A 72,089-nucleotide genomic window follows, 5' to 3' on the forward strand; every position below is an offset into this window, starting at 1 on the left:
AGCAAAAGAAAAAATAGGATAAAATTGGAAGGCAAATATGTAGTAGAACAGATTTGGAATCAAAAAAGGGATATTACTCTTAGCTGCACATGAACAAAATAGCACAAATCATTCCATAATGAGGAAAAAAGTGAGAAAAAGAAAGGACTGGAAACAGAATGAGTTTCAGTCCACGTACAAATAGTAATGTGTCTTTCCTAAGAAATCTGGGAGTAAGAAATAGTGTGTAAAAGTTGGGGACTCTCAAATGAAGAAGTGGTAATTTACACTGAAAGAGAAAAAGAAAGGATATCCTTGGGTTTTTGTTGTTGTTGTTGTTGCTCTTTGTTTAGTTTAGGGTATCCTTGTTTCTTTTAAGCACTGCAAAGCTAGAAAGAAAGGGAAGTTCTGTTGCAGTTTGTTCTGAGGCAAAGTAGAAATGTTATATACCAGGAAAGGAAGTTAGATTTCAGAGATACTACATTTAAAAACAGGGCTTATCTTATACATAATACTTTTCCCACAGAGAAGTTAAACCCCCAGAGAGATTTGTGGCTTACATGAGAGCCTGCTCATTTCCTCCAGCTTCCCAGGAACCATGCTTAACTTACTCCTGCAGTTTCAATCACTGCGCTGCTCCTTGCTCCTCATCACCCAAGTGCATAGAAATCCCTCTCATCTTAAAACCAGACAGTTCTTTATTTCTAATGTGCCTATTTCATTTGTCCTATTCTTTACCTTTGCATTGCCAAACTTCCCTAAAGAGCGATTTATACCTATTTTGTTCTATATCCTAAGGTCTGAATTACATCTCAACCCACTTTAGCTGCCTTTTCATACATATTCTTACATAAAATTATTCCTTCAAAGGCTATTAACGATCTTTTAATTTTCATATCCAATGGTCATGCCTCAAAATTTATCTTACTGGGCTTTTCACCGTCATTTGACAAATTCTAACCTCATCATTATTGAAAACATCTTTTCCTGCTGACATCTACATATTTCTTAAATTACTTTCTCTTACTTCTTTAACTTTTCAAGTATTTATTATATCTGTAACTTTCTGTAGAAGGAAAACACTTTGGTCTTTCTCCTTTTCTCTCATAGCATAACACACTTCACTTCACTTCTTGACACCAGATATGTGGGTTTTCCATAAATCTAGCAATTCTCTGACATCAGCTGAGTGTCCTACAATTTACCTCAATCAGTTTTGATACTATTTACCTGCCCCTCCCTTCAGGTGCCAATTGCAAGTCCAAGACTGTCCCCTGTACTTCTAATAGTCTAACTCTAAATCGTGGATCCCATGATTCCCTCCTTGGGTTTGATAATTTGCTAGAATGATCACAAAACTCAGAGGAACACTTATGCTTACTGGTCAGTTATATTTAAAAAGGATATAACAAAGACTATAGATAAACAGCTAACTGGAGAGATACACAGAGAAAGTTCTGGAAAGCTCCCAAGCACAGGAGCTTCTGTTCCCATGGAGTTTGGGTGCATGACTTCCCCAGCATACAGGTGTATTATCCAGTCTGTAAGCTATCCAACCCCATGTTTTAGAGACATTTCTGGAGGTTTCATCACAGACACGATACATCTTAACTCACCTACTAGCCCTTCTTCTCCTGGAGCTTCTAATTATGGCTTGGTCTTTCTGGTGGCTAGTCCTTATTCTTAAGTTATTCAGGAGTCCACTAGATTTGCCTCATTGGAACACAAATGAAACTTCTATCACCCAGGAAGTTTCAACAGATTTAGGAGCTCTATGTTAGACACCAGAGCCAAAGATCAAGTATTTGAACAAAAGATGTCTCTAGTTCTCTAGACACTCAGGAAATTTCAAGGATTTGGGGAGCACTATGCCAGAAACCAGGAGCAGATCTAGATAAGTAGGTAGATAGGTGGATGACATACAGATAGCAAGGTAGATAGATTATAGATAGATGATATATAGATAGATTTTTCTATTATTTTATGCATTCACTATCATTTTATATGCAATTAATATCTGAATCACTGTCTCAATGCAAAATTTCTTTCCACAATTCCAGGTCAAGCCTCAAGTGCCTATTGAGCATTTCTGTCTGAATAAACATAGACCCACAAATAGAATGCTTAGAAGTCATTAAGTTCCTTCTCCAAACGCTCATTTGTACTATTTCCCTGAATACTACCAATATCCCAACATACGGTGGAGATAAAATCTTGGTAGTTTCACGAACCCTGTAGCTTTACCCTATCTACTTCATCTGCAGCTGATAAGATATTAAATTATGTCAATTTGGCTTCCGACAATTGCTACATTTATTCCTATCTATCCATCCCCTTTGACACTGCTCTCTATTTTTTTTCACCTGGACTATTACAATAGTATCCCAACAGATTCTGTGAAGCCCATAAGAGGTTGATATTTCTTTTCGTCATTATCCTATTTTTCTTACCTTTTATTTATTTATTTATTATTCATTTATTTATTTGAGTATAGTTGACACACAATGTCACATTAGTTTCAGGTGTACAATTTAGTGATTTGACAAGATTATACATTATGCTATGTTCACCACAAATACAGCTACTAACTGTCCCATTACATTGCTATTACAATATCATTCACTGTATTCCTTATGCTATCCCTTTTATTCCTGTGAGTTTCTTACTGAAGAAAAGAAAGAACTGACTGACATGCCCTGATTCAACTCCATGGATTGGATTCGGCCCTACTCTTAATAGAGGGTGTTTCCATCATCTTATCATCTTCATCATCATCCTTATCATCTCATTGATTAAAGGAATACTATGTGTCAGATGCTATTATAAATAGTTTACATGATTTATCCAACTGTGTGAGTCATCCTACATATATTTTAGGAAACTGAGTCTTAGATTAAATAACTTGCTAATACATAATGAAGTTTTGGATGGGAGTGAGTCTCTATGTCATTGTCCTTATTTTCATGTTCTTTGTCATAATTTGCAATTATCTTCTTCGTTTAGTTTTCTTGTTCATTTTTTTTTTTACTCTTCCAGAAGTACATAAACAAGGAAACAGTGACCTTACCTGCATTGACTATGACTGTATCCTCAGTGCTTAGACTAAGACAATGCCCACAATAGACACTCAATAAACCATAAGGAAACCCAGCAAGTCTAGCTCTGAAGCTTGTGATTTTATGTTACCCAGGACACTGTGCTGGTAAAGTGCATGTAGGTGATATTCTTTTTGGATTCTCTATTCTCTCAAATGGATATCTATTTGTTCGCCCTAGATGCAGGCATCTAGGACTATGAGTATTTATTTAGTCCATTCTTGTCACAATATTACTACATAGAAAACCACTCTAAAACTCAGAAATTAAATCACTAACCAAGTATTCCCATATTCATATATCTGGAAGTCAACTGAAATTCATTGGGTTAGATTGGACTTGAAGTATTTGAGCTTTGTCTCCACTTTGGATACAGATCTTTCCACATGTTTTTCATTATGTGGAATATACAGCTGGAAAATGAATGGACCATATATAAAAAGAGATCTCTGACATATAGTCTACAGCAGTCAGACCAGGAAAGAAATCCATTAACCTCAACAATAAGTCCAAGAGGCTAGCCTGCTATCTAGAAGTGAGACTTACGGGAAGTCTGATTACTATCTCTAGCAATGACTTCAAGAAGCCAAGCATAACTCCTATAGCAATCAGCCCTAAACAGAGAGACTTAATTAGTAACAGTTCCCCTAAACTTTTTTCCCCCTATCCAGTTAAGACCAACCAGAGAAATGCAAGCATTTCTCCTGACCTATCACATAGGATGCCCCACTACCGGTTAGCCCACCTATGGCTTCCTCATGCCAACAGCCTACAACCATGGCATATCTGAGCACTTCCTTTTAAAATTTCCACTCTTGGGGCACTTGGGTGGCACAGTTGGTTAAGCATCTGACTCGGTTTTGGTTCAAGTCACAATCTCAGAGTCTTGAGATCAAGCTCCACATTGGGCTCTGAGCTCAGCACGGTTTAAGACTATATGTCCTTCCCACTTATGCTCTCTCTCTCTCTAATAAAATAAATAAATCTTTAAAATAAAGAAATAAATTGTTCACTATAAAGCTTTTGACTACCATGTATAAGAATTTCTTTGTATTTATTTACTAACACTAAACAACTAACTAAATGCCAGTTTGTTCTATGTGTATTTAATTTAAAAAATTTTTTAAAGTTATATTCATCTTACTGTTCATTGTGAATGCAGAAATTTATACAATATAAAAATGTGTGAGCGGTTTTTATTTTTTGCAGACTCTTGACACAGCTTGCTATTAAACTTTGTGATCTTTAAAAATTTTGATCCACATTTCTATTATTTGCATAAAGATATTTATATTTTATTAATGGACATGATATATTAAAGGACAATTTCTTCTGAAGATTCAACGAACAGTGTTACTATTGCTCATTGAAAAAGGACACTATTCCTCTGACTTGGAAGAGTTTAAAGCTTTGAACATATAGCCATGGGGTTGTTTGTTTTTGAAAAGGAAATTTAGATATATTTTAGATTAGCAATTCAATATTTTTCATTCATACATTTGAATATATCCTATTTAGAGAGTAAAGTTAAATAATCATGGTTGCTTTTATAAAAACTTATTTTCCTGATTTCTAATATTTTTTTAGGATAGTTCTTTTTGAACCATACTTTGTTCCTTTCCATTACTTATACACTAGTTATCATCATGAAATATAGGATTTCTAGGTATACTGTAAATAATGCTTATGAGCCATAGTCTAAACATTTTTCTAAAAGAAGACATTTATTGTAAAATACTTGTGTCTCACGTCACATCAGATTCAGCTCAAAATGACTCAAATATATCATTTCACTCCTAGTAACAGAGAATTTCTGAAATGTTGGGAACATCATGCCCACTAAGGATGCTAGAATTACCGTTTATTTATGTATTGTTGGGTTTTATTTTTTGGGTTTTTTTTTTTTGTTTTATTTTGCTTTGTTTGTTTTTCATATTGCAATAGTGCTATGGGATGCTATTTTCTCTGATACTGGTCTTCTCTGATGAAATTTTTGGAGTTGTGAGAGAAGGGAGATCAAAGAGGGAAGACAGAAATAGTTCTTTATAGTTTTCAGATTTTTTTCTTTTTACTTAAATTTTTCAACCTGATGCATTAATTATAATAAAGACATCAATCTCTGAAAGAATTTGTGAAAGACAGTTGCCTATGTTGTTAATAAGCTTTGCAAAAACTGGAAATTCTTAGAGGAAAGTTACCTAAGAAATAGAAAACACTATTGAACAACAGTGACCATAGATAGCATCAGTAGAAACTAATCAGTGTTTCTGCAATATATATCAAATGAAAAAAGATTTTTACTACATAAAAATGAAAGCATTTATAATCAGATGTAATGAGATATAAATGTAAATAGAAGGAAAAAAGGACAAGTTAAGGAGTATTTTATACTGTATTCACCAACACTTTTGAAAGTTTTTTTTTAATATATTCTTAAGGCATATATTTCAAATGTGACATTAAATGAGATTTTAATTTTTTTCAACAATATTTTACTTTGAGAAGGTACTATACAACAATATTGTAAGTTGAGAACGTACCATTCGTCAGGAAGTATACTAGATGTTGGGAACACCATTAATGATAAATAAAACAAGCATAAGTCCCTGCTTTTGTGGAGTTTTCTAGAGGGAGACAAAGGAAATAAATAACATAAACTAAATAGTTGTTATTTAATGTAAGCTGTTAAGGAGGAACATAAAGAAAGAGGGTAAGAAATACCAGTGGGGTTGTTGACACTTCAGGTAAGGTTTTCTGAGTAAGTGATTTTCAATTAAGAGCCAGGAGGAAGTAAGGGATCTAGCTTTGTGGACATCTAGGGGAAGAATACTCAAAGAGAGGTCAGAGTAAGAACAACGACCAAAGCAGATAATGTAATGTGCCCAATGTGTTCATGGAACAGGAAGAAGAAGAGTGCAGATGAAAGACAGTAAAAACAAGCAAGGAGTTACAGATGAGAACAGATTAGAAATGAAGAGCCAGATCAAGAAGGGCTCTTAAGTCCTGGCAAGTGCATCGACCTTCACTCTGAGAAGGGAGTGCCTTAGAGAAACTTTATGGAGGCATAACATAAACAATTTTACATTTATGTTCTACTATTTAGACATACCACCAGTGATAAACAATTATATTTACAGTGTGACTTAAGTGGAAATGCCTGGATAATATCAAAATTACAAAATTCTTTTCAGAGCTCTGTGTGATGCAGACGTGTTGAAAACACACTGGGTTCCTCAATAAGGGATTGGACTACATGATATCCAGGGATTTGACTAGAGTTCTGTAGTGAGCTGTTAAAGAGTTAACATAATTAATACACAATTTAAGTCCTAAACATGGGAAGTACTTAAGCCATGTTGATGGGGAAATATTCTTATCAAAACCATGGCGTACAACTAGACCAGACATTATCTAGTTTATTTTGGATGACTTCTTTTTAGCTGAAACTGAATGTCACTCAATTTTTAAAAGTCCTATTTTTTCAGATGAAGAAACAACTTTCATTTTCAGAAGAAGTAACAACTCCCTTCATACAAGTGTGAAAGAAATAGCAGCTAGCCAATTAAATGTTAGGGTAAGTTTTGCCTATTACAATTATATTGGGGTAAATGTTGACTACTTATAAAAATAACTTTTAGGGAAAAAAGCAAAACAGGATTAACAATAAAAATCTTAGGCATGGGGTTGCCTGGGTGGTGCAGTCAGTCAGGTGTCCAACTATTGGTTTAGGCTCAGGTCACGATCTCAGGGTCGTGGGATTGAGCCCCATGTTGGGCTCCACACTTGTATGGAGTCATCTTGGGGTTCTCTCTTCCTTTCCATCTGCCATTCCCACTCATGTTTTCTCTTTCTCTTTCTAAAATAAATCAATAAATCTTTAAAAAAAAAATCTTAGGTGCAAAATTTAAGAATAATGCCTTATATACATTAATGTTAAAAAATATTGTAAAGTACTGATACTGGTAAAAAGTAATTGAGTAAATACAGCAAAATATATGTAAAAATAGCACATTTTGTTAATTTATTTTGATCAGTATAACTGAGTTTTAACTATTTAGGAGTTTTATGAAGTTGCATGAAGAAATTGCATTATCTTTGCAATTAGGAAAAAAAAAATCTTCCATATGAGGTAAATGGACTTTAATGCCATTTTTAAGGACCATGAAATATTTATTCTTATTAATTTATGCAGCATCATATTACTGAGATTATTCTTTGGAAAAAAAACATGAATACCGGATGCATTTGTTAAATATATTGTGTTTGGAACTTAATTAACTATGCAAGGATTCAATATATAATTATCATATGGCTTAACAAGAAACATAACAATATTTATTAAGACATTTCCCTCTATGGGCCGCCAAGGTGGTTCAGGTGGTTAAGCCGCTACCTTCAGCTTGGGTCATGATCCCACCATCCTGGAATGGAGCCCCACATGGGCTCCTTGCTCAGCTGGGAGCCTGCTTCACCTCTCCTCTCCACTGTACTCTCTCTCTCTCACTCGCTATCTCTTTCTCTCTCTTTCTCAAATAAATAAATAAGATATTTTAAAAAAAAGACATTTCTCTCTAGTTACCTCAGATGAGAAGAAAGAGATAAATAATTGTATGCTAACATTACACACAATCGTTTCATAAAAATCACTTTGCTAAGTTTATTTAAGAATTATATTTCAGGGTGCCTGGGTGGCTCAATCTGCCTTCAGCTCAGGTCATGATCTCAAGGCTCTGGGATCAAGCCCAGTGTCATACTGTCTTCTCAGTGGGGAGTCTGCTTCCCCCCTCTCATTCTCCCCTTCTCTTTCCCTATTACTTTCTCAAATAAAGTCTTAAAAAGCAGAAACATATTTCAATATGATCTTACTCTTAAACTATAACTAAAAGCAAAATAATTGATCATGAACTCTATCATGATAAGGGACAAAAGATTTGACCAGATTGATAGGTATAATTCAGACAGTACTTCAGTATAATATGCAAAATAAGAAAAATGGAAAAGAATATAGAGGTTAAGGAAAATAAAAGGCAATACTATATAGTAAATATAGTCCAATAATTCCTTATTATCAAAAGCTAAAAAGGCACGTGGTAAAAATTTATTCAAAAGAAATTTAAGTGCACTAATCAATGACAGAGCTACAATTAAAAGTTAAGCCAGTAATATAATTTTAAGTTTGACAGGAGGTAGAATATACTTTATTCACCACTTGTCTTTAGAGACAATAGAACACTTAATTAAATTAAGCTGATAATGTCCTTCTTTGTGTCCCAGTGAGCCATGTTCTCCATACCTAGTAAAAAACCTAAAACATAAAATGGGATTTAGTGAATTGGATACCCACTAAATTAGGAATTTCTTGAGAGTTGAAATTATGTTTTATTTATTTGTTCTAGTACTTTTTTTGTGCAACAATGACTCATTAAGGAAAGCCTAAAGGACTGGTCTGAATCATTGTCTTCCTTCTTAGTCACCCATTTTCTCCTGTTCATTTTAGTTGGTTTTTTTCCCCAATGTTTCTGATAAAAATGTTACCAAAAGGCATCATTTTATCATAATTCAATTATTATTTCTATGTCCACATCTTAATTTAGCTTTCAGTAGCATTTTCAGTAAAAATATTCCCTTTTAGGATAACTGTTTCTAAGGATTCTTTGGCTTGTACCTCAGCTTTAATTTTTTTTGTTGTTTTTTTGTTTTTTCCCAATCTCCATATTTCTTTATACCATTTACTTTGAGGCTTCTGTTTCTTGTTTCATCTCCATGTTTTGGAGCATTCCAGAACTTTGTTATCTTCATCTGAGTTTTCTCCTTAAGGGATCTCATTATCTTTGCAATTAGGAAAAAAAAAAAATCTAAATGGGATTCCTATTTGATTTTGGTCTGAACGCTTCCTCTTTCCTTTATGTCCTTTATTACACTCATTCTTACCACCCTGACGGAGCCATACCAGCCAAATTATGGGCCATTAAATATGTCACGAGAGAGACTGCTAGTTCTCACCAGTATCTATGACTCGTTTTTTCTTTTTCTTGGTATGACTTCAGCACGCATGTAAGCCCTCTTAGATTTAGTTAATGCCATGAAATTAGCTCTGACCAATAAGATATCGGTGGAAGTGATGCATATCATCTTCAAACATGATACTCACAAGCTTCAATGTTCCCCATTTTCTTACCATGTTTCCTGGCTTGATGCAGAGGATAGGGAGAGTAGTTAATTCACCATGGAGTGTTGAATTATATATCCCTTCTACCTTGCCATTTTGTGTGTGTCAGTGGGGGTGGGGGTGTTATCATTTGCTGAATTGTTAGGATTCTCATTTGCTGTTTAATTTTTTAATGTTTTATATAGGAGAATACAGTTTATACAGTTGAAAACAATTCGCGCTTTTGCATTTCGGTGGACAGAGATGACAAGTTTGTTTATCAGGTTTTAAGTTCTACAGCATTGCTTTCCTGTAGTGTAGGTTTCTTCATTTAAGTAATTGTTTTGAAGAAATTTGGGGAAACATTGTGTTTCTTTACATGTTTAATTTTCTTTTTTCTTGTCCTGTGCTAAGTTACCATTGTTGTTTTCATCTTCACTGTATTTTCCTTAGAGCACCTCATATTTGCTCCTATTTCCTTTGTCCTTAGGGTACTATTATTCCAAGTTTATCCTCTCATACCTCCCATGCCTCCAATGCACATTTTAGTCTCTTCTCTGGAATAAGTGCTCTGACCCACTATTAGACTTTTTCAGTCTTTTAACACATAGGGTGGGCTTTCTTATTCTGTGGATAGATTTGATCAATCTTTGTTCTGCTCTCATTCTTTTTTTTTTTTTTTTTTTTTTTTTTTAGTTTTTCCTCAATTTTTACTTCTGTCTGTGAAGACTTGCAGTGGAAATGTGGTAGAGAGCTTGGATTGATTGGATTGGGTGATATTGCAGGTGAGAGTGTTTTACAGGATTTGGTTTCCCAGTTAAACTTTTGAAAGTCCTCTGTGAGCTAAATACACTAGTATCTTTTGCCAACATTACTTTTCCAATCCTTAAAGCAATATCATATGGTAAGTAGTGATATATTTATTTTGGCTTCAGAGAGAAGATGATTTCACTCCATTGTTGGGGGGAAAAAAAACACAAAACTAATCCAAGTCTCCAAATGTCCTTAAACCCATACTTACTTCCTTGTTCTATATACTCTTCCTAACAGATCAGATTATATGGTGATTTGTCTGATTTTTTACCCTTCTCACTTGCTCCTATCTCAGATAAAATTCAATACTTTAGTATCCTGCTAGGAACAGATACTTTAAGCACTTAAAGTTCAAACTGAAAAGTTATTACAATTGGAGTTATGCTGAGTTGGGATTTCAGGTTGTACTTAAAGTTTTATTTGATATTTGAATAATATTAGGCAAATATTATTTAATCTCAGTTTCCTAGTGACTATGAGTTTCAATCAAAGTACTATTCTTTTTCCTCTTATAAATAATGAAAAGTTGCAAAAGAAAACTTGTCATGATACTATATCCTATTATGGGAGATATATAACATACATTTAATATACAGGGAAGGTAGGAAATTTTCATGACATTTTTAAATGTAAATTTTGGCATATATGTACATAAGTATGTTTGTTTATGTGTGTGTGCATATACTGCTAAACACATATGGAGGCAAAAAGCCATGTGAATAATTTTGTAAGATGAGAAACTCATTGTAATAAGTGGGGGATTGGGTTTTTATATGTCTGGCATTGGTGACTTGTTTGACAATTCTATTCCATGTTTCTAGTTCTGATTATCTCTTTTCTGATTTTGCAGTCTTATGGGTACTTTTCCTGAAAATACCTAACCCGCTTCAGACTTGAACCCAAATTCTAACAATTAAAATAGTCCAAGGACAGAAATTTGAACACTTAGTCCATGAGTCCTCATTACTTACAGAAACAACCACAAATATCCTAGCTTTACATTCACCAAAATTTGTCACAAAAATAATAACTTGCCTTCTTACTCTCATCCCTTCAAAACTCTGATATGTTTATACAGCAACATAAACTTCTAGTTATTTTTTCCTATGTGTACACTCCACCAACATTCTTCCTTGTTTATTTTCAGCTGTCTCTTCATTCTATTAGGCACTATAATCAAAAAGAATTTCTTAATCTTCAGTTAGAACTAAATTCTCCCTAGAATTCTTCAGAGTTGCTAGACTCCCAGCATGCTGTTATTTGTTCTGTGGTGATGGTAGTTCTACGATTGCAATTGATCACAGACTTGGTCACATTAAAAAAATATATTTGGATATGTTTTTTTGTAGTGATTATGACAGATTTACATACATACATAATTATTAAATATCCCTAAGGTAAGGCATCATGCTATGCACTTTTCAAACGATGTTCTATTTAATAACCAGAAACATCAGCTAGTAGGAGAAATTGACCTGTAAGGAAGTTAAAGAGCTTACTCTTTATTTTCGCTAAATTCTTTACTTCAATTTATACATCCTTCGGTTATAAATATAAACAATGCAACATAGTTAATATTAATATTTTCAGCATATTTGTCACCAATCGAAATCACATATATTTCCATAGCATTACAGATATTGTATATATTTAAACATATTGTTCACCCTGATCACATCTTTAAAATTATGGTACCTATTTTATCAACTCACTAATGGATCTTGTTATTTAACATGTGATAAAGAAAATGTTATAATACTCTCTTTCAAATTTATTTTTTAATAAAGTTTAATTTTTAGAGCAGTATAGCAAAATTGAGAGTAAAGTACAGAGATTACCCATATAGCGGCTGCCCCTGCTTATGCACAGCCTCTCACAGTATCAGCATGTCCCACCAGAGGGTACATTTGTTATGACTGATGAACCTGCACTGGCACATCATTAGCCAGAGTCCTTAGTTTAGTTCAGGGTTCACCAGTAGATAACTCTTCGACCAGTAGATAACTGGGGTATAGTGGGCTTCTAACAAATGGAATGATCTTAAGAGCTAAGCAAACTGTACTACCACATTAAGGTCAGTTTGAAAACATATCTACTAATATTTCATTGGCCAAACATCTCACCTGGCCAAGCCCAACACCAGTAAGGTGGGGAATTATACTCTGCCCAAAGAAGAGGGAGTTCGGTATTTATTGAAGAATAATCCAGGCTATTCCAAGAATCTCTGCTCCAACCCTTATGATATAGTTATTTTTATTATTTTAATTTTCAGATGAGGAAATCAAGACTGGGATGGTTAAATAATTGGCCTAGTTCTTTATATTTAGGAAATATCAGAAGCAGATTTCAAGACATTTCTGTTTGATCCCAAAGCCTCTTATATTTCCACCATACATTTATCTATATAGTAATTATCAGATTAATCTTTGGAAGAGTGTCAACATATTTATCTCAAAGCAAGGAAGTTAGAAATATGATTTGGAATTATTTATATTAATATGCTTTTTATAAATACCCAGTTTTCCTCTTTAAGTGGATAACTATCATTTATGCAGATGATTATGTAGGCTGAATATTTAAGTCTTAAAATCCTTTGACATCAAGATGTTACTATAATTTTGTGCTCAATTAAACACTAAGCAGAAAATGTAATATTCAGTTAAAACTATTTGTGATACTAATCATTTTGGAATGCAAATCAAAAACACAATGAGATACCAACTCACACCCATTACACTGGCTATTATTAAAAAAAAAAAAAAGAGAGAGAGAGAGAGAGAATGTTAGCAAAGATGTGGAAAAATTGGAACAGTTGTACATTGTTGGTGATAAGGTAAAATGATGTAGTTTCTGTGGAAGACAATATGAATACGATGGGTCCTCAAAAAACTATGCATAGAATTACCATATAAACCAGCAATTCTGCTTATTAGAGTTTAAAACAGCAACTCAAACAGGTACTTGCACACCAGTGTTCACAGCAGCTTTATTCACAATAGTCAAAATGTGTTAACAACTCAAATGTCAACCGATAAGGTAAACAGATAAACAAAATGTGGTGTATTGCATACAATGTAATATTACTCAGCCTCAAAAAGAATGAAATTTGGGGGCGCCTGGGTGGCTCAGTGGGTTAAGCCTCTGCCTTTGGCTCAGGTCATGATCTCAGGGTCCTGGGATGGAGCTCTGCATGGGGCTCTCTACTCAGCAGGGAGCCTGTTTCCCCCTCTCTCTGCCTCTCTGCCTACTAGTGATCTCTCTGTCAAATAAATAAATAAAATCTTTTTTAAAAAAGAATGAAATTTTGATATATGCTACACCGTGCATTAACCTTGAAGATATGCTTAGTGAAATCAGCCAATCACAAAAAGATAAATACTGTATGATTCCACTTAACAGGAGGTACCTAAGATAGTGAAATTCATAGAGACAAAAGGCAAAAATGGCCATTACCAGGGACTGGGGGAGGAAGAAACAGGGAGTTATTGTTTGATGTGTACAAAGTTGAGTTTGTGAGGCTGAAAACGTTCTGGAGATGGACAGTGGTGATGACTGGACAACCGTGTAAGGGTATTTATTGCTACTAAAGGGCACACTTAAAATGGTTACAATGGTAAATTTTATGTCATGTATATTTTATAACTTAAGAAACAACATCTCCCCCAAAAAACTAACCATGATAGAATATTAAGTGGATGATATGAATCACTGTTAGGTAAATGGCTATACATTTATACATCACTGTTAAGTAAATGGCGTAGAAGCGGGGATTTGTAGGTTTTACAAACCTGAAAAGACAGAACTGATTAGGAGAGCATAACTTAAATTTCTTCCAATAAAACTGGTGAAATGAATGGGGACTTGGATTGAGTTTTGTGAGGTGAAACAGGAAAATGGCAAAACCTCAAGAACAAACTGAAAACTCTGTAGTTAGAATTGATCGGAGACTAATGAACACAGGACCAGGTAACTGGGCTAAATGCTGTTGAATTCATCTTGCCTCCTCTAAAGATTTACACTTTCAGGTGAAGGAAGGCAGAATTATTGTCGGCATCAAGTAACCTCAGGTGTCAGGAGAATGAGACCAAAGAAAAGTAAACAAAGACTGATAAATGCACACTTTCTTTTACTCAAAGCCTGTATCTGTGAGTCTAGTAGTTTTAATAAATCTGTGATACTTTATAATTCAATAGAATTTTCCCACAGCAGAGTAGAAATTGATAAATGTGACTTCAGCTAGCCTATCAACAGTTGATGTTTGTCAAGAGAAAAAAAAAATGGAAGTACTTTCCCCTGATACTTTCCTATAATAAATCACAACACTTAGGTTATTTGACCAAAGAAGACAATGAATCAGCAAACGTTATCATTAATTGTCTTACCTTTCTATGGCCCAGAAATTTGTTACTTTCAAACTGTTTCTGCTTTCTAACTTTTACACATCAACAACATATCTCCCTTATATTAAAAAAAGTCAATATGAAACTAATATCTGATTATTAGAACTATGTTACAAAAAAATCAACCAGATGTCATGTAGCAGCTTTCTAACCAGGTAATAAATTATGAAATAATGATAACTTGACTTTACAAATTTATCTTCCAGATGAGCACCAATTTATACTTGTCTAAGTTCCTGTCAGTATTAATAATGTGCATCATTAAAGAACACTAGGAGCAGCCAGTATAAAAAGGAAAGGTGAAGTAGAATAAATAGAGGACTGTCTTTTAATCAGTGAAGGCAACCCATACAAAAGGAGGAAAAATAAAATCTTTAGGAAAAATATTTGAATACATTATAAAATAGTTTAAACTTTTTAGTGGAGATCAGGCTGTTAAAATATTTGTTTTATGCCAAAATCAATCAATTTAGTTTAATTTTGATACATACAAATGTTTATACCTATAGTTTATAATTATTTGTTGCATAATTAATCATTTTGACTCATATTGAGCAAGGATGAATGTGCATCAGTGTAACTATTATAATTACTCTATAAAAATTAATTTTAAATGTGTACTATAATTCAATATTTATTGCACTCCAAAAAACTAATATCACAATAATATTTTATTATTGCAAAATACTAAGTACAATTTTTCTTCCAGATATATACATCAAATTTATATTGGGCATTCTGAATAAGTTTCCTAACTTAACCATATACCTTTCCTGGAATATGCTCAAATCCATTTTTTGGTTGTTTTTTAAGATTTTATTTATTTGAGAGAGATTGACAGGAAGAGAGCACGAGCAGGGGGAGGGGCAGAGAGAGAGGGAGAGAGAGGAAGAAATAGGTGCCCCGCTGAGCACGGATCCTGATGTAGACTGTTCCCAGGGCCCTGGGATCATGACCCGGGCCGAAGGCAGATGCATGAGCTTAACTGACTGAACCACCCAGGTGTCCCTCAAATCCATTTCAAAAAGAAAAAAATCTATAGAAAGATTAGTATTCTATACTCATTTCTCAATGTTAGGTTTGTGGCAAACTCTGAGTTATCAGGAAAAAGAACTCTTTTAATCTGCCTACAACCTCCTTCTAATATTCAGATACTACAGAGAAATCTGAGCCCCAAAACTTGGTTTAATATATAATATATAATATAATTTGTATATAATATATAATCTTGTTGGTTATTATTTACAATGCTTGATCAATTTATAGATAAGTATGCATTACCTTCCTGAAAATGAAACCTAAGGAAGTTTGCAAGTAAAAGCAGACAGACAGAAGTTCAAGTTCCAGGAACAAAGTAACTTTTGCAAATTCCAGACTTAAGAAAAAAAGATTGAAAAAAAGATGGTGTATTATTATACTTTCTACATTTGCTTAAATGATAATAAGAAAATAGTATGAATAATTGTATGCCCATACATTTGACAACATAGGTAATATAGACAAATTCCTTGAAAAACAAAACTTAGCAAGTTAACATGAGATTGACCAGAAATGGGAATAGATATACCCACAAAAGATGGAAACTGTACTGAATGAGGTCCACATTTTTATGGATTTTACCTGAGAGCATTCTCCAACTTATGAAGCATAATGTAGCTATAATCCAAACAAAAAATCTGCTTAAACAAAATCCAAACAAAAAATCTGCTATGGCTTAAAGTTAGACAAAATTTAATTGGTTTCATGAATCAAAGAACTAAGTTTGGAATTATCATAACTACTTAGAGGGAGAGACCCAGATAGGAAAAAGCATGAAGATTTTATAAATATTTCTGTAAACTATGCTTAAATTCTTGAATGACACCTATGCAGGAAGTTCTCCAAGGTTTGCACCAGAAACATCAACTAGAGACACTAACAAGGCTAAGCAGAAATTTCAGTTGCTGTTCCCCCACTTTTGAAGAGAGATGGAGTTTGGAAGTTAAGTATAGCTAAAGCTGAAAACCTCCTAAAATGATAATAAAAGTTCTTCAGTGAAAGATAACAGAATTAGGAACAGTACAATGCATTATCCACAATAAAGAGCATGCAATTAAAAGTAATGGAAATATGAAGAAAGAGGAGAGTGTACACCAATAGAGAAAAGAAAAATAAGTAAGTAGAAACTGCAAAAAAAAAAAAAAAAGAAGAAAGAAAGAAAGAAAAAATACAGATGTGGAGCACCTGGGTGGCTCGGTAGGTTAAGCCTCTGCCTTCAGCTAAGGTCATGATCTCTTGGGAAGCAGCCCATGTCAGGCTCTCTGCTAGGTGGGGAGCCTGCTTCCCCCTCTCTCTCTGCCTGCCTCTCTGCCTATTTGTGATCTTTCTCTGTCAAATAAATAAAAAAAATCTTTAAAAAAATACAGATGTTAGAATTAACAGACAGTGGCTTTTAAGCAATATTATAAATATCTTTAAGGACCTAAAGCAAAATGCTGACACAATGAGTGAACAGATGGAGAATTACAAGGAAAAAAAAAAAAAGAAAACTGTAAAAAAGTATAAATTCCCAAAGTGAAAACTGTAATATCTAAAATGAAAAATTCACTGCATGAGCTTTATATCATATTGGAAAAAGTGAAAGAAAGTGTTGGTAATATAGAAGATAAATTAATAGAAACTAATCTGCCATGGCAAATGGGGGAAAAAACAGATTGCAATAAAGTGATAATGTCTTCAGTCATCTGTAGGAAGATATCTGTGGTAGACCGGATGCATAATTAGAGCTAGAGAAGGCAAGGAGAGAGAGAATGAAGCAAAAGCAACAGAGAAATTTAATAGTTTAAAATTTCTCACCATTGAGGAAAAGTCTAAATTTATAACTTTATGAAATTCAACAAACTTAATAACATGATAATTCAAAGAAAACCACATCTATGAACAACGTAGACAAACTGCTGAAAACTTAAAAACTTAAAAGCAGCCAGAGAAAAATACCAATGTATTACTTAAAAGAAATTAACTATACAAAGTAAGCTGATATTTCCTTAGAAATAATGAGGACCAGAAGACAACAAAATAGCATTTTAAAGAGTTGAAATAAAGACATTTCAAATAAACAAAAACTATGATAATTTGTTAGCAGAAGAAATAATAAGTTTTCAGACTGAAAGTAAATGGCTACAGGAAAATTTTGGATCCAGAGGAAAAATATGGGAAAAAAAAAAAAACCCAAATCTAAAATATGGCAATATTAAGAGATTATCCCTCTCTTAAAAATCCACTTTACTTATTTGAATCACAAATAAGAAATTAAAACTTTAAAAACACTGAATTATGGAATTCAGTATATGTGAAGTATATGACAGTAATAGCTTTAAAACTAGGGAGAGGGTAAACATAATGTTGCAAAATATTTATATTTTATGTGATCTGGTACAGTAGTAACTCAAACTGCTTTGCCATCATTTTAAGATGCATATGCTTACCCTTAGTACAAGCACTAAGGATCACATAGAGTGGAATAGCTAAAAGCCTATTGGATAAATGAAATTAAATCCTGGTGGGGGGGGAGGGTGTTGCATCCACCAGCACTAAGACAGGAATGAGGGAAATATAAGAACCAAAAACATATGGGATAAATGGAAAACAGGCAAAAATGTTTTACACATAATAAATTAAGTTGGATAGCAATAAAAATAAGGCATTTTGAAAAACCATATGTTTGGAAATAAAGCAGCACACTTCTCGGAGTAACCCTAAGTCAAAGAAAAATATCATTAGGGATATTAAAAAGCATTTGTGAAAACACAACATATCAAAATTTGTGGAATACAACTAAAGCATGGTTAGAAAGACATTCACAATATTAAGTAAAATAATCAGTAAAGGAGAATAATTTTAACTCTAATTACTTATTTGTAGTTAAAATATCCACTTTAGACATTCTTAGAAGATGAGAAATTTAAATCCAAAATTATTAAAAGAAGAAATTATGAAAAATAAGAATAGATATCAATGAACTAGAAAACAAGAAAACAATTATAAGCAAAATATGTTCACTGAAATAATGAATTTGATAAAGCCTAGCCAGGACTGTACAGAAAAACAAGAGAAAATACAATTTTACCAATGTCAATACTGAAAGATGGTGTATTATTATACTTTCTACATTTGCTTAAATGATAATAAGAAAATAGTATGAATAATTTTATGGCCATACATTTGACAACATAGGTAATATAGACAAATTCCTTGAAAAACAAAACTTAGCAAGTTAACATGAAAAAAATGAAAACTGAAGTAACTACATATTATTGAAACTGAACTGGTAACATAACTTTTACCCAAAGAAAACCCAAGATGTAGATAATTTCACTGGTAAATTTTATCAAATGTATGAGGAAGAAGCAACAGAGTTTACACAAAGTATTTCCAATAGAAAGAGACGGTGGAGAACTACACAACTCCTTTTTATGGTGCCAGCATTCCTTTGGTGACAAATCTTGAAAACATGACAAGGAAGGGGAACGATAGATCAATGACACTCAGGAAAGCGTTCAAAAAAGGAATGACTTGATACTAGAAAATTAATTAATGCATTTCACCATATTAACAAAATAAGGGACGCATAATTTAACCACCTTAGTATAAGCAAGTAAAACAACTGACAAATCTTCGAGATGCATTTATATTAAGAACTCTTTAAAAAAAATAACTCTTAGCAAACTAGAAATAGAAGGAAACTTCTTCAGTTTAATGGAGGGCATTTGCCAAATATTTATAGCTGTTACAGTAATAGTGATATTTCCCCTTATGATTAGGAACACGAAAAGGATGTCCATTCTGACCACTACTTATTGACATTATATGGAACTTTCTGGCTAATGCAAAAAGAAAAAATAGAAAAAAATTGTAACAATCAAAAAAGGAGTAAAATGTATTATTTACCAATAGCATTTACACAGAAAAATTGTAACTTAAGAAAAAACTTAGAACTATTAAGTGAATTTTAAAGGATTACAGGATATGACACTAATTGACAAAAGTCAACTTTATTGTTATGAGCTAAGTAGCAGCAGCAACTGAAAAATTAAGTTAAAATTGTAGCTCCTCGTACCAGCATTGTAAGCATATAATACACCTAAGTGAAAATTTAATGGAAAAACATTATTGAAATTTCTGGAAAAAAAAATGTAATTGGCTGGTATAATAGTCACTATAATTTGACAGTAGTAAGCTTAAGGTGCGTATGGCATGTCCTAGATCAGCTAATAAAAATGATAGAGGTATACCTAAAAAGTTAACAGCGGAAATAGAATGAGGTCTTAAAACAACATTCCATCCCCTTATAAAAAGGCAGGATAAGGAGAAACAGAGAACAAAATCAACAGGACAAACAGGAAATAGACAAAAATTGGTAGATCTAAATATGGTAATATTAGTGACAGTACACATGAAAATAGAATAAACACTCCTATTAGAAATAGAGATTATCTAACTCTATACTAAAATCTATAAGTATTCCGTAGGTTAATTAAAGAGGAGCTAAATAAATGTAGAGATATACAACTTCCTGAATTATAAAATCAATACTTTTAAGATATCATTTGTAGCAACTTGATCAATAGACTTAACCACTTCCATTCATAATCTCGGCAGTTTTATGTAAGCCTTAATCCTGACTATATAGTGTTATGGAAAAACAAAAGGACATAGCATATCTAGAACAATTTTGAAAAAGAAGAATAAATTTGTAAGACCTCAGTTACCTGATTTCAAGACTTATTTCTGTCTAAATAGTGAAGTAAGTACAGTATTGACATAACAGAATGGGGATTCCAGAAATAGATCAATTTATATAAAATCAATTTTTTTTCTTGCATGAATGATAGAATGACCTTTCTTACAAATTGGATGGATTTATTACACATTATATTTAATGGGAAAAATTAACACTGATACCACAGTCAGAAATAATTCGAGGTGGATTTTAGAAATAAACATAATGTGTATTAACTATAAATTTCCCATTGGGTAGGAAGAAAAAGGAAGAAGGGAGAGAGATTGCAAAAGTGAAAAAAAGATGCAATCATTAAGTCTGAAAGCACTTACATGACATTTAAATCTTTAGTCTGTGTACCATTGTCATAATGAATTTAAGAAAAATACGTTCATAATTCACAAATAATTCATTTCACGTAGCCTTGAAATGTTTGCCTCAGATATCACTGAGTGTAGTCAATTTAATCCTTCATAGAGTAATATTAGCCAAGTCACTTCCTGGAACAGCTGCTATGGATAAAAAAGCGTCTGCTAAGAATTTTTAGTTTTTGCTATACTTCCTGTCAGCTTTTTTTGATGTGTGTGTAAAATGTTCATATAAAGAAATGCAAAATAAGAGAATTACTAACTCTGAATGTAGTTCAATACCTAATGAAATAAATATAAAAAAACTTAATTTCTTTTTTTTAAACTTAATTTCTTAATTCCATAGAGTAATTATTAGAAATAATTTTAGCCCTGTGTTTATTTTGTTAAATAAATATTTTATTATTTATTACCTAAGAAATATGCTGTGATGACACTAACTTTTAGCTACTGAACAATACTTGGGATTATTCCCAGTACTTCAACTGAGATTGACTCACAAAAGCAGATAATGACTTTAACAGTTATGTCAACTATATCTTGATCATCAGATGCTGTTTGCCATCTGCATCCGTATGCCTAGACACTACAGAACCCTAGTCTTTATTTGGACTTGGTAATACCATCTCCTGAGAAATGAGGTTCCATTGTACTTTTAACATATTGGAAAAATACAGAATGCTAAATGATATTCCTTAGACAGGAAAGTTGTAAGAATAAAGTAAAAAAGATTCCCTCGCTGTCTTTATTATTCATATACATCATGTTAACCCCAATATAGGTTCTGTATGCATAAATTATTATTATAATTTGATCACCTGTGGGCCTGTGTGACATATGTCATACAAGGTGTATAGGGAAGTAAATACATTCCTGAAAAGATAGGGTATAGCTGAGAGCAGTTTCAACAAAAGCTCCAGAAAGAGTAGGCATAAGGCATAGTAGAAAAAGAAAAAGATCTACAAAAATTATAAAGGACAAATTTGTGACAGAACATGTTTGATAGTCTCGTGTCTGTGAACCAGAATAAATGGGATATGGCGGAGAATACCTCCCCAGCACTGGCAAGACCTCATACTAGAAGCAAAGTATCCGTGAAACAGAGGATATATTCATCATAGTTTAAGATGTATAGTAGCATAGGCAGATAAAGAAACAAAGAATAGAATACCTACAGGTAGGGGCATCTGGGTGGCTCAATCAGTTAAGTGTCTGCCTTCAGCTCGTGTCATAATCCCAGAGTCCCAGGATCAAGTCCCACATCCGGTCTCTGCTTGGTGGGGAGTCTGCTTCTTCTGCTCCTCACCCCAAACATGTGCTCCTCTCTCTCCCCCAAATAAATAAATAAATAAATAAATAAAGTCATTTAAACAAAAAAAAAAAAAAAGAAATTGTTACTGCTACCCTTTAGATCAATTGACTACTAAAGGCAAGGTATGGTTGTGACTAGGACATGTTAACATGTACAATGGCAATGACAACAAAATGGACAACATAGTGACTCTACCTCCCTGTCTATACTTGACAAGCTGCAGGATCCTTAAGGTGGTTATGTAAAGTTGAGTTAAAATTAAAATCATCATTGTTTTATGGATAGCTAAGGCATTTAGATAGAGATACACTATCAACTGAGAAGCCCTAATCTTAGAAAACCCAAAGTTATTTTGTTCATCTTTATAGAAGGGTCATTGATTAAAAAATTTTTACTGGCTTTCATCTTCCATTTGTCAGGGTTTGACCTGTGGGTAATAAATTTCATCCATTTCCAGGAATATGCATGTGTGAGTATACACCAGATTTTCACAGTATCCTACACACTGCACCAGGAATTTTAATGAAATATATTAAAACAAACAACAGAATGTAAAATATCTTAAAATATTAAAAAGAGGACAAAACAAGTAAAGACCAAGGTTGAATATCCTCTCATCAGTATATATTATGTTACCTAAAAGAACACATTTTTTCTTGGATGGAACTTGACAGAAAGTCAATTATTCTCATTTAATTTATACTATTAATTCTAACCATAGTCTGTGAAGTTTTCAGAGACTTAGTCAAGAATATTTAAATAACACTTGAAACAAAAAAAATTAAAAAGAAGTTTTAAAAAGAAGATTAAAAAAGAAAATTAACCATGCATTAAAATCTACACAGTATAAAATAATTAAACTATCTATACTGATACAGGACTAGATAGATACATTGAACATAGTAAAAAATGCAGAAAGAGATGCAGGTACATGTTAGGAAACAGAATAGGATAAAGGTGACATTAAGAACTACAAGTAAGGGTGCCTAGGTGGCTCAGTGGTTAAGCCTCTGCCTTCGGCTCAGGTCATGATCTCAGGGTCCTGGGATCAAGTCCCACATCAGACTCTCCACTCACTGGGGAGCCTGCTTCCTTCTCTCTCTCTCTCTCTGCCTGCCTCTCTGCCTACTTGTGATCTCACTCTCTGTCAAATAAATAAATAAAATCTTTAAAAAAAACTGCAAATAATAGAAAGTTATTTAATAAATAATGTTACTAGTAGTAATGTATAATTTTTAATCACTATGCTACATATGCCAACAGAAAATCTAAGTTTGTTAAATATTTTTAAGTATAAATTAAATTGTACTAGTTTTGATAAGAATAATAACCTGAAAATGTATAATTTCATAAGGGTGTGAAAAAAATTTTAAACATGACAATTAAAAGCAACCATAAGAAAAAAAAAAGTTACATCTACTTCTATTAATATTAACAGCAAAAACAACAAACCTCCATAGCATAATCATGGTTAGTAAAAAGGAAAAGACAAATGACTCCTTTTTACTGATGTAGAAAATTTTACTGATGTAGAAAATTTTCTGCAAATAATTTATATTCTTAAATATAAAATTATGTTTCAATGGCAAAGGAAAATAAACACTTTGAGAGTAAAACACTTTAAGAGAAAAATATATGTAAGAAATAAAAATTTGAAAATAATGCAAAATCACTTTAAATAAACAATACAGTGAAAAACCAACTTACTCTGCATTTGTCCAAGCTAAATTGTCAGAGTTAAAAATTATTTAAAAGCTTAGAGAATCAAGTTTGTAGTAAGCAGGTAAACCCATAAACGACTTAGGAAGTGTCATTTGGCACAATCATCTGGAAGGAGGAAAAACTAACAACATTTTCAGCACTTAAAATGTATATATAGCACCTGAGACAGCTATCCACACCAAGAAACTGACTACAAAGATTTGGTAGCAAGAGTATTTACTTGAAATATTAATAATATCAAGAAAATGTTAAAAAATTCTTCTACCAATAGTTCAATGATTGAAAAAACAGGCGTATTGTTACAGTTGAATTTTCTTCAGTGTAGAAAAAAATGTTGCATAGTGTATATTTGAACAGAAAGAAAAGGTTTCAAAACATTATGTGGATCATGGTTGTGTAATAGACTCAGTAAAATATTGATCCATATTCACTTATTCTGGCCAACAGCTCTTGCCCCCAAACACCATGACCCTCAACACTCTCCTTGTTTTCCAGCTGGACCTGACCTGAAGGTAGATCACAGGTTTGCTATCATCACCAAGCCAAATAACTTCCCTGGCTGAACTGGACCTGTGGACACTTTGGCTGTTTACCAGCTGGATGGTCCAAGTAACCCACCAGATATGTCTGGTGTTAACTTTATGAGTTAACTTTGATGATCTCTGGAAAATGGGGCATGGCATGGAGATCATGGGTAAATTCTTCTCTTTATCTGCATCCCTGTCCCCTCATACAGTTTTGAGAGTTTCTAGGCTTCAAACAGGCCTCCTGAACACATTATGTGAAACCAAGCAATTGGGTGTAATTTCTCGTGAAACATTAGACAGACTGGTAATGCTTTCTCATGTACTTGTTTTCCCTACATCCCTATTATATTCCCCTCTCCCCACTTTCCCTCAAGCTTACCTTTTTGGGAGTTCACTCCCCAAAAGAGCTTAAACCTTATTTTTGGCTTAATATTATATATAATATTAATATTATACATATATTATTATAGATCATATATATTACAGGATACTAATTAACATACACATTTTATATGTGAATTACTATTATATAGTATAACACTTTATATATAATGGGTATATATATACCATATATATAATGTGTGTATATATATATAATGTTATATATATATTACCACCACCTATGTATAATGACTATTGAATTGTATTTACTGATCAGCTACTACTATGCCAACACTCAGCTACGCACTTATATATGCATTTTTTTCACATTAATCCTCTAAACCATTACATGAGGTAGATGGTATTATAGATATAGAGATAACTTTGACATCGTGTAGCTAATAATGGAGTTACATGTCTTATTTGCAAAGTGCATTCTTAACTTCTATATTATCTAACAATTTGTGAAGGTAAAAATATACATTTCTAACATCCCTACAATAGTCAAAATTACTTGTGTAATAAAAAAAATGTAAAATAATAGCCAGTTCAGTAAATAGCTAGTTCAGAGATAATTAGTGGTAGAAAACGTGTAAGAAGCATGTAGCCCTACTACATCATTTTACAGATAGTCACTGAAAGGCTGAAAACACTAGAATTTTTCTTGGCCTCTTTTATCTGGATCAAAGTGGATGCTTCAGAGTCATAGGTGAAATGCCAGCCCAATACAGAAAATAGATGTCAACTGGAAAATGTCCATCACTCATGATAACTTTATAGGAATAACAATGTTGAATAACATTTTTTCTAACTTTAGGTAAATCCAAAATGGTTGTAGTTGCAAAGTAATGGTGATACATAATATGAATAGGGTACTCTTTATAAAATACAAAACCAATTTAAATATCAAATATATTTATCTTTTAAAATATGCTATCATGTATTGCACATAACCATTATGGCATTATTTCAGATACATGGGTATAGATAATACTTGCATATACTCGTGTGTGTCCACAAATTGAGCTATGTTAAATCTTCAGATGTCGTCATTTGTTTTCACAGTTTTTAATGAAATAAAACATTATAGAGTTGAAACTCCCTGAGAACCTTTCCTCTCTGCATGTCTTTCCTAGAATTAGTTAAAATGTAATTAGAATTATTGCATTCTTGGGTTCTAAGAATTCTCTAAAATGATCTAGATGTGGATGGTGACTAGATTTTAACAATTAGATTTGTTACATCAATTTACCAAGTTATTAAGATTTTATATTTATTCTAGAGTAAGTTTTGGTAAGTAATGTTTTTTCTGGGAAATTGGATATTCTACCAGCTTTGCAAAGTTGTTGGTTTAGAGCTTTATTTAAAATTTTTAATGTTTTATCCTCAAAGGTGTTCAGCATAATGAATTCTCTTGAAAGCATCTATGCATCCACCAAGCAAGTCAAGAAATATACCATCACTCTAAACTTTAAGCACTGTACAATATTAGTATTAGAGCACTAAGAATTTAAAATATTAAAACCAATTGATTGGTACCATAAAAATTATGCTTCGTATTGGACAAAAATAAAATGATAGCATAAAACAATAGGAAACAACTCCAATTAATAAGAAAGGCCTCAGGGTGTCTGGGAGGGGGAGACGCACACTCCCCCAGCTGAGTAGAAACCAGACATGGGGCTTGATCCCAGGAGACAGTGACCTGAGCAGAAGGCAGAAGCTTAATCCATTGAACCACCCTCTAAAATGGAAGCACAAAGAAGCTATAATATATAAATCTTCTGAAAATAAAAAAAAAAAGAACACTTACCCAAGTTAGTTTCAATAATTACAATAACCCAACAGTAATTGAGACAGTTGCAAGCATAGGCAAAATAGATATTGGGAAAAATTACGTGCCCAGATACAGACAAGAAATGAAAGAAATAGAGAAATTTTCTCATAAATATATGATCAATAGACTAAGATAAAAAAATTTTTTTTATCCTACAATTCTGTCCATTGCAGGCAAGTATCTGTTTTCTAGACTGCAGGAAGCAAAAACTTCAAGCCAGTTAAGAGTTACACCTGGAAATGGCACACTGTCACTTCAATTTTTTGATATTGGTCAAAGCAGTCACAGGGTCAGCCTGAATCCAAAAGCATGTGGGAATAAACTCCATCTCTTGACAAAGTAGTGGCAAAATTACAGTGTAAAAGAACATGTAGGCTGGGAGATAATGTGAAATCTATCTTTGGAAAATATAAGTTGTCATGCTCCAAAGCATGGGTGAATCTCAAAAAAAAAAAAAAAATTCTGCTAAAGAAACTTGCTAAAGAAAGCATCAGTTGATGCTTTGAATATACATATGTATCTATCTATCTATCTATATAGATATATATATAGGACAAGACACAAATTGGAAATGGCTATGAGGACTATTTTGTGATGATGGAAACATTCTATGTCATGATTGGGGTGTTAATTGCATGGGTTGTATATTTGTCAAAACTCATCAAACTCATCTGTAGCTTTTACTACATAATACATTAAATATATCTAAATTTAGGGGCTTAAATCACAAACCAGTTATTATTTTTCATGATTCTGTGGGCAGAGCTGACTACATAATTTGCAGGGTTTAGTGCAAATGGAAAATGTGGATTTCTTTCCACTGGGTGTGGTGCATAAACAATGAATTCTGGAACACTGAAAAGAAATTTAAAAAAAAAGGGGGAAAAACCTAATGGGATAGAGAAATTGTTAAAGATACTAAATATAAATTTTCTCTTTCTTTTTAGATGTTCTCTCTCGTGACCTGTCATGGTCATTTTAAAATTTTAAATTTAATGTCATTCTTCTTTGGTAGTGAATACTCACTAGTGTGAAGTGGTATGAACCTCACAGGTGCCAGGAGACACATCTCATCTCATTGTGTGGCACGTGGGCATGGCTCATTGTCCACAAGATTCCCTCTCCTGTCAACTACCAGAGAAATTCAAGGTGTTCCTTCTAAAGATAAGGAAACCTATCTTCCCATACTATGGGCTTGCTGCCCCCACCCCTGGCAGATAGATGACTCCCAAAGAATTGCAACCTGGAGCAAAGTTGAGCCAAAGTCTTGCCCACCTAGAAACTGCATGGCATTGTATCCAGAGCAGGGATGGCAGCTACCATGCCCCACCCTGAGATGCTGAAATATTATACACACTAGACCTAGCACTTGCACCCAAAACACTGAAGGCAGCAGTGGTCACTGGGCAGGAGCAGGTAGAGAAGGCCAGGCAGGAAAGGAAGGCAAGAAGGAGTTGCAAGCATTAAGAGAAAGAAGAAAAACTGTTGCTAATCTGTTCCGGGAAGGCCAGGAGGCTGTAGGTGGTAGGACTCTGTATGAACCAAGAATTCCAACCCCTCCTGAATGCTCCATTGTCCCATGGGAATTTACTTACAAAACACAAATTCAAAGATACAATTATTAGAAATTTCAATACAGCAACCACAAAATATTAAACCCCAAGAGTAAGATTCTTAACCTTTTACCATCACCAAGGTCTGTACAGTGACACACTCATGAAGCCATCTATCCACGTGTCACTGAGGAGGTTAAGACATGAATCAACTCAACCAATACTTGAGGTCAACTGGAGTCCTGGCTTGAACCAGACGTCTAAGATGACCACGCTCACGTATGTGGTAGTTGGTTAGGTTTCAGCCAGCGGAAAGGAGATGACTTGACCAACATGTTGATCATCATTGCCTCCTCACTACTGAGAGTTTAAATTACTCCATTATATTGCTACCTCACCTAACAGTCTACAAACTCACAAGTCACGTCCTGATGTGACTTCCCATTCCCTGGTGATGAGCACTCTCTCTTGCACCCCAGCTCCTTCTCTTTGAGCAACCTTTAAGTAAGACCCTCTTGGAACTTGCCAAAAACGCACTCTTTTCAGTTCTGATTGACATTCTGGCTTTAGCCCACAAAAGCCAAAAGCACTCCAACCACTCTCAGATGCTCCTAAAGACATGCTTCCCAGGTGCTGCTGCTCTGTCTCTGCCTATACCCTGTCCTGAACTTCTAAGTGGCCCCTGCAGGCAGCCATGTACTTCCTCCAGGACCTGTGAGTAATAAACTTCTCTTTATTGAATTTTCCCTTGTGGTCTTTGTTGATCCAGATTTCACCATCTGACACCCTGGGGCTCTACTTAACAAATGTTAATTTAACAAAAGTCACAACTCTCACAGTTGTGGTGTGAGGATTCCCAAAAGCAATGAGCAAGTCAGTCCCAGGTGAAAGCACTTTTCAAGGCTCTACTTGTATCTCATGTTGCAGTATCCCAAGGCCAGCCCAGAGTCAAGGCAGGACCATATTTGCAAAAGGCTTGGTTACAGGGAGAGGGATGATTTGCAGTCATTTTTCCAATCTATATGCTAAGCCCATTAAACTGTATACTTCGGATCTGTGCTTTTCCCATAAAGAAGTTATATGACAATAAAATCAATTAATTAAAAAAAATGAAAACGATCTGGTAGAACAAAAAGTTCAACAGCCTCTGGGGGAGAAGGGAGTTACTTCTTTAGCTCAAGTGGGTTAATTTGGTTTCAAAATGACTCTTTTCTATTCTACGAGTTTTTATTTTTCTTTTGTTGTTTTCTTAGAAGTTCAGTTGCAAATTATTTTTATGTATAAATATATACACATATATGTTTGTTTTAGCCAGCTTTTCCCCTGAAATTTGATTATTTGTTGTGAAATGGCACACAGCTTATGACTCAACCTTACCATGATATATCCTTTCTCTCGAGTATATATCTATGCAAATAAAATATGCATTTCCAATATGAAGTGCTCACATACGTAATGTCAGTATCATTTCATGCTTAATTTAATATAATTTAAATTTCAATGAATTACAGCATTTTATGAATGACTAAATTGCATTTGCCCCAGCCTGCAAGCCTTGTAAGTTATATATGTATCCTATCTTTCTTGTGTGATATTTCTTTAAAATTATTGTTCAGTTAAGCAAAGGGGATAATTAGGATTTCAATTATTTTAAGTTCCCAAATATTCTATTCAGTTCCAAACCATTTCAATTAGTACCATTTCCTTTGATAGAAAAAACATCTTTTCATAGATTCAAGTGGCTTGTCTTCAAGGCCATGCTTTCTTCCATTATATTATAGTCCTTTGTAAAACATAGTAACAAAGCCCTTTTTAAAGGTCATAAAATTATATCAAGAGCTACATTCTGTCAATTTTGTATTGCCACTCCTAAAAGAAATTCGATCATACTTGACACAATCCTCCTTTTATGAATTCCTGCTGACCAAAAATGAATTACATACCTAATTTTTAGGTCATAATGGCAGACACCCAAGTGCTTGGTGGCCTTGAGTTCTTGATATTTACAATTTGAAAGCTACTGGAATTTAACCCACTATACATCATATTTTTCTCCTAATTATATATTTTTCGTTTCCATGTTTAAGCTTTCAAGTTGTAACTTATGAGCCTTCTATTTATTTGTGCCTCAATTTCAGTGTGCCGTATGCATGTTTTATACATGTTTTAATCTTCTCTGTATCACTGAATTCGGAATTCCACCAAATAACTAACTGGAGGATATTAATTTTCTCTCCTAAAAGAAGCCAAATTTTGGAATCATGAATGTAGAACGTACTTCGCTTTCTCTCTGGAAATCTGTTATTTTTGTTATTTTTCTTCTATCTATGTTTAGCCATAGTTCATCAGTTTTAGGAGGTGTGCTGTCCACACTTTCGTGTCTCTGATATTTTTGAGCTGTGGCTTCAGGTGATGTCCTCTTACAATTACTGCTGCGGTCACAACATAGTTGTCTTTGCCTCCATGTGTGCAAAAATTGATCATGTTGTCATAATTTTGTCTCTTCGATTCCATTTTGAAACTAAAAGTTTAGGTTTAATTGTCATGTAATCTCCAAACCAGACCACTGTAGATTCAGCATTGCAAGAGATAGTCATCTTGTATATAATATATACATATATGTATAAAATCCAAGCATGGAGGTATAAGTCTGATAATACTAAAGCAAAAAATTTTTACTGGAAAAGTGATGAAAATTCCCTATTCTCTTACAAAATGGCAACCAAGTGCTTTATATTATCTAGGAAAGGAAACTATCAATGAGTAGATAGAGTTTTGCTATATTTTATTTACTGAGCTACAACAACAACATCAAAATGATTGTCTTTCACATCAGAATGAAACATCAGGGTAATTACAAATTATATTTTAATTATTTTAAAACAATAATAAATTTTAGAGTATATGTGTATCCCAGGGGAAGAACTTAATAGAGGAAAAGAAATTGGATATATAGAAAGAATAAAAGAGAGAATAATTGCAGAAAAGAAATTCTTGAGAAGGTGAGAGGTGATAAACTATGGATAGAAGTCAGAGCCCTGGCCTTAACTATGCAATTCTAGAGAGATTTTCCAAGTTTGATAAAAAGTGCAAGTAACATTCATTTGTTTAACTGTGTATTCAACATTTCTTGTCCTTCCTTTTCTCTTTCTTTCTTTCTTTCTTTCTTTCTTTCTTTCTTTCTTTCTTTCCGTCTTTCTTTCTTTTTTCTTTAACCCACTGAGCCACCCAGGCACTCCTTTCTTTCTTTTTTCTTTCTATGAAACATTTCTTATGTACAAGAAGACCTGTGCTGGGACACAGAAAGAGAATAGAACAGATACTTGTGCCAAATGAAGGAGCAAACTATTAGAAAAACTGTCAGCCTTGAAAAAATGTAATTAAACACTGTCATGGATTAAGTTGTAGTCTCCCAAAATTATGTGGACGTCCTAACCTCCCATACCTGTGAATGTGACATTATTTGGAGAAAGAGTCTTTGCAGGTATAATTAAGTTGAAATCATATGGAATTAGAGTGGGTCCTCATGTAGAATGACTTAAGCCCTTAGAAAGAAGAGGCAGAGGCAGAGACACCCAAGAGAGGATAGCCACATAACAATAGAGACAGATTTTTGAGCAATGCATCTACAAGCTAAGGAACACCAAGGACTGCAGGCAAATACCAGAAGCTACCAGAGAAAATGACAGATTCTCTTTCTTCTCTCAGAGTTTCAGAGAAATCTTCATCCTGTAGACACACTGACTTCAGAACTCTAGGTTCCAGAACTGTGAGATAATAAATTTCTGTTGTTTTTAAGCCACCCAGTAATTGGCACTGTAGAAAATTAATCAATACTTCTGTAAGTGATATGGAGAAAAAGTACAAGTGTACAAGGGAGAGTGTACATAGGAAACCCATGAGATCTGTGGCTCACAAAAATTGCTTCTTGAAGCAATAGTGGACAGAAAGAATATTACAGGCAAATGAAGTGTGTATACAGGGGCTCTAATTAAGAAATCGTTATATGTAAGGAAGTTCAGGAAAGTACATGTGGTTAGAGTATAGTTATGCATGAATGGTGGTATGGCCTGAATGTTTGTGTTGCCTCCAAAATTCGTATTGAATTACTAATCACCAGTGTGATGGTATTAGAAGGTGGGGCCTTAGGAGGGTGATTAGATCATGGGGTGGAGTCCTCAAGAATGGGATTAGTGCTCTTATGAAAGAGATCTCAGAGAGGGTGCCTGGGTGGCTTAGCTGGTTAAGGGGCCAGCTTTTGGTTTGGACTCAGATCATGATCTCAGGATCCTAGGATCAAGCCCAGAGTCCTAGTCTGGCTATGTGCTCAGCAGGGATGTCTGCTTGAGGATTCTCTCTCTGTCTCCCTCTGCTTCTTCCTTCTCTTGTGCACACACACCCTCTCTCTCAAATAAATAACCAAAGAAATCTTAATAAATAAATAAATAAATAAATGAGATCCCAGCGACCTCTGTTACCACTTTCACCATGTAAGGATATTGCAGGAAGACAGAAGTTGTCCCAAGAACCAAACCAAGCTGGCCATCTGATCTTAGACTTTCACCTCCAGAACTACAAGAAACAAATTTCTCTTGTTTATAAGCCACCCAGTCTTTGGTATTCAGTTATAGCAGCCTCAATGGACCAAGACAAATGGCATTGTGATGTGAGGCAGAGTGTGTCCACATAATTCCCAATACATTGATTGTGCCATGGCAAGTTAAGGGAGGATTTTGAGGAGTGCATTTTCTCGTCTTAACTATCTCTAGCACACTGCAATTTCATAATAAGTGCTGCATCCTACAAATAAATGTTAAAATAGAAAAGAAATAGTAGATGACATGGTTAGAATTTGAGAAATAATTCTGACATGTTTAGAAAGGTATTCTATGGATTCAGGAAAGCTGTCACAAACTATAAGAATAACAGACTGCAGGGGCAAATTTAAATTTTCCAATATCCATTTGGGCAGTCTATAGTACCCAAGGGATGGGAAATGAAAGTAAGAATTCTGTTGTCATGGCATAAAGTTAATTAGTTGTTTCTGCTGAGTTTGTTTTTATTCAAAACAATAAAAAAATTTTAAAAATATGTAGTTTTGAAAAGCTGAAATGATGGATGAAAATCTAGGAGATGATTTATTTTAAGAAAGATTATGAAAGTTCTTATTTTTGAATTAATAAAATAATTTACTATTGGAAACCAGGCTTAATAGAATTCATGAAAAAAATGCTAATAATAAAAATTGAGATTTCACAAATGACCAGCATACCTAATATATTCACTTAAAAGCAAATAACCACAAATTGAAATAGCAGTTTTATTTTATAAATACACCAATACAATAATAAATTCATCTTAATAATTTAACCCAGTGTTAGCATGGCTAGTGTTTAAAAAAAAAAAAAAGAGTCACCCTTTTTGTGGCAGAGAACGCACAGGTATTTTAGAGTCCAAGTGAAAAGCTGAATGACCCCTTGAAATGGAGGTATCCTCCAACTTGAACTGCTAGACCAAAAGGAACCACATCTACACCTGTGAGGAAGACTGTACATTGCCAGGAGCAGCCAGCAATCCCTGTACCAAATGATGAAAGATTACTCCAAACTGCTGTGAAAGAGAGGAGAATGCAAGTGGGCCAAAGTTCAGAGATGAAGACTCTTTGCCCTTCTTTGTTCCCACTTTTATTGGTCCTTCAGGATAATCACAAATCCTTATCACTGTTTCTCAAGCATGTGATGCGTGACAAGGGGTCTTACTGAAACTGGGATGATCTGTTTCCGGGAAAGAAACTACATGCTAATCTGCATGTTCTACTAAACATAGCCTAAGGGACAATGCATATATCTCTTAGATCACAGGGTAGCTGTTTGGGCTAAGAAAGCTTCAGGAAGGCAACTCCCTGCAGCATTCAGTTGGCAGAGTGGTGACGCAGGCCTGGGCATTCCAAAGGCCTATGTCCTGCTTCAAAACCTTCCTTTGCTGCACCCCGTTCCCTCCCATGGCCTCTGTGTCAGATTTTAGCAAGCCAGGTATTATGGCTGAGTTCATGCTCTACATTAACTGCAACAGTGCATCAGCCAGTAAACATGGATATTGAGCTCATTGAAGTAAAAAGATGTACATTTGGGTTGTTTTCTATGGGGAGCAGGTGGAAAGGATGGAGGTGTGTGCTCTGCAGGTCAAATTATGCCTGGAAGTGGATGAGAGCAAAACTATTAGCTTGTCCCCGTCCATATAGCATGCAGTTGTAGGTTGAAAGCAGCTTGAAACAAAATGTCCCAGCCCCCTTGTAGCCATATGTTTGGAATGTAAAGGAATATGAGTGGAAATGTCTTTCAGGAGAAAGCTTTTAAAGTGGTTGTCTCTCCTAGGTCCCAGCTCACTTGAAACAGATGCCAAAGGGGGAGAAATTCAGTCCTTAATGACTGGGTGGATGACAGGGGCCCCACGGAAATGGCTACCCATAAAAAAAAATATTTAAATTTTTACACCAGAAAAATTTCAGGTTATATTTGTATAAGTCTTGAGTTTTTCCCAACTGAGACATTGATAGATGTCTCAGTTAGACATCTATCAACTAGACATCTAGATAGATTTGTAAAACTAGTACAACTGTCTGGTGGGTGATTTGACAATAAGTTTCATGATACTTAAAAAGTATATCTACTTTTAATAGCTCTTAAATAAAGCAAAGTATAGTTCTTCTTTAAGGGCTTACATATAGATTGTTCACAACACAGCTATTTACCCAAAAGAATAAGTTAGAAACAACATAATTGCCCTAAATTGGGGAATAATATCAAAATTACAATGCATTCATATAAAATAATCCTCTGCAGCCAAGGAAACCATGCCTTAGAGTACTAAAGAATAACTTTTCAGTCATCAAAATATAATTTTAAAAAAGACATAGTGCTGTATATTGTATGTTTAATTTTTGTAAGGAAGGAAAAGGGGACGTCCATGAAAATTTTCAGCATCTGTGCCAGGTTGGGGATATTATGCATACATGCATTTTATATATCTATATGATGAACATATTTTCTGTAAGTAGTGTGATCCAAAGAATTCATTAAAATTTTTTCTGTTTTAGTGCATCCAAATTTAATGTCGCTTATAAGTTCATATTGGCTTCTATAAGTCAAACCATAATCAAATTGAAAATTAGAACAGTTGGGTAGAAATGTTTCCAGTAATAACATAAATATTCAAGTGATCTGAATTGTGTATAAACAATTATATACTAGATACTTATTATCATCAGTATATTCATGCTGATACTACTAATAAATAAAACAAAACAATGAACAGCATTTCCTTAACACATATTTAGAAGACATATTTTTTAATAAGAAACAAAATCTTGGGGGACCTGGGTGGCTCAGTCAGTAAAGTATCCAACTCTTGATCTCAGCTGAGGTCTTGATCTGAAGATTGTGAGTTCAAGCCCCATGTTGGTCTCCATGCTGGACAAAGACTCTACTAAAAAAAAAAAAAAAAACCTTGAGCAACCACAAAGGGAAATAGGTTTTATAAAATGCGTCACTTCAAAGGCCTCCTAAACTAATTCACGAAATATCAAAGAATACATTTAAGCCAGAGGAAAAAAAACGCCAAATGCGTGTGGTTTTACCAAGATAAGACTTTCTATCCCTGTGTGAAATATCTGTACAATGCAAACTGACTACTCCTTTGGGCAAGTCATTATCTCCATACTATTTGATTTCCAAAAGTATATATTTTCCTCTTTGATTAGATTTTTAAAGACAATTCTCAGCAGTCCCTAGACTTGCTTACAGTTAGCACAGTGCTTATCACATAGTAGCGGTTCAGTATTTATTATATCAATAAATATAGTAATCAGTGCCATTATAAAAAATTCAGCTAAATCTTCAAAATTAGTGAGAGATGTATTTCTCCACCTTGTAACTAAAGCCATGTTATATGCAATCATACATTAAAAAGTGCATATTTTTTAAAAAGTTCAATACATTTTAGCTTCCACTATAACTACTATGGGTATAATTTCTATAGGGCAAGAGTGATGTAATCAGAGACATCTGATTGTAGACAGTTCTACAGATGGCAGATAATTTGACCACATGCTAAAGGACCAGAGGGTAGAAGAAAAAATTAGCATTTAGAAATAGAGCAGCATCTTAGTGAATGATAATCATGTGCTTGGGAAAGTTTGCAGCATCCCAGAAAGTAGAGACTGCAGTACTCTAAAAGCGGGGACTATGTCCTTTCCACTCTGCACTTCTAGTTCCTATGTCAGCAATCTTTACAGAGAAAATGTGACATAAATTTTTGTTAATATCAATAAATAAATGCCATTCAGCAATTATATAGCTCAAGCAAACTAGAACTATACAATATAAATCTTTCAAATATAATCACTTGTAATCTTATCAAAATTTCAAATAATTTTAGTTAAGTAGTACATAAATTCAATTTTATGTAGACTTCTTATAAATTGGATCCTTCTAAACATTTCATATTTTTCTTTTCACCCTAGCTTGAGAGGTATTGATTTAGAGAAGCTTCACTGATAGCATAATAAAAGAATGTTCAATTTAAATGACTGAAACCAGATTTTAATTATATTTCTTTTTGCTTAGCTTTAAAAAAAAAACAGGAGATATTAATGAATAAGTGTTTATATGTATATTTTTAATAAAAGCAAATTATAACATCTGTAGCTCTCTTAATATTATAATTATGTTTTTATAAGATAGATTGATATTCATATCAAAATAAATGAGTATAAACAGGGGCGCCCGGGTGGCTCAGTTGGTTAAGCCTCTGCCTTCGGCTCAGGTCATGATCTCAGGGTCCTGGGATTGAGCCCCGCATCGGGCTCTCTGCTCAGCGGGGAGCCTGCTTCCCCCTCTCTCTCTGCCTGCCTCTCTGCCTACTTGTGATCCCTGTCTGTCAAACAAATAAATAAAATCTTTAAAAAAAATAAATAAAAAAAATAAATAATGAGTATAAACACATGATTACATGAAGGAAAAATGACACAGAATTTGTGAACTGGGGCTTGGTCACAGTTATGCTAGCTACATAATTTACATATTAGTTATGTAAGTATAAAAAATATTTCCTCTTGAACAAAAACTCTTCAAATATTTCTTCAACCAGATTAAATAGTCCTTGGAGCTAGATAAATGTCATACGACTCTGAATCATTTACAGTATTGATGACTAATATAAATAATAAGTACCATTAAATGCCTGTTATTTTTAATTGGTGTAAATCTGATCTTTACTAGAATTAAAGGCATGTGAAACTCAACTGTAAATGTGATACAGAACTCCTGTTCTTAACCTAGCCAGAGTTTATCAGTCAAGGCAGAGGTTTTATGTAGATAATGGATATAAGCTGCTGTGTTCTTAAATATATGTGTTTGTTCACATAAAAAAAAAAATAATAGTCACTTGTGATTTATGTATCTGGTACTTTCAAAAGTTGGTTAAATAATCATGCAACTAAAACCAGCTAAAAGAGCAAAGGATTTCAAAAGACCTTTTTTCCTATTCCTTAAATCAGGATTCTTCTTCTGTTACTTTTTCCTTGTATCAATTATTCTTTCCTCTCCATGTCAGTTTCAACCACAAACTGGCTTTCCTCAAAGAAGCATATGGTTTCAGGAGACCCAGACTTCAAGTTACATATCACATCATGAAAAAAGAAAACTCTGTTTCAATGTTCTCAGCAAGTTACCTGAAATTCAAGTACATTGAAGCAAACCTGAATCACTTCCTGTGCCTAAGCCAATGTCACACAAACACCATTTTTCTAGGCTTGGAATATAGGAACAAATCAATGGTGGCAAGAGGCATAGGACTGTCACAAATGGTTTAAATCATAAAGGGAATAGCCATGTCTATTCAAACCTCGTGCTTACACAATAGGAGAAGTGTGGAAAGAATGTTACAGAGAAACCTCAAGATCCACAACAGCATTCAGAAGTAACGGGTAAGATAATGGGAAGACTCTAGTGTGTGTATGTATACATATATAATTATTTAATGAACACTGTAGAGCTAGCAGATTTCAGAATTAATATTGGTGAGGTAATTATGCCTTGTTTTTATGGATCTATATTATTGCCATGATGTAGCCCCCACTGACTAAAACTTGACGATAATGTGATTATATGGTTGGGGGAAGTAGGGGACTACTTTAATGGGAGGAAGAATTGTCAAGATACTAGAAAGCATCACTCTGTCCTTCCTCTACTTTTAATATCTGGTCTTATTGTTAAGCAATTATTACCATTTTAAGAGTGGTATTTTACTACTGTACAGTAAAATTTTCTGACTATGATTTGCTCAATGAAAATTACGTGAAATTTATGAGGAAAATAACATTTTCAACATCAATATTATTATTTAATTCTTATTCTATGTGCAATTTACCTTTATTTTCATCTTCAATATTTCCTTTCATTGAGAAGCTATGCAATACAAGATTTATGCCCTATAATCCTGGTCTCATTGCTTTATCACAGAAAATCAAAAAATAAAGGTCATTCCTAAAAAAGGCATCTTCTTTAGAAAATGTTACACAGGAAGAAAAAAAGCATGGTTCATAGAATTGAAATTGATACCAATAATGATAAACAGTTGTCCGATTAGCAGTTGTGTGAGAAGAGCATAAATACTAAGTTATCTGACTAGGCTGGTTTTGTTTTGTTTTGTTTTTAATTAAATTTATTTAATTAAATAAATAAATTTATTAATTATATTTTTATAATTATTTTTTATAATCATATATATAATTTTAAAATTTATAATTTTATAATATAATTTATATAATTATAAATTATAAATTAAATAAATTAAATTTAATTAAAAATGATTTGCTTTTAATTAATCTCTACACCTAAAGTGGAACTGGAACTTAACAACCCAAGATCAATAGTCTGGTGCTTTACTAACTGAGCCAGCCAGGCACCCCTGAATAGGTTTATAATGCAAACTATTTAACTATAAAAATGAAATGATTGGGAGCATTTATCAGTTACTCTCTCTTTCAAGTTTCACTTCCATTGGTAATTCTAGTAAATGAACTGACTAGTGAATTATTAATTTAAAAAAAAGAAGCAATAGAAACTGTCTCCAAGGAAGTTCAGGCATTAGACTTACTCAAACAAGCTTTACATCAGCTTTTAAAAATGTCTTATTGTTTTAGTTAGGACTTCTAGTTCAGTGTTGAAAGGGAGTGATGAAAGGGGACATCCTTGCCTTGTTGATCTTAGTGGGAAATGTTTGAGTTTCTCACCATTAAGTATGATGTTAGCTGTAGGTTTTTTGATAGATATTTTTTATCATATTGAGGGAGTTCATTTGTATTCCTACTACATTTGTTTTTGTGCATAATTGTGGATGTTCTCAAATGTTCTTTCTGCATCTATTGATTTGATTGTATGAGTTTTCTTTTTTAACCTGTTAATGTGATAGATTATATTAACTGATTTTCAAATGTTAAAATCTTGCATATCTGCAAGAACCACTTAGTTGTGATCTATTACTCTCTTATACATTATTGGATTCAATTTGCTAATGTCTTGTTGAGGATTTTTGCATTCAATTCATAAGAGTTATTGGTATGTAGTTTTCTTTTCTTGTGATGTCTTTGTCTGGTTTTGCTATGGGGATAATTCTGGCCTCACAGTATGCGTTGGAAAGTATTCTCTCTGCTTCTATCCTCCAAAAGAAATTATAGAGAATTTATAATTTCTTCCTTAAATTTGGTGGAATTCCCTAGTGAACCCATGTGGGTCTGATGCTTTCTGTTATGAGAAGTTATTAATTATTGATTCAATTTCTTTAATAGATGTAATCTTATTTAGATTATCTATTTCTTCTTGTATGTGTTTCAGCAGACTGTGTCTTTCAAGGAATTGCTCCATCTCTAGACCATCAAGTTGAAGGCAAAGAATCTTTCATAGTATTCCTTTATTATCATTTTAGTGTCCACAGGATCTAGAGTGATGTCCACTCTTTCATTTATTAGTATTTTATGTCTTCTCTTTATTTAACAGCCTGGCTAGAGCGATCAATTTTATCACTCTTTTCAAGGAATCAGTTTTGGTTTTATTGATTTTCTTTATTAATTTCTTGATTTCTCTGTAATTTATTTTGTTCTGCTTACTATAGACTTAATTTGCTTTTCTCTTTCTAGTTTCCTAAGATAACAACTTAGATTATTGATTTTCTTCTTTTCTAATATATCCATTCAGTGATACAAAGTTCCCTCTAAGCACTGATTTCATAGCATCCTCCAAATTTGACAAGTTGTGTTATCAATTTCATAGAGTGCAAAATATTTTTTTTTCATTTTCTCTTGAGATTTCTTCTTTTACCCATAGTTTATTTAAAAGTGTGTACTTCCATCTCCATGTAGTCTGGGATTTTCTAGTTATCTTTCTGTTACTAATTTCTAGTTTAATCCCATTATAATCTGAAAGAAGACAGTATTATTTCTATTCTTTTAAATTTTTAAGTTATGGAGGTGCCTGGGTGATTCAGTTGGTCAAGCATCCGACTCTTAATTTTGGCTCAGATCATGATCTCAGGGTTGTGAGATTGAGCCCTGTGTCTGGCTCTGTGCTGGGCATGGAGCCTGCCTAAGATTCTTTCTCTCCCTCTCCTGCTTCTCCCCCAACTCCTCAAAAAAAAAAAAAAAAAAAAAAAAAAAAGTAAGTGTTTTGGTCCAGAATGTTGTAGAATGTTTTATGGTCCAGAATGTTGCTTTACCCTGATAAATGTTCCATGTTAGCTTGAAAAGAATGACATCAAATTAATTCAGTTATTGATTGTTGAGTTCACCTATGTCCTTACTGATTTCCTGATTGCTGTTTATACCCATTTCTTATAAAGGGGTTTTGAAGTCTTCAACTATGATAGTGTATTCATCTATTTCTCTTTGAAATTCTGTTAGTTTTGGTCTCACACAATATGGTACTCTGTTGTTGGTGGACAGTTATTTTCAACTATGGAATGAGGTAATTTAATGAAGGAAAACAGTCTTTTTGACTAATGTTCTGGGACAAATGGATATCTATATGCAGAAGCATGAACCTAGATTTTTACCACCTACCAAATCAAAAAATAACTCAAAATGAGTCATAAACCCGACATCACTGTGCCTACCTTAAAAAAAAAAAATGAGTCACAAACCCAAATGTAAGAAAAAAGTATGAAACTCTTAGAAGAAAATATATGAATAAATCTTCATGATCTTGGGTTAGCTCTTGGGTTAGACAGAAAAAACAGGTGAAAAGAGCATACATAAATTGGACTTCATAGAAATAAAAAAATGTGTTTCAAAAAACACAATCATGAAAAGAAAAATCATCCTATAAAATGGGGAAAATATTTGTAATCACATAGCTGATTAAAGTATATAGTACCTAGAATATAGGAAGAACTACCACGCTACAATGAAAAGACCAATCAACAAATTTTAAAATGGGAAAATATCTGAATAGACATTTCTCTAAAGAATATATACAAATATTTATACAAATTGAAAATATTATAAAATAGATAGTGGTCATGGTTGTATATATCTTTGTGAATACATTAAAAAACACTGATTTGTACTTGAAAGGTTGAATATTATAGTTTTTAATGACACATGAGAAAAATCCTGGTGTTATTATCAGAATATTATGTAATTATTATTTTTATTTGGGCCAAAATAATTCCTTAGCATTCTTTTATCATTTTATTGTATCAGGAGTTCTTAAATCATCTGATATGAAGCAGTTCAGTACTAACATTTAAGACTGAATAGATGTAAAACTCAACTAGAATAAGAGAAATAATTAGAAGCAAATTGATTGTGAGTCCCTCTAAAAGTAAATGAGTACACATATCTAATTGGTAAGCCTAGGCCATAATAACATGTCTTATTGGGTAATTGAGATTAATTTTAGGAAGTGAAGTGACCTTTTCCTTAAGTTCAGATGCATATTGTTTCACCTGACCAGCGTTATTTATACTGATGCGACATGAACCATTAACTATTAACTCTCTTGTCTCAGCAAAATTAATTCAGAGCAGTGCTTGAACCCTGGTTAATAAATGTAAGCTAGGAAAGCCTCTGGAATAAAATTGGTCCATTTTCTTTCTTTATCTTTTCTTTCTTTCTGCCTTTCTTTCTTTCCTTCTTTCTTCTTCTTCTTACTTCTGCCAGGGTAATAATAAATTTTGGCTCAATTTTTCTTGTTGTTTGCATTCTTGCTGTTGGAAAAGCAGAACAAATTGTTCATATGAAAAAAAGTTCATTATCCCTCCAGGTAGTAATCTTGAGTACTCTGTGCTTACCTTAGTTTGGAGATTTCCAGGAGTAATTCCCAGGGAAACATGGTCCCCTGTAGAAGTAGGGATTTTTAATATATGGAAATCTCTAATACCTATAGCATAAACACAAGGCAGGTTGTAAGTAGTCAATTGAAAGTCTGCTTTCTGCTTAAGAATTAATTCTTCACCCGGGTGAAGAATATATCGTACAATTTTTCACATCAGGGATAAGCCAATTATCCATGCTCAAGATTAGTAGATTCTCTTAGTGGAAATGAATAATTCTCGAGAAGCAGGCTAGAGAGTTTCTGAAAAGAACAGACTGGCTACGGTGGTGAGAATAGCCCCTGTATCAGCTGTTCCCCCTGGTGGGCAGGGGTGGGCTGGAAGGCTTTATCCGGAAGCATTCTGGTGGTTTGTGGTGAGGATCCAATTATTGCAAGATTGAAAGTTGGAGTTGACATATGAGAATAATCTAGTACACGCGCGCGCGCACACACACACACACTCCTGTTGTAGAGAGTTTGCCTTTGATAGTATTTAATGAAACATAAATTAGAAGTGCATCAGGGGCATAACAGACAGTAAATATATTCAACAATCATAAAAACTCAGAGAAATTCACAGATAAGTGGTCTGTCTCTTCACACGATAGAGAAAGGCTGAGGGGAGTTAAGGGTGTGATAAAGGTGTCAACGTATAACATAACTTTGAAAAACCCTTTTAGGTCATTGTTAAACTTCATTTAAATAAAATATGAAGATTCATAACAAAATAAACAGAAAAAAAGAAGACTAGCACAGACCTCTAAAACAAGACTATTTTTCTGTTATTGTGGATGGAAGATTTTTTATTTTGTGCCAATATTGTCTTGATTTGAAAATGTTGAGTGGGGTGCCTGGGTGGCTCAGTGGGTTAAGTCTCTGCCTTCAGCTCAGGTCTTGATCCCAGGGTCCTGGGATTGAGCCCCGCATTGGGCTCTCTGCTCAGTGAGGAGCCTGCTTCCCTTCATCTCTCTCTGCCTGCCTCTCTGCCTACTTATGATCTCTGTCTGTCAAATGAATAAATGAATAAATATTAAAAAAAATGTTGATTTATCTGCCCTTAGGCCAAGATCATCTACTTCTAGGCAATTTTTAAGACGACTCAGCTCAAGGTCTCAGAGCCTTACTAGCTTGTAATAAATGGTATCTAAGGTTGGGGGTGGTATTCCCAGATTCATAGGATGTCCATTTATCAGTTCATATGAAGAGTGTCAGAGGTCAATGAGATGCTAAAAGAATGACCCCATTGTAATTAGGGCCAAAAACAACCATCAGATCAAAGAAATATAGGATTTATAAAATGTTGGCTAATTTAAGAATATCATTTTTCTCTTCTAATTTTCTACTTTCTTTGGACTTGAGGGTGATATAGAAAATTGATTTTTTTTTATTAAAATGCAATGCCTTACAAACATTTCTTAATGATAGTATGGGATAGATAGGAAATATGAGAACCTTTTTCATCAGACAGCTAGATTGTTATTCCCTAACAGAGTTAAAAGAGAATTTGAAAACACCAGAATCCTGATAAGGGAACTGTTTGTAGGGATTGCCTTGAAAAAAATCATGATCTTTTTTTCCCCAGGTTTTTTGAAACATAATTGATGTATTGTATAAGTTTAAGGAGTTCAATGTGTTGATTTGACACACTTACGAATCACAAAATGTTTCCTGCTGTAGGGTTAGCTAACCATTCCATCACATCAGAAAGTCTTCGAGGGATTGTGCAAAGCCAACACTGACGTAGGGTTGCCAGAAAAGATACAGGATGCTCAGCTAACTCTGAATTTCAGATAAACAACTCCTTTTTAGTATAAGTATTTCCCAAATAGTACATGGGCCTACTTTCACTTTAAAAAAATTATTCATTATCTGAAATTCAAAGCTATCGGGATATCTTTTTTTTTTTTCTTTCTAAATATCTCACTCCTAGTCTGAAAGATTAGTCATTGGATTAAATGCCATAAATTAACTTTTCCCACTCTCTGTGATCTTCAGCCAGAGTTTTCCAGTGGACGCCGGCTACCAGAAGCTGGAGTGAGAGGGGCCCCACTCCTGTAGTCCACCCAGATTAGTCTCAGGCAGAGCAAGAGGGAAACTGTGGTATATTGTATTTATTGCAAGGAGCAAAATGAACACAGCCAGCATACTTTATTATGGGCTTCCTCTCAGAATACATTTTAATCCATCTAGATCTTGAACTATCAGTAAGATTGCACACTGTTTCTACAAAGCTATTGGGTGAAGTACTTGTGATCTCCTTTATGCAGAAAGAGCAAACCATTTAGAGTTACCCATGTAACGAGGGGCCTGAGTGCTAAGTCTTGCCGCCCTGTGGAAAACTATTTCTTCTACTGTGCATTACAAACCCAGCTCCCAGCTGTAGGGGTTAGTATCCAGGTCCAAACACCACTATCTAATTTGATACCAGCCTAAACTTTCAATTCTGACTCCACGGTACATTTTCATTCTGTCAACTGGCACAAACTCAAGTGTGTGTGTGTGTGTGTGAGAGAGAGAGACAGAGAGAGAGAGAGAGAGAGAGAGAGAATCATTTTGCACAGTTCCTTGTTTGCAGTGGGGAGTCTTTGAATCAACTTAGTGTGTTGCTTAGTGCTTTAATTTTTCTCTACCTCTGTTCAGCACCATTGTAGGTCCATGCCAATATCACAGAATCTGGTACACACTAGAAGTTCACCTTACCTTTACTCCAAAACTGGTAAAATAAAATTGACAAGACTCAAAAAACTGAATTAATGGATTAATTTTATAGCCTCATGATATAATAAATATATTTAAATATTTTGTCAAATACAATGACTTACCAACCATGACTAACCAAATCTTGATAATTGAATATTGTTTATAATTAAAATCACTCTATCACTATATTTCACTCAAATTATGCCTAATTAACAACAAGATATTGAACAATTGTCACAATTATTTTTCTAGCTGTTATTTGTAATGAAATGAAATTGCTGTTCAGGTACCAAGCTTTTAAATTAATACTTCTTTCATTTTTCATTATTGACGAATCATATTTGCTTGCTGCAACTGTTTTCCTTAGTTATTTGGGTTATTTTTTTTCTTTTTATGTCTCTTTGTTTATTGTTATATACAATACAATGCACTATTTTTGGTTTACCTTTCTATGCATCTTGGAAAATGCAGAGAAGTCATGTAACCATCATCATAATCAAGATAGTTCCACAATCCAAGGAACTCCCTTCTGTTACTATTTGGCAATCAATCCCACCCTTATACCAACTCCTGACAAATTCTACTCTTTCTGCCATTCCTTTCGTTGCCCCTCCCTAAATACTTTTTTTAAAAATTTTAAACAATGTATTTAGACTTAAAATATAAAAATAGGAAGAAAGTTTCCATCTATTTCTCATTCAGCTTCCACTAAAGTTTACATCTTACATAATTTTGTAAAATTTTCAGATCCATCATCAAAATTAAAGATCATATTGGAATCTCACCAGTTTTTCCACTACTTTTTTCCCCTTGCTCCAGGATCTCTTTCAAAATCCCACACTGTATTTTATCACTTTTATTTTCCTTGGTCTTGTGCAATCATCAACTGTTCTTGATTATGTCTTTGTTTCATCATAACATTTTCAAAGTCCAATAACTAATGCTGAATGTCCCTCAAATTAGATTTGACTGGAGTTCTCACAGTATTGGACTAAATCTCTGTGTTTTCCCAGGGTACCACAAAAATTATGTGTCCTTCTTAGTGCATCATGTTATATTTTATCACCAGCTTATTACTGGTGATACTGGTTTCAATCAATTAAGAAGGTTTCTGCCAAGATTATCCACTCTTAATGTCTCTTCTCTATAGTTACTAAATATCTTGGGACAGACACAAATCCTGATTTCTTATTTCACTGTTAGATGTGTTTATATTGGCTAACAAAGTTCAGATCAAGTTTTTTATGTGCAATCTAATTTGTAGTTTGCTCTGTGAAAATTGCCTCTAGATATATGCATAAATAGGACCCACATTTCTCTGGGTTAACTTTCATATCAATTAGTCTATTCTTTTAGATTTTATAGCTTCATCATTTTTAGGAATTTTATAATTCAATTTTAGTGTTTCCATTAGTTCGCTGGGAAATATTATATGAATGCTCATGGACCCAACCAGCTAATCCAAATTTTAAAACTTTATGAGATTTTTTAAAGAATTAAAAAGTCAATCTTGATTCAAATGTCCTTAGTTTAAACTAACAAGTTAACTTCAAGTTAAACTACGATTTTCTAAGAATTATTTTATGTGTGTACCTATATATTTAAAGGATGACCAAAAAATTTGTTTTTTGTTTTTTGGGTTTTTTTTAAGATTTTATTTATTTATGTGACAGACAAAAGATCACAAATAGTCAGAGAGGGAGGCAGAGAGAGAGAAGAAAGCAGGCTCCCTGCAGAGCTGAGAGCCCAATGTGGGGCTCGATCCCAGGATCCTGGGATTACGACCTGAGCCTAAGGCACAGGTTTTAACCCACTGAGCCACACAGGCACCCCAAGAAATTTGTTTTTAATCAAAACTAAAAGCAAATGTTATACAAGTGCATCCATCTAAAAATAGAGATAGTATAAAATGATTAGAGTAGTTACAAAATAGACTTTAGTATGTTTTCCATGAAGATTTTCTGACCCAGCTTCACTTTAAAGCTGTCACTACTTTAAATTTCCATGTTATTTAGTATGGATATATCAAACAACAAAATGCATTTTTATTAATCATTCTGTCTTACATGATTTTTGAGCCCTTTTAATTATCTTGCTAGTTCATGGTAAATTTATTCTCACTTTCTTTGAAGTTACTACTTTAAGAATTATTCTCTCTTGGGGAACTTGGGTGGCTTAGTTGGTCAAGTGTTGGCCTTTGGCTCAGGTCAGAATCCCAGGGTCCTGGGATGGAGTCACACATCAGACTCTCTGCTCAGTGGGGAACCTGCTTCTCCCTTTGTCTCCCCCCTCCCCTGGCTTGTGTTATTTCTCTCTCCTTCTCTCTCTCTGTCAAATAAATAAACAAAATATTTTAAAAAATTATTCTTTCTTATCCTTAAATAATTTACTTTCCACCTGCCTCTACTCACCCTGACATTTGAAAGAGGCTAGAGCTCACACTGCTTGCTGTGATGAAACCAATTACATACAACTCTACACATATATAATGTGCAGGTAATTATAGGTAATTTTCATAGGTCATTATAAATCATATTCTCCCTTTCTTCAATTGTCCATTTAGCAAAATATGCAGATTCTTCTAAAAACAATGAAACACTTATTTTGTCTTATTCATTTTCTCTGATTGAATTCTTCTTTAGAGAGACAAAACTCAGAGCATGATATTGGACTTCCAACCTCCATAATAGTGAAAACCAATTTTTTTTTAATTTTTTAAATTTATTTTCAGTGTAACAGTATTTATTGTTTTTGCACCATACCCAGTGCTCCATGCAATCCATGCCCTCTCCAATACCCACCACCTGGTAGCCTTGTTACTTTTTTTTTAATATTCTTTTTTTTTTTAAATTTTTTAAATTTATTTTCAGCGTAACAGTATTCATTGTTTTTGCACCACACCCAGTGCTCCATGCAATCCGTGCCCTCTCCAATACCCACCACCTGGTTCCCCCAACCTCCCACCCCCCGCCCCTTCAAAACCCTCAGATTGTTTTTCAGAGTCCATAGTCTCTCATGGTTCACCTCCCCTTCCAATTTCCCCCAACTCCCTTCTCCTCTCTAACTCCCCTTGTCCTCCATGCTATTTGTTATGCTCCACAAATAAGTGAAACCATATAATAATTGACTCTCCCATCCATGTTGCTACAAAAGTTGGGTATTCATCCTTTCTGATGGAGGCATAATATTCCATAGTGGATATGGACCACATCTTCCTTATCCATTCGTCCGTTGAAGGGCATCTTGGTTCTTTCCACAGTTTGGCGACTGTGGCCATTGCTGCTATAAACATTGGGGTACAGATGGCCCTTCTTTTCACTACATCTGTATCTTTGGGGTAAATACCCAGTAGTGCAATTGCAGGGTCATAGGGAAGTTCTATTTTTAATTTCTTGAGGAATCTCCACACTGTTCTCCAAAGTGGCTGCACCAACTTGCATTCCCACCAACAGTGTAAGAGGGTTCCCCTTTCTCCACATCCCCTCCAACACGTGTTGTTTCCTGTCTTGCTAATTTTGGCCATTCTAACTGGTGTAAGATGGTATCTCAATGTGGTTTTAATTTGAATCTCCCTGATGGCTAGTGATGATGAACATTTTTTCATGTGTCTGATAGCCATTTGTATGTCTTCATTGGAGAAGTGTCTGTTCATATCTTCTGCCCATTTTTCAAAATGATTGTCTATTTTGTGTGTGTTGAGTTTGAGGAGTTCTTTATAGATCCTGGATATCAACCTTTTGTCTGTACTGTCATTTGCAAATATCTTCTCCCATTCCGTGGGTTGCCTCTTTGTTTTGTTGACTGTTTCCTTTGCTGTGCAGAAGCTTTTGATTTTGATGAAGTCCCAAAAGTTCATTTTCTCTTTTGTTTCCTTTGCCTTTGGAGACATATCTTGAAAGAAGTTGCTGTGGCTGATATCGAAGAGGTTACTGCCGATATTCTCCTCTAGGATTCTGGTGGATTCCTGTCTCACATTGAGGTCTTTTATCCATTTTGAGTTTATCTTTGTGTACGGTGTAAGAGAATGGTCGAGTTTCATTCTTCTACATATAGCTGCCCAGTTTTCCCAGCACCATTTATTGAAGAGACTGTCTTTTTTCCACTGTATATTTTTTCCTGTTTTGTCGAAGATTATTTGACCATAGAGTTGAGGGTCCATATCTGGGCTCTCTACTCTGTTCCACTGGTCTGTGTGTCTGTTTTTATGCCAGTACCATGCTGTCTTGGTGATCACAGCTTTGTAGTAAAGCTTGAAATCAGGTAACGTGATGCCGCCAGTTTTATTTTTGTTTTTCAATATTTCCTTAGTGATTCGGGGTCTTTTCTGATTCCATACAAATTTTAGGATTATTTGCTCCAGCTCTTTGAAAAATACCGGTGGAATTTTGATCGGAATGGCATTAAAAGTATTGATTGCTCTAGGCAGTATAGACATCTTAACAATGTTTACTCTTCTGATCCAAGAGCATTGAATGGTCTTCCATCTTTTTGTGTCTTCAATTTCTTTCATAAGTGTTCTGTAGTTCCTTGAGTACAGATCCTTTACCTCTTTGGTTATGTTTATTCCCATGTATCTTATGGTTCTTGGTGCTATGGTAAATGGAATCAATTCTCTAATTTCCCTTTCTGTATTTTCATTGTTAGTGTATAAGAAAGCCACTGATTTCTGTACATTGACTTTGTGTCCTGCCACATTGCTGAATTGTTGTATGAGTTCTAGTAGTTTGGGGGTGGAGTCTTTTGGGTTTTCCATATAAAGAATCATGTCATCTGCGAAGAGAGAGAGTTTGACTTCTTCATTGCCAATTTGGATACCTTTTATTTCTCTTTGTTGTCTGATTGCTCTTGCTAGGACTTCTAATACTATGTTGAACAAGAGTGGTGAGAGTGGGCATCCTTGTCGTGCTCCTGATCTCAACAGGAAGGCTGCAAGCTTTTTCCCATTGAGGATGATATTTGCTGTGGGTTGTTCATAGATAGATTTGATGAAGTTCAGGAATATTCCCTTTATCCCTACACTTTGAAGTGTTTTAATTAGGAATGTATGCTGGATTTTGTCATATGCTTTTTCTGCATCAATTGAGAGGACTATGTGGTTCTTCTCTCTTCTCTTATTAATTTGTTATATCACATTGATTGATTTGTGAATGTTGAACCATCCTTGTAGTCCAGGAATGAATCCCACCTGGTCATGGTGGATAATCTTTTTAATGTGTTGTTGGATCCTGTATACTAGGATCTTGTTGAGAATCTTAGCATCCATATTCATCAGTGATATTAGTCTGAAATTCTCCTTTTTGGTAGGGTCTTTGCCTGGTTTGGGGATCAAGGTAATGCTGGCTTCATAGAAAGAGTCTGGAAGTTTTCCTTCTGCTTCAATTTTTTGAAACAGCTTCAGGATAATAGGTGTTATTTCTTCTTTGAAAGTTTGGTAGAATTCCCCAGGGAATCCATCAGATCCTGGGCTCTTGTTTTTTGGGAGGTTTTTGATCACTGCTTCAATCTCGTTACTAGATATTGGTCTATTCAGGTTGTCAATTTCTTCCTGGTTCAATTTTGGGAGTATATAGTTTTCCAGGAATGCATCCATTTCATCTAGGTTGCTTAGCTTATTGGCATATAACTGTTGAAAATAACTTCTGATGATTGTTCCTACTTCCTTGGTGTTAGTTGTGATCTCTCCCTTTTCATTCATAATTTTATTAATTTGGGCTTTCTCTCTGTGAAAAACAATTTTTGTTGCCACCCAATATATGTTAATTGTCATAGTAGCTCAAACCAACTAAAACATTTCACTAAAGAAGTTATGCAGATGACAAATAAGCATTTTGAAAAGATGCCATCATACATCATTAAGGAAATGCAAATTAAAGCAAATTTGGGATACCACTACATACACATTAGAATGGCATAATCAGAAGTACCGACAACACCAAATGTTGAAAAGAATATGGAGCAACCAAAGTTCTTGTCTTGCTGGAGGGAATGCAAAATGGTATAGCTACTTTGGAAGAGTTTAACAGTTTCTTATGATATTGAACATAATCCTACCATAGAATCCATGAATTGCCCACCTTAGTTTTTCAAAGTAGTTGAGACTTATATCCACACAAAAGGCTGCATATGGATATTCACAGTCACTTTATTCATTATTGTTGAAATTTGGAAACAACCAAGATGTCATTTAGTGCATGAATGGATAAACTATGGTACATTCAGACTATGGAATATTATTCAGTGCTGAAAGAAAAATGAACTATCAAGCCATGAAAATATATAGAAGAACCTTAAATTCATATTACTAAGTGATAGGAGCCAGTCTGAAAAGGCTATATACCATATGATTCCAACTATATGACTTTCTGAAAAAGCAAAACTATGGAGGCATTAAAGAGATCAGTGGTTGGGGCTCCTGGGTGGCTCAGTGGGTTAAAGCCTCTGCTTTTGGCTCAGGTCATGATCTCAGGGTGCTGGGATCAAGCCCCGCATCGGGCTCTCTGCTCAGCAGGGAGCCTGCTTTCTCCTCTCTCTCTGCCTGCCTCTCTGCCTACTTGCAATCTCTGTCAAATAAATAAATAAAATCTTAAAAAAAAAGAGAGAGAGAGAGATCAGTGGTTGGCAGGAGTTCAGGGAGGTGGGGGGTGACTAAGTAGAACACAAAAGGATTTTAGGGCATTGAAAATATTCTATGAGACACTATAAAGATGGATATATTTCTTTACACAAACCCATAGAATGTAAAACATCAAGAGAAAGCCCTAATGTAAGCATAATCATTGTTGGGATTATAGTTTTTTTTTTCAATTAAAAAATAAAAAGCATCTGAGAAATTATTGATGCTTCAGAATATGTACAACAGTTTTTGAAAATTCAATTTATCCATGAAGATGAAAAGCAAAATGAAAATACAATGCAAAAGTGACTGCTATTATCAGGATGATTGTTTACCCTCTTTTTAAATGCACTAAATTAGAGAGTATTTGTGGACAATGGAAAAACAAAACAAAACAAAAAAACCTTATTGATTTATCATGTTTTTACTGATCTTTTTTCAGTCTGAACTCCTAGGTCATAGATGACTCAAGCTGTTTTTGAAGTAATTTTATATTTGAGTCAGACAAATGTTCAGCATCTTTACCCAGCACAGCTGTCATGGGTGAGGGTTCACATACACTTGAAGAAGTAGACAGCTGATATGCTCATATTAGCATGCCATAGTTATATCAATTACCATTCAAAACATTGTCATGTAACTATTGATATTTTTCTACCAGCCTATTATCTTGAGTATCATAGGTGGCAAAGTCATTATCAAAGTTCCATTATCTTTAATTTCAGCAAAGTAATTGGCATAGTGATCATAAGAAACCTAAAGATCTCAAAGTTCCCAATAGAGCAAATAACAAACTGTTACAATCTTTGCATAAATGAAGAGCAGTTTGATTAAGGAGCTTTTGAATGATTATCAAATATAAACAACCAGCTTTCATTCAGGGTAATTAAGAAAACTGTATGTCAGGAGAAAGGCATTATCTAGGCAGGAATGAAAGCTTCTATGCAAAATTACAATCTGGGAATTGGTACTTCATTCTCACAACTTCAGGGAATAACGTGTTCTCCAGATATATATGAAAATTTGGAGGAATAAAAAGACATTATCTCTAAATAAGATAGAATGACTCAGGTCTTTACCATTAGGATTAGTTGTTTGACTTGAAAAAATTAAGTTTGTAATATTTTGTGAAACAAATGTCACTCTCCTGTATATATCTTTTATCTATTTTCTTCATTTTATATATCTTTAAAGCAATATTATAATTTTATAGATAATGTAATTACATAGGCATAGCCTTTAAAAATATGATGTGTTAAAAAAAATGATGTGTAGGAGAGGAGTCAAGATGGTGGAGTAGCAGCAGATGGAGATGACATCAGATTGCAGGAGTCTAGTTAGATAGTTATCAAACCATTCCGAACACCTACAAACCTAACAGCAGGTCAAAGAAGAGCAGCAATTCTAGAAACAGAAAATTGACCACTTTCTGAAAGGTAGGTCATGTGGAGAAGTGAATCTGAAGCCCCTGGAAAATGGACTGTTGGGGGAAGGGCCAGCTCCCAGCAAGCGGTGGAGCAACAGAGCACAAAATTCAAATTTTTAAAAGTCTGCTCCACTAAGAGATATCACTCCAGAGGCTAAGCAGGGGTGGAGCCCTCATGGGGACAGTGTGGCCTCAGGTTCCACGAGGTCACAGAAGGATTGGGGGTGTCTGAGTGTAGCAGAGCTTGAAGGTATTAGAGCAGGGAAGCCGGCTACAGAGATGGAGCGGAGGAGTGAGCTCTCAGCTTGGGATTACCTTAAACTGTGATCTGTGGCACAATCTGATCACTGCTCTTTGAACAGGGACACAAAAGTGGCAGATCCCGGGAAAGCCACTGGAAAAGCAGAGTGGCAGGAATCTGCTGGGTTTGGAGACTCCAAATGGGCCTCTGTGACAGAGACAGAAATGCTCAGTCACAGGCCAGGTGAGCCCAGAGCACAGCCAGAGACCAGGGAGATGGGAGTGATTGAGCGCTTTTCTCTGAGGACACACTGAGGAGTGGGCCCTGAGCTCTTGGTTCCTTCGGCCAGAGATTGGGAGGCTGCCATATTTATTACTGTCCTCCAGAGCTCTACAGAAAGCATTCAGGGAACAAAAGTTCCCGAGAGGGAACTTGAACAGATTACTTAGCCTGGCCCCTGACAAAGTCAGGGCAATTTCACCTCTAGCAAAGACATTTGAGAATCACTACAGCAGGACTCTCCCCCAGAAGATCAGCAAGAGCATCAAGCCAAGGTCAAGCTCACTGATCATGAACAGTGGAATTCCAGAGAAGGGGAAAGCTTTCTCCCCCATGAGTCCTTAACCTTGCAAAGTTATTAAATTTTTTAAATTTAATTTTATTTTTTTCTTATTCTAATTTTTTTCATTTTTTCTCTTTCCTCTTTTAACGTTTTTAAACTACTTTATCTTAACAATACCTTTGTAAAAATATACAAGCCTTTTTAAACCTACATTATTATAGTCATATTTTATCCTTCATTGGACCAAACTTTAATTTTTGTATATATATACGGTTTTTTCCTTCTAAAAATTTTTGGGATACAATTTCTTCTAATAGATCAAAATATACCCTAAATGTAGCACAGGGCTTTGTTCTAGTCTCCATCCTGATCATATTCTTTCTACTTTCATTTTCTTTCTTTTCCCAACCAATATATCTTATCAATTCCTTTTTTAGAATTTTTTTTTAAATCTTCATCTTTACATTCATATTCCATCCCTTCATCGTGTTTATGCTTATTATTGTATATATATGTTTTTCTTTCTTTAAAATTTTGTAAGGTAAAAAAAAAATTTTTTTAATAAAGTTTTGTGAGGTAGTTTCTTCTAAAAGACCAAAATAAACCCAAAATCAAGTGGGTGGCTCTGTTCTACTCACCAGTCTAATACACACACACACACACGTATATATATTTTTTTAATTAAAAAAAAATTTTAACTCCTTTCCCCCTTTCTTCTCCCCCTGATTTGGGGTCTCTTCTAATTTGGTAAGTGTACATTTTTCTGGGGTCTTAGCCACCCTTCTAGTATTTTTATCAAATCGTTCACATATTCATATATTCTGGATGAAATTACAAGGCTGAAAAACTCACCACAAAAAAAAAAAAAAGAACAAAAGGCAGTACTGAAGGCTAGGGACCTAATCAATATGGACATTGGTAATATGACAGATCTAGAGTTCAGGATGATGATTCTCAAGGTGCTAGCTAGCCTCAAAAAGGCATGAAAGATATTAGTGAAACCTCATCTGGAGAAATAAAAGCCCTTTCTGGAGAAATAGAAGAACTAAAATCTAACCAAGCTGAAATGTTTTAAAAAGCTATTAATGTGGTGCAATAAAAAATGGAGGCTTTTACTGCTAGGATAAATGGAGCAGAAGAGAGAATTAGTAATATAGAAGACCAAATGACAGAGAATAAAGAAGCTGAGCAAAAGAGAGACAACTACTGGAACACAAGGGGAGAATTCGAGAGATAAGTGATACTATAAGATGAAACAATATTAGAATAATTGGGATTCCAGAAGAAGAAAGAAAGAGGGGGAAAGAAGGTATATTGGAGTGAATTATTGTAGAGAATGTCCCTAATATGGCAAAGGGAACAAGCATCAAAATCCAGGAGGTGCAAAGAACCCCCCTCAAAATCAATAAGAATAGGTCCACACGCCATCATCTAATAGTAAAACATACAAGTCTTAGTGACAAAGAGAAAATCCTGAAAGCAGCCCGGGACAAGAAGTCTATAGCATACAATGGTAAAAATATTAGATTGGCAGCAGACTTATCCATAGAGACCTGGCAGGCCAGAAGGAACTGGCATGATATATTTAGAGCACTAAATGAGAAAAAAATATAGCCAAGAATACTATATCCAGCTAGGCTGTCATTGAAAAGAGAAGGAGAGATAAAAAGCTTCCAGGACAAACAAAAACTAAAAGACATTTGCAAACACCAAACCAGCCCGACCGGAAATATTGAAAGGGGTCCTCTAAGCAAAGAGAGAACCTAAAAGTAGTAGACTAGAAAAGAACAGAGACAATATACAGTAACAATCACCTTACAGGCAATACAATGGCACTAAATTCATATCTTTCAATAGTTACCCAGAATGTAATGGGCTAAGTGCCCCAATCAAAAGACACAGGGTATCAGAATGGATAAAGAAACAAAACCCATCAATATACTGTCTACAAGAAAGTCATTTTAGACCCCAAGACACCTCCAGATTTAAAGTGTGGAGGTGGAAAGCAATTTACCATGCTAATGGACATCAAAAGAAAGCTGGGGTGCCAATCTTTATATCAGATAAATTAGATTGTAAGCTAAAGACTATAATAAGAGATGAGGAAGGATACTATTTCATACTCAAATGATATATCCAACAAGAAGATCTAATAATTTTAAATATCTATGCCCCTAACATAAGAGCAGCCAACTATATAAACCAATTAATAACAAAATCAAAGAAACACATCGACAATAATACAATAATAGTAGGGGACTTTAACACCCCCTCGCTGAAATGCACAGATCACCCAAGCAAAAGATCAACAAGGAAATAAAGGCCTTAAAGGACATATTGGACCAGATGGACATCACAGATATACTCAGTACATTCTATCCCAAAGCAACAGAATATACATTCTTCTCTACTGAACATGGAACATTCTCAGGAATAGATCATATCCTTGGTCACAAATCAGGTCTCAACTGCTACCAAAAGATTGGGATCATTCCCTGCATATTTTCAGACCACAATGCTCTGAAGCTAGAATTAAATCACAAGAGGAAAGTTGGAAAGAATCCAAATACATGGAGGCTAAAGAGCATCCTACTAAAGAATGAATGGGTCAACCAGGAAATTAAAGAAGAATTGAAAAAAATTCATGGAAACAAATGACAATGAAAACACAACAGTAGAAAATCTGTGGGACACAGCAAAGGCAATCCTGAGAGGAAAGTATATAGTGATACAAACCTTTCTCAAGAAACAAGAATGGTCTCAAATACACAATCTAACCCTACAGCTAAAGAAGCTGGAGAAAGAACAGCAAAGAAAGCCTAAACCCAGCAGGAGATGAAAAATCATAAATATCAGAGCAGAAATCAATGAAAATGAAACAAACAAACAAACAAACAAACAAAAAAAAAAAAAAAAAAAAAAAAAAAAAAAACAGTAGAACAAATCAACGAAACTAGGAGCTGGTTCTTTGAAAGAATTAGTAAGATTGATAAATCCCTGGCCATACTTATCAAAAAGAAAAGAGAAAGGACCCAAATTAATAAAATCATGAATAAAAGAGGAGAGATCACAACCAACTCCAAAGAAATACAAACAATTATAAGAACATATTATGAGCAACTATATGCCAGCAAATTTGACAATCTGGAAAAAATGGATGCATTCCTAGGACGTATAAACTACCAAAACTGATCCAGGAAGAAATAGAAAACATGAACAGACCCATAACCAGTAAGGAGATTGAAGCAGTCATCAAAAATCTCCCAACAAATAAGAGCCCAGGGCCAGATGGCTTCCCAGGGGAATTCTACCAAGCATTTAAAGAAGAGTTAATTCCTATTCTCCTGAAACTGTTCCAAAACATAGAAATGGAAGGAAAACTTCCAAACTCATTTTATGAAGCCAACATTACCCTGATCCCAAAACCAGACAAAGACCTCATCAAAAAAGAGAATTACAGACCAATATCCTTGATGAACACAGATGTGAAAATTCTCACCAAAATACTAGCCAATAGGATCCAACAGTACATTAAAAGGATTATTCATCACAACCAAGTGGGATTTATTCCAGGGCTGCGAGGTTGGGTCAACATCTGCAAATGAATCAGTGTGATGCAATACATTAATAAAAAAAAAAAAGAACAAGAACTATATGGTACTCTCAATAGATGCTAAAAAAGCATTTGACAAAGTATAGTATCCTTTCTTGATCAAAACTCTTCAAAGTGTAGGAACAGAGGGTACATCCTCAATATCATCAAAGCCATCTATGAAAATCACACAGTGAATATCATTCTCAATGGAGAAAAACTGAGAGCTTTTCTTCTAAGGTCAGGAACACAACAGGGATGTCCACTATCACCTGCTATCCAACATAGTACTAGAAGTCCTAGCCTCAGCAACTGGAAAAGAAAAAGAAATTAAAGGCATCCCAATCAGCAAAGAAGAAGTCAAACTGTCACTCTTTGCAGATGATATGACACTTCATGTGGAAAACCCAAAAGACTCCACTCCAAAACTGCTAGAACTCTTACAGGAATTCAGTAAAGTGTCAGGATATAAAATCAATGCACAGAAATCAGTTGCATTTCTCTACAACAACAACAAGACAGAAGAAAGAGAAATTAATGGGTAAATTTCATTTAAAATTGCAGCCAAAACCCTAAGATACCTAAGAATACACCTAACCAAAGGCAAATAATCTGTACTCAGAAAACTATAAAGTACTCATGAAAGAAATTGAAGACACAAAGAAATGGAAAAGTGTTCCATACTCATGGATTGGAAGAACAAATATGGTGAAAATGTCTATCCTACCTAAAGCAATATACACAGTTAGTGCAATCCCTATCAAAATACCATCCATTTTTTCCAAATAAATGGAACAAATAATCCTAAAATTTATATGGAACCAGAAAAGAACTCTAATAGCCAGAGGAATGTTGAAAAAGAAAGCCAAAGTTGGTGGAATCACAATTCCAGACTTCAAGCTCTATTACAAAGCTGTCATCATCAACACAGTGTGGTACTAGCACAAAAACAGACACATAGATCAATGGAACAGAATAGAGAGCTCAGAAATGGACCCTCAACTCTATGGTCAACTAATCTTTGACAAAGCAGGTAAGAATGTTCAATGGAAAAAAGACAGTCTCTTCAACAAATGGTGTTGGGGAAATTGGACAGCCACATGCAGAAGAATGAAACTGGACCATTTCCTTTCACCACACAAAAATAGACTCAAAGTGGATGAAAGACCTCAATGTGAGACAGAAATCCATCAAAATCCTTGAGGAGAACACAGGCAGCCACCTCTTTGACCTCAGCTGCAGCAACTTCTTCCTAGAAACATCACCAAAGGCAAGGGAAGCAAGGGCAAAAATGAACTATTGGGACTTCATCAAGATCAAAAGCTTTTGCACAGCAAAGGAAACAGTCAACAAAACCAAAAGACAACTGACAGAACAGGAGAAGATATCTGCAAATGACATACCAGATAAATGGCTAGTATCCAAAATCTATAAAGAACTTATCAAACTCAACATCCAAAGAGCAAATAATCTAGTCAAGAAATGGGCAGAGGACATGAACAGACATTTCTGCAAAGAAGATATTCATGGCCATCAGGAACATGAAAAAATGCTCCACATCCCTCTGCGTCAGGGAAATACAAATCAAAACACAATGAGATACCACCTCACAGCAGTCAGAATGGCTAAAATTAATAAGTCAGGAAACGACAGAAGTTGGAGAGGATGCGGAGAAAGGGGAACCCTCCTACACTGTTGGTGGGCATGCAAGCTGGTGCAGACACTCTGGAAAACAGCATGGAGGTTCCTCAAAAAGTTGAAATTAGAGCTATCCTATGACCCAGCAATTGCACTACTGGGTATTTACCCTAACGATACAAATGTAGTAATCCAAAGGGGCACATGCACCTGAATATTTATAGCTATAATGTTATAACAGCAGCAATGTCCACAATAGCCAAACTATGGAAAGAACCTAGATGTCCATCAACAGATGAATGGATAAAGAAGATGTGGTATATATACAATGGAATACTATGCAGCCATCAAAAGAAATGAAATCTTGCCATTTGCAATGACGTGGATGGAACTAGAGGGTATCATGCTTAGTGAAATAAGTCAATTGGAGAAAGACAGCTATCATATGATCTCCCTGATATGAGGGAGAGGAGATGCAACATGGGGGATTAAGGGGGTAGGAGAAGAGTAAATGAAACAAGTTGGGATTGGGAGGGAGACAAACCATAAGTGACTCTTAATCTCACAAAACAAACTGAGGGTTGCTGGGGGGAGGGGGGTTGGGGGGGTGGGGTTATGGACATTGGGGAGGGTATGTGCTATGGTGAGTGCTGTGAAGTGTGTAAACCTGGCTATTCACAGACCTGTACCCCTGGGGATAAAAATATATTATATGTTAATAAAAAATAAGAAATAAAAAAATACAATGTGTATACTGAATCAAATAATGATCAGACGAAACTTTGGATCAAGGGACATCCTACAAATTAAGTGCCTCTTTGAGTCAAAAATGCCATAGTACTAAAAGACAAAGGACAACTTAAGAAGTGTTCCAGACTGAAGAATACTAAAGAGGTATGTCAACTAAATACAATGCATGATTTTGAATTGGATGCTGAACCTACAAAGTCAATTAGAATTCTCAGCAACATTTTAACATCCCTGGAATGGATAATAGAATTTTACCAATGAAAGTATCCTGATTTGATGATTGTACTATTGTGATAAAAGGAAACATTGATGTCTTTAGGAAGGCACACTTAAACAGTACCCAGTAATTTGGCATCATACCTGCAGCTTAAGTTTTTCAGAAAAATATTTTGTATGTATGTATATAGATAAGTAGATAGATGGATATTTGCATACCAATACTTTGACAGGAATGATAAGATGTATGTGGTGAATGTTAAAAAGTAGGAAACCTGAGAGAGCATGCATATTTGGACTCTTTTTTATATTTTACAATTTTTCAAATTTGGAAATATTTCAATTGAAAGATTAAAAGAAAAGAATTATACTAGAGACCAAGAAAGCCCCTAAGTTTAGAGATGTAAATAGGAAAGGAATCTACCAATTTTTAATCTGAGATGTCTATCCTGTTACCAACTCAGAGGTAAGGAAAAAAAAAGAAGAAAAAAAGGGAAAAAGGGGGGAAGAAAAAACAGTTATTTCCTAAGTTTCCGTTTTACATCATTGACAATTTTTTCAAACCCAATGTATAGAAGAATCATTTTTCTCTCTCTCTTTCTTCTTTCCTCCTCATAAAATATTAATTAGACATCCAATATACATTAGGTGCATTTCACAGTACAAAGATAGAAGCTAAAAGCAGAGTATACTCTTAGGGGTAAAAAAATCTTATGAATCAACTCACAATTGTATATCATTTATTTCTGCTCTAAACTTTATTATTTCCTTATTCTGCCAGCTTTAGGCTTCACTTTTTTTTTTTTTTAACGTGTCATTGGAGGAACCCGAAGTGTGTGGTTTACAGAGGTAAATCACAACAATAACAGAACCCTGACTCAAATAGATTAATTCAATCCCCTGCCTTAAGTTCTAAAAGAAAAGTATGCCGTATCCACACATAAAAACACTTATCTTAGTCTCTACTGTCTTATACTAGATATCTGACATTTTTTAAAAATATATATAAAGCATATAAAAAAAATGAGACCCAAAAGACAAAGCAAAAATCAGACTCAAATATGACAAAGGGAAGTTAAGGTATCTAAAATTAAGTTGCCTTTAATGGAAAAAGTGAAATGCATGCAATATATGGGTGATTTCAGCAGAGAAATGGAAACTCTAAGAAATAATGTACTATAAATATCAAAAAAATAAAAAATACAAATATAAAAATGAAGAATGTTCCAACAGGATCTTCTAGGATTTCAACCCAGCCAGGAAAAGAATTAGTAAATTTGAATATCATTCAATAGAAACTATCCAAAAAGAAATATAAATAGAAACAAAATAGAGCAGAGGATAAAGATGACTTCTATAATTGCAATATAAGGAGAACTGCCAAAACATTCCTCAGTGAATATATCCTAATTAGTGAAATATTTTAAGAAATGTTCAATTATTAAAAATGTTAAAACCTGTGGAAATTGTCCAAAGGACCTAGAGCAAATTAAGAAATATTTATTCAGAAAATCTACTAAATCTTAGTAAGAATATCAAGCATCTATAGTACTTAAGCCACAACCCATGGCCTCTTTCTCATTCTCCCGCTCCATGTGATAGAAGCCCCACAAGACAGATGTGTCCAAGAAAACAGGTGTTCCTCTTTTCTCAGCCCCCAGTCCCTTGGGATATCTGATATCTCCTTAGGAAAGACAAATGATCACCATTCCTTATCTACCATAGCTCCAGTTCCATGTTGCAGTGGATAAAATCCAAGTGATGTGGTCAAGGTATCAGAGTCTCCCTTTTTCCACCCAGCATTGTCTTATAAAGTGACACAAAATCATAATAAAATATGTGTTTCAATTTTCTTTTTAAATTATCTTTGTGTATGGCTGACTTTACAAAGCTTTGAAGGGGATAAAATTATTATTTTGTTGCAAAGATAAAGTATCTAATATTGTACATAATACACTCTGTTATTAAACTACAGTCAGCCACTCAGCTGTATTCTTTGGCTTCCTCTTTCAAGTCTCTAATCAGCTGGAAAAACAAACACTAAGTACAACAAAGACAGAACAAGAAAATAAGAAATCATTTTCCAGATTTTTTTTATTATGTTCAGTTAGCCAACATATAGTAGTACATCATTAGTTATTGATGTTAGTGTTATATGATGTTAGTGTTCAACAATTCATTAGTTGTGTATCATTCTTCCAAGTTATTTATGGAAACCAATTCAACTCTCACAAGTTTCTTCTTAGGAACTGAGAACTGCCTTTCTTCCATTATACCCAATAATTTTCAGTATATTTTGACAAGAGCAATTTTTACATTCGATTCTATTTACCAGTATAGAAAATAGAAACTACAAAAGGGAAAAATGAATGTTAAGAGTTAGGAAATAAATTTTAAATTATATGTAAAATTCCTGAAGAGTTGGGAAAATTTATTTGCAACTTCAGAGATCCATAGTGAGTGGATAAACACTTCTCAGTGAAGCTCTCTGTGCCTCCTGGATTTGGATATCTGTTTCATTCCCCAGATCAGGGAAGTTTTCAGCTATAATTTGCTCAAATAAACCTTCTGTCTCCCTTTTCAGTCTCTTCTGCGACTCTTAGGATAGGAATGTATCATCAATCTTGATGTAGTTACTGAGTTTCCTAGTCCGCTTTCATGCTTCAGGGTTTTTCTTTCTCTCTTTTGATGAGCTTCATTATTTTCCATAATTCTATCTTCTATATCACTTATTCATTCCTCTACCTCTTCCACCCTTATGGCCATTATATTTAGTCAGTTTTGAATAATTGTTTTTACTCTTTTTTTTTTTTAATTTTGGCTTGATTGGCTTTAACCTCTTTTATATCTGTGGTAAGGGTATTCCTTATGTTTTCTGTGCTATTCTCAAGCCCAGTTAGTAATCTTATGATTATTGCTGTAAATTCGGGATCAGGCATATTACTTATATCTGTTTTGATTAGATCCCTGACAGTGAACTTTTTTTTTCTTTCTTTTGGGATGAATTCCTCTGTCTCAGCATTTTGTCTAGGTTTCTATCTTCCTCCCTGTGTTAAGAAACCCTGTTGTTTCCTGCTCCTGAGAGTAATGGCTTTATAAAGAAGAGGTCATATACTGCTCAGGGCCTGGTGCTTCAGGAAGTATTTCTGGTATATGCTGTCTGCACTCTGCGGCTGTGTTATGGCTGCTCAATCCTTCAGGTGAGTCCTCTGCAGTCTCTCCTTGCCTGCAGTGGGGACTGTCTGGACCTTGGCCAGAGTGTGACAGGTTTAACTAGGTATGCTCTAGTCTGCTTGCTAAGAGACCTGATTCTATTTCCACTAGAACTGGGGCTTTGCAGAATTCTATGATAAGTACACGTGATGCGTGCAAGCTTTGTGTTGATTTCCTGGGTGTGAGGCCTGCTTGGTGTTGTTAGGCACACTTGCCCTAGAAAAAACAGTACCAGAAGAGCACAGTGGGACAGGATTTGGTGTAAGCCATTTAGTCACTGCTAGCACTGTGCTGTTTCCTGAAGTTGGTTTATGCTGAGGACGAGGGGAGGGAAATGGCACCAGCTGACTCCTTTGTCCCTGGAGAGTGGAGTCTGTGCCTGCTCCTCTCAAGGAAGGATTCTCAGCAGAGAGAACGATTTCCCCTTCATGCATCACAGGCAATTTTCAGATCACTGATTTCACACTGTCTATCTCTGGATTGCTTGCCTGCCTGGAGCAATGCAGAGCACCCTGGGCTCTATCTTAGCTAGGCTGTTGACTTTCAAAATCCCAAACTTCTCGGACCTGGGCTGGTAGAGACCTGTTCTGGTCCTCTAGGAAAGCATCTCACCATGCTGGGACTGATGTGGGGTTTGATCCAGAAGGGCAGTAGCACCAGAGTTCAGGGACATGGGTTCTGAAGCCAGCAGGCAAAATAGCCCGTGCCCAGTTAGCTGCCCTCAGCAGAGGTCTCTGTGCCTATGCTGAGGGGTGGAGGAGGGAAATGATGCCCACGTTTTGTTTTGTCCCCAGAGGGACAATGCCACCTCTCACAGATGTGCTCCAAATAGAATAAAGATTCTGTCCCTCTGTCACTTAGTGATCCTCAGATCACACAGTCTTCGAGGTTATTTGCCTGCCTCTACTCGGGGTCTCTTTTATAGCCAAGCCCGGGAACCCCTGAAACTCTAGTCTTTGAGCCCCACAAAAATCAGCCCCTCTCATTTCCCCAGCCAGTGGCTTTGGGGAAGTGTGTGCTTATCTCCATTTGCTCCACTCTCTTTTGCCTTTCTCTGCAACCAGAGCTCACTTTCCCACCACAGCACCCACGATCTGTTTCTCCCCCAAACCACATCTTCACATTTCCTACCTTCTCGAAGTAGCCTCTTCTCAACTTCTTTGTGTAATATTTCTTTCTCTATCAGTCGTCAGGGTGATTGCTTAAGTATTCAGAATGATTCAATAGTTATCCAGCTGTATTCAAGGGAGGAGCAAGACTTGGGTCCTCCTACTATGCTGGTGTCTTAGCTCCCCTGACCCTGCAGGGTCCTCCCTTGAGATTCTGGAGGGTAGGAGAGATGATTAGCAAAGTGGGATTCAACATTTCTGGGTAAACTAACCAAATTAGATGTAATAGCAGCCCAAAACCCATAAAAATCCTTAACAAAGTATTCTGATTTAACATTATGACTAAATTTAACATTGTACTTTCAGAATATGTAATGAATTAAATGGCAAGCAATCCTAGAACCAGTGCAGCTTTTTATATTCTTGAGAACAAGAGAGAAGATAACTATCTGCTAAGCTATTATTAATATTCCCCTTCTCTTATGACTGCATTTTAAATTAGTTGACTAATTCAAATCCCATTCAATTCCTTGCCAAGAACGACACTTTGGGAAGGAGTGTCTGAAAAGATATTTCCTATGTGTATGAAAATCAAATATCCTAAATATGATTTTTCAGCTGGTAAAAAGTAAGCCTGTATCAAAGACAAATTATGTTCTGGATATTCCCAAATCTGGAAACACAGGCAAAGTTCAGATTTTTAAAAAAATAATAGCTTTAAACACATTTCAAACATCTTAGAAGTTATTTTATATAGAGGATAAATATTAATGTTTCTTAATTAACACTAAGGCATTCCTTAAGTTGTTTTACCCTTCTCTTTAGTTCTTCAATAAACTAAAATATGGTAAATACAATGCTACTTTAATGTTACAGATTCTTTTTTTTGTGTGTGTGTGTGTGTGTGTGTGTATTAAAAAACAATATTTTTTAGTGTGCCTTTCTGATTGAAAATATTTGGAAGTGAGGAAGAAAAGTTATACAAGTGCATGAAAATTTTTGTAGCTGCATATTTCTAGATCAATGACTCTCACATTCTGTTTTTTCTTCTCCAATGAGGTCTTCAGTTTTTCTCAAATTTATTAAGGTTATTGAGCACATTACTTTTCAAGATGGCTGCAACTGCTTGAACCGGTCGCAGGCTTGGTCAGCTCGAGCGCGGCCGGAGGCCAGGGTGACGGGAGTGATTGGGCACTGTTCTCTGAGGGCGCACTGAAGAGTGGGGCCCCGGGCTCCCGGCTCCTCTGGGCCGGAGACTGAGAGGCCGCCATCTTCATTCCCGTCCTCCGGAACTCTCTACAGCTTCTTTTTTAATAATTTGTTCCTCCTACTGGTGAGCATTTTTCAAATCCATTTAATGTTTATAAGAAATTCAATGTTTTTTTCCTAGACAGTAGAATGGTTTTAATAGCTGTCATGTGCTTTAGATAAGTATAATTTTGTTTAACACTGTCTCTTTCAGTTCAAAATGACCTTAACTTGAAGATTGCCTGTATACTACCACAATTTTCAGATGCAAGCAAAAACAATCTAATGAATTACACTGGTTGAATTTAAAACATATAAAAACAGAAACTGTCAAAAGGATCAAATTATATTTGGCCATAGGTTTGGTAGATTATGAACATATACAATTTTTTTAAACAATGAAATCAGAAAGAGTCAAGTGCTATTCAATTTTCCTCCAGCATCATTTTAGAAAACTCCAGTACTTTAAGACCTAATTCATGACATCATAACAATGTTCTAAGCCACTGAGTTGAAGGAGCTCAACCTTACTGATTAAATTAATAAAGAGAGCATATCATACTTATATCTACCTAAAAAAAAGTATATGAGTTGGGTTAGGACCTCTAAATGAAGAGCATTATACATCAATGAACAAAATAACAAATCTATATGGGTAAATGTTTTGTGTGTACTATATATATAGACAAGCAAATTTTATTTTTCCTGAAAAAAATTGAAGTTTAATACTAACATTTATTGCTTGGTTTTATAGATCCCATTGGTGAGTACAAAGAGGAACAATGCAGATACACTGCCCTTGACTGTTCAGTATCTGTTGAAATAAATTAAATGGAATCTTCCTAAACACCCTTGAATCTCATTAAATCTTCACCAAGAAAATATGAAATATGAGGAAAAGGACGAAATAGGAGATAATTTCCAGGCATCTGGCTTAAATGACAATATGAATGATAAACTTATTAGCCAAAATATGGGAAATCAGTGGAAGCCAGAATAGAAAACATATTGAGGTCATTTTTTAACTTACTGATGGTTAGATCCCAGAAACACATCCAAGAGGAGATATTTATCACCTGTAAGAGTGAAAAGCATTAACAAAGTAGCTAATACACCATTTTAAATATTCTTAATTGGCTATATTAATAAGCTCATATATGTAGAAATTTTTAATATTTATATGAGGGAAATCTGTAGACAATAGGAAATAATCTCATTAAAGAAAAAGGAATATATAATTACAGAGTTTGTGTGATCTTAATATTTAAAAATACATTTGTAATATTTATTTAATTCATTTTGGAAAAAGAAATAGTCTTAGAATTTCTATATATTCCTATGAAATACCTATAGATACATGTGCTTTTTTCTTGGCTCTCTTATCAGCTGGGTAAATGATGAATTGGAACAATTCTGACAAGCAGCTACATAATATATAATTTATGATAATTATGTGAAAGATTTCCCAGAAGTCTCCATATTACTCTGATTCACACACACATACAAACACAGAGTGTGTTTTAGTTAATTCACATATACACACACAAGGCTTCATGATTAAATATATATATATACACACACGTGTGTGTGTGTATATATATATAATATATATACATATATGTGTGTCTTTATCTTTATTTAACTACTCTGCTCTCTTTAAAAAAAATAAGAGGGGCGCCTGGGTGGCTCAGTGGGTTAAAGCTTCTGCCTTTGGCTAGGGTCATGATCCCGGGGTCCTGGGATTGAACCCCGCATTGGGCTCCCTGCTTGGCTGGGAGCCTGCTTCTTCCTCTCTCTCTCTGCCTGCCTCTCTGCCTACTTGTGATCTCTGTCTGTCAAATAAATAGATAAAATCTTAAAAAAAAAAAAAAGAACACTGATAAATAGGGCTCAGCTATTTTTTTTTTAATTTTATTTATTTATTTGTCAGAGAGAGAGCACAAGTAGGCAGAGTGGCAGGCAGAGGCAGAGAGACAAGCAGGCTCCCTGCTGGACAAGAAGCCCAATGTGGAACTCGATCCCAGGACTCTGGGATCATGACCTGAGCTGAAGGCAGCGGCTTAACTGACTGAGCCACCCAGGCATCCCAGGGCTGAGCTATTTAAAATGAACAATTTACTAAGAATTTTTATTTGTTTTGGGGGCACCTAGATGGCTCAGTTGGTTGGGCGGCAGACTCTTGATTTTGTCTCAGGTCATGATCTTGGAATCCTGGAATCGAGTCCTGTGAGCCCTGCTTGGGCTCTGCCATTGGTGGGGAGTCTACTTGAGGAATATTTTTCTCCCTCTGCCTCTTCCCCCACTCATGAGCATGCCTGTGCGTGCGTCTGTGGGTGTGTGAAAGAATTTTATTTGGGGGCGCCTGGGTGGCTCAGTGGGTCAAAGCCTCTGCTTTCGGCTCAGGTCATGATTCCAGGATCCTGGGATCGAGCCCCGCATCGGGCTCTCTGCTGAGCAGGGAGCCTACTTCCCTTCCTCTTCCTCTGCCTGCCTCTCTGCTTAATTGTGATCTCTGTCTGTAAAATAAATAAATAAAAAAAATCTTTTTTTAAAAAAGAATTTTATTTGTATCAATTCTTTTAAAACATCTTTAATCAATAATCTTCATTATTAGTTATGTTTTGCTTCAACATAAATCTAGGTCATAGGGAAGTTTTATGGCTTGTAAAGTATATTTCAAGCATAAAAGGGCACGAAAATAAGGGTCATTTTGCCTAGGGCAAAAATTAACCTTTATTTTGAACAAGGTGTCCATCTTTTATATTTTAAGATTTTATTTATTTGAGAGAGAGAGAGAGGAAAAGCACAAGGAGGGAGAGGGGATGTGAGAGAGGGAGAAGCAGGTTCCTCACTGAGCACAGAGTCTGAGGTATGGGCTCCATTCCAGGACCCTGAGATCATGAAATGAGCCGAAATCAAAAGCCAGCCACTAACTGACTGAGCCACTTAGGTGCCCTGAAGAAGATGCTCCATCTGAATGAAGAAAAAGTGTCTCCATTCCTTTCATCAATTTGCCTAGGAGTATTTAGTTTCAAGTTTAAAATTACTTCTTTATGTTGTGTGTGTGTGTGTGTTTGTGCATAGAATATGTATACATGGGTAAATCTCTGTGTGGATATTATGAAACAAATTAAGTGGCATTTACAACATAAGTTGAATGGGATAAACACACAGTGTATATACAAACACACACTCATACACTTTTTTAAATCATCTTATAAATACACACTCATATTTATATTCTTATTTAGTTATGTTTGGTGTTTCCAAGTAGGTATCTCATTAGAACATAATGTCCTTCTATCTGTTAGTGTCCTAAATTTGAAGCAAACCAGAAGAAAAAAAAGTAGAAATGGAGTACAGTAAGAGGAAGGGGAGTCATCATACTGGAATATTGGGAGGGCTGAAGAAACATGCTTGACACTAGGTTTCTAGAAATCGTGCCTTAATCTATTTTGAATAATTGGCACGAGGTACAACACCTTTGCCACTGTGAATGCAGCAGCCAGGAAGTGCCTATATTCCTGCCATGAACATAATCTTCAGCAGCTGCTGTTGCCGGGAGCAACAAAGCCACCGCGCATCATGAATGCAATCTCGCAACCATTCATAGTTACAGAATTCTGTTTCCACCTTCCTTCAGCACCATTTTTTAAAGATTTTATTTATTTGAGAGAGAGACAGAGAGAAAGAAAAAGAGAGAGAGCATGAGCAGGGGAGGGGCAGAGGGAGAAGGAAAAGCTGGCTCCCCGCTGATCAGGAAGCCCGATGATGCAGGGCTGGATCCCAGGACTCTGGGATCATGACTGAGCCAAAGGTAGATACTTCTGACTGAGTCACCCAGGTGCCCTGTTTCAGCACCATTTTTGCTTTTTCATATCTACAGTCTCCATCACCTGCTAGTGCCCATACCGTAAAGAAGCATGAGGAAACAAATACTCTAATTTCTACATTGGGGAGAGAAGATGGAAATATTCCCAAACTATAGAAAGTGTTCAATAAGTACTGGACAATAAGGCAAATGAATGATACTGGTTTGCTCTGTTGATAATCACTGGGAGATGAGTACCTACCCATTGCAGGTTGCAAAATTATTCAGCTCCCTGTTACGTGATAGCAAAATACTTGGTCAAGGATCACCTGCTCAGTTCATGGGGGTGCCGATCATATACTCAGTGACACCACAATTTAGAGGAAGTAGTATAAAAACAACAAGAAACCGAGCAAAAATTGACTGTGTTACTAGGCTTTCGATAATTTTGTGCAGCTGTCAGTAAAGTCTGAGAAGAGATGAATGAACTGAAACCAGAATTAACCTGACTTCCAGAGAAGATGGCAGGGAATAAAATCAGCTTTGTTAAGAGAGGCACTTTCTTCTTAATAGCCTGATATCAAACTTTTCTGAGAGTGCCCTAGCAGAGAGCTTCTAGGTTGAAAAAAACCACACACCTCTGTACTTATTGATTCTATTAGAAGTTGAAAATGTCAAGCAGCAGCGTTAAAGTATATACACTGGAACCCCAGAATTTTTTTTTTTAAGATTTTTTTTGACAGACAGATATCACAAGTAGGCAGAGAGAGGAAGGGAAGTAGGCTCCCTGCTTCACAGAGAGCCCAATGCAGGGCTCGATCCTAGGACCATGGGACCATGACCTGAGCCAATGGCAGAGGCTTTAACCCACTGAGCCACCCAGGTGCCCCAAGGAACCCCACACTTTTTAAAGCACCATCCGCTAAGGTTGTTCTTCCAAATGAAATGATGGAAAGAAACCACAAAACTATTGTTTATAGTGGAAAAATGGAATGGTGAGGTCAAGGCAGTAACCAGTAAACTACAGGGTAACAGACAGGCAGAACATAGAGCCCAGGAAATGAAATATTATGATCTTCAGACTTAGATACTGTGTTGTTGTATGATCCTGTGTTTAGAGACTGGAAGCTAATTGGCTATCTTTACAAGTTTTGAGGGAACTCTTGCCAATATGAAACCTCAAATATAGCCTACAACAACCTCTAATTACTCAATCCCTACAGCAATTTATAAGACCCCAAATTCCACCAACTTAAAATTAGCTGTTAAATCTATTTAGCCTGAAGAAAAATATCCTTCCCCATGGGCTCTGCTCAGAAGTGATAATGAGGTATAATAAAGCATAGTAAGATTCTTCCAAAAACAAAACCAGGACTTTCATATTGATTAAAAGAGCAAGGTTTCCTCACAGATGAATGATTACTTCAGGGTCTCCCCTTGGCTCTTTGGGGAAAAAAAAAACGTGCTTGTTTCCTCTTCCTTTGGTACCACTGTATATTATGTGAGTGAGCTGAAGACAAATTGCATTTCAGGTAGCAGGTTACCAGATCATAAGAAACAACATCTTCATATGATGGAGAGATTCAGTTTTAAGGCAGGTACAGTAACTGAATGATAGAATCAAGGAAATGGCATGTTGTGTGTACAGGGGAAAAATTAATATAGTCAATGCATAGGTATAGGGGTTGACTTTGGCCTTCACTATTGGTTGGTTGGGTAAACACCTAAATACAATTCCTCTACCAGCTGCCAACCAGCAAAAGATGTCCATATAAGAGAGTTTAGGACAGTATGAAGCAGTTGGGAGTCCTTGGGAAAAGAGTCTATTTTTAATTTTTTATTTAAAAATTTTTTAATGAAATCCATTTCTTTCCATTTCTCCTGCATGGAATGCAGTTAGGAGTCTTAAGGTCCAGTTGCCATCTTAAATACATGAAATGAAAACTATGAACATCAAAGTTAACATGTTAAGAAAGGCATAGGGGAAAGGAATAATTTGATTTTAAATAAATAAAACTTTGTTACTCTCAGCCATTGATAGGTTGTTATTGTTGTTGTTGTTGTTGTTGTTGTTGAAGTTGTAGTCAAATACATTTTTTGTTTTATTTTTTTTTAGTTTTTATTTTTTCATTTCATTTCATTTTATTTTTTTCATCATAAGTGTTTCTTTAATCTCCATCCCCTATCTCCCCCATCCCCTCACCCACTTCCCTGGTAGCCATCATTTTGTTAAGAGCCTGTTTCTTGTTTTGTCTTATCCTCTCTCTTATTTTCCTTTGCTCTTTTGTTTTGTTTCTTGAATTCTACATATGAATGAGATCACAATGATATTTGTCTTTCTCTGACTTATTTCACTTAGGATTACACTCTCTAGTTCTATCTATGTTGTTACAAATGGCAAGATTTCATTCTTTTTTATAATAATATTCCATTGTATACATACACCACTTTTTCTTTATCCATTCATCTATGGATGGACAAGGGCTGCTTCCATAGTTTGGCTATTGTTAAGTAATGCTGCAATAAACACAGGGGTGCATGTATCTCTTTGAATCAATGTTTTTGTATTTCAGGGGTAAATACCCAGTAGTGCAATTCTCAGATCATAGAGTAGCTCTACTTTTAATTTTTTGAGGAAACTTCATACTGTTCCCCACAGTGGCTGTACCAGTTTTCATTCCCTCGAAGACATATTTAGTTTCCTC

The sequence above is a fragment of the Lontra canadensis genome, unplaced genomic scaffold (assembly GCF_010015895.1).
Source record: "Lontra canadensis isolate GAN:19392208 unplaced genomic scaffold, GSC_riverotter_1.0 scaffold42, whole genome shotgun sequence".
Lineage (NCBI taxonomy): Eukaryota > Metazoa > Chordata > Mammalia > Carnivora > Mustelidae > Lontra > Lontra canadensis.